This window comes from Dermacentor andersoni, chromosome 2, assembly GCF_023375885.2.
Source record: "Dermacentor andersoni chromosome 2, qqDerAnde1_hic_scaffold, whole genome shotgun sequence".
Classification (NCBI taxonomy): domain Eukaryota; kingdom Metazoa; phylum Arthropoda; class Arachnida; order Ixodida; family Ixodidae; genus Dermacentor; species Dermacentor andersoni.
Window position 1 is genome coordinate 25755994 of NC_092815.1, and position 60948 is coordinate 25816941.

At 47.3% G+C, this 60948-nt stretch overlaps 3 protein-coding genes across 6 annotated transcripts; 1 reads left to right on the forward strand and 2 right to left on the reverse strand.

The window, feature by feature from the left end:
* Positions 1–3325: 3325 nt before the first annotated feature.
* On the forward strand, positions 3326–18798 carry LOC126542572 (uncharacterized). Of its 2 annotated transcripts, XM_050189712.3 has the most exons (4): positions 3328–3710; positions 9158–9254; positions 15259–15566; positions 18471–18798. In XM_050189712.3, the coding sequence occupies exons 2-4, from the start codon at positions 9197–9199 to the stop codon at positions 18570–18572; spliced, it is 468 nt and encodes a 155-aa protein (XP_050045669.1). In that variant the 5' UTR covers positions 3328–3710; positions 9158–9196; the 3' UTR covers positions 18573–18798. The 2 variants fall into 2 exon arrangements, with proteins under 2 accessions (XP_054933313.1, XP_050045669.1); XM_055077338.2 differs by lacking the exon at positions 9158–9254 and having other exon boundaries at positions 3326–3710.
* Positions 18799–31679: 12881 nt separating this feature from the next.
* On the reverse strand, positions 31680–36266 carry LOC126542571 (dual specificity protein phosphatase 3-like). Its single transcript, XM_050189711.2, has 3 exons — positions 35808–36266; positions 34373–34622; positions 31680–32139 (listed from the first exon to the last, which is right to left on the reverse strand). The coding sequence occupies exons 1-3, from the start codon at positions 36016–36018 to the stop codon at positions 31965–31967; spliced, it is 636 nt and encodes a 211-aa protein (XP_050045668.1). The 5' UTR covers positions 36019–36266; the 3' UTR covers positions 31680–31964.
* Positions 36267–41678: 5412 nt separating this feature from the next.
* On the reverse strand, positions 41679–54190 carry LOC126542569 (rho-related GTP-binding protein RhoN-like). Of its 3 annotated transcripts, none has more exons than XM_050189709.3 (5): positions 54060–54190; positions 44779–44910; positions 44047–44134; positions 43855–43964; positions 41679–42744 (listed from the first exon to the last, which is right to left on the reverse strand). In XM_050189709.3, exons 1-5 carry the CDS (start codon positions 54141–54143, stop codon positions 42451–42453), a joined length of 708 nt encoding a protein of 235 aa, XP_050045666.1. In that variant the 5' UTR covers positions 54144–54190; the 3' UTR covers positions 41679–42450. The 3 variants fall into 3 exon arrangements, with proteins under 3 accessions (XP_050045666.1, XP_050045664.1, XP_050045667.1); XM_050189707.2 differs by lacking the exon at positions 54060–54190 and adding an exon at positions 48618–48718; XM_050189710.3 differs by lacking the exon at positions 54060–54190 and adding an exon at positions 47735–48604.
* Between the last annotated feature and the right edge of the window lie 6758 nt (positions 54191–60948).

Genomic DNA, 60948 nt, shown 5'->3' on the forward strand with positions numbered 1-60948 from the left:
ACACAACACTTTAGACGAGCTCATCGAAGCGCAACGTACGGCACAATATGAACGCCTCTCTAAGACTAGAGCAGGCAGACACATCCTAGAGAGATTAGGCATACGTTACCACACACAGCATGGTGTCAAGGTGGACATCCCGAGAGATACGAAGGAAAGATTGGTAATACCTCCCTTACCAAAGAACATGCACCCAGAACACAATAAGGACAGAAGAAAGAACAGAGCGAAGCAAATACAGAAGAAATTCGGCAGCGACAAGGACGCAGTGTTCGTAGACGCGGCTCGATACAGTCGCAGACGGGGGTTTACGGCAGCCGTAATCGATAGGGAGAAACGGTGCAAGACGTGCGCGACGATACGCACCACAAATAACGAGATAGCTGAAGAAGTAGCCATAGCACTCGCAGCAGCTCAGACTAACGCAGCCGTGATAGTCAGCGACTCTCAGACGGCAATAAGAAACTTTGCCAACGGCCGAATCTCCCCGGAGGCACTACGAATTCTTCTTGCAGGAGGCCAAAATTACAAAAGAAAGATATACATCACCTGGACACCCGCTCACACCCTCGCGGAGGACGGCAACAACGAGGCGGCACACGACGCGGCTCGAGGGCTTACGGACCGAGCCGCAGTCGCAAGTGACGCCCCGACACCCTCCGGACGTGACGGTGCGGTAAATGAGTGGGAGTGGGAGGACAGAATGACAACATATAATGACATTACAAAACATTATAGGTTACAGAGGCGCATATTCCCGCGACCTCACGCAAAATTGACAAAAAAGCAGTCTGTCGCATGGCGGCAGTTACAAACTAGGACGTATCCGAATCCTGCGCTCTCGCACATCATATATCCGGATGTATATCCTACGGACAAATGCAAAACATGTGAATCCAGAGCCACTCTGGAGCATATATTATGGGAATGCCGAGGGCTAAATAACAATAAAGAAAACGCGGCCTCTAGCAGCAGCCATCGCACGCGCTGGGAAGCCGCGCTGCTCAGCCCCGCCCTCGAAGATCAACTATGGGCCGTCCAGCGGGCCGAGGATGCCGCCAGGACCCAAGAACTCCTGGCTGTCACCTAGGCGGGGCCTTTGGCCCTCCCCACCAACTCGCAGGGCGCACAATAAAGTTCTTTCCTCCTCCTCCTCCTCCCAATATGCTGCCCTGAGGTACTCCCATCTTTATGCATTTAATATCTGAAGGAGATGTTCTTATTGATACGTATTGCTTACGATGCCTTAAGTAAAAAGATAGGCGGTCATACGCAATGCCATGTACACCATATGACTACAATTTATCAAGTAGTATTTCATGCTGTAATGAATCAAAGGCTTTCGATAAATCTACGTATACTACCATGCAGTGTTAAATTATGGTCTGAAAAGTTCCTGTAAGATTATTTCCTTTTGCTTTAGCAGCGCGGTTTCCGTCAAACAATGCTGACGAAATCCATGCTGAAAATTGTGTAGTAATGATTGCTTAGAAAAATAGTTAGACAATATTATATACGAGAGCTTTTCTATCGCTTTGGAAAAAACGAGTAAAATCGATATGGGTCTATTGTTCTTCAATACATTTCTGTCACCGCCCTTAAAAATTAAGGTTACTTTTGCAATCTGCATGTTTTTTTGGAAATACACCAGTGGAGAGGATAAGATTAAAAATGTGCGTTAATAGACGTGCTATCTCATGCACTACATACTTTAGTGGTTCTAATTGCAGGTTGTCTACGTCACAAACGCTACTGTTTTTAAAGTTTATTATTGCGTAAGCCACCTCTTGAGCGTCTGTTGGGTAAAAAAAATGATATCGTGTTTGGGCTTGTGCAAGGTCTTTGTATTCTTTTGTGTTGTTGGGTTGCGTTACTTGTGAATTGGTTAATGAAAGAACATAATCGTTACCGTAACATATTTATTCAATTTCGTTGGATTCATGGTTGCGCCCGAGCACAGTGTTTTCCAGGTGAGGTCGGTACGCTTATTTGCTCGTATCTGTACAGCTTTCAAAGGGTGCCACAGAACATGTGCGAGCGAGCGTGCGTGCGTGCGTGTGTGTGTGTGTGTGTGTGTGTGTGTGTGTGTGTGCGTGTGCGTGTGCGTGTGCGTGTGTGTGCGTGTGCGTGTGCGTGTGCGTGTGCGTGTGCGTGTGCGTGTGCGTGTGCGTGTGTGTGTGTGTGTGTGTGTGTGTGTGTGTGTGTGTGTGCGTGTGTGTGTGTGTGTGTGTGTGTGTGTGTGTGTGTGTGTGTGTGTGTGTGTGTGCTACCTACGGCTTATATATGTCATATATAATATTCTTGTGTTGTCTTTTTTTGTTTCCTCTTGCACGTATAAATACGTTCTCAGTAATAATTAATTAATAATTAATAGGTAATTTATTTGGCAGTTGGTGTTCGTGCTCGTCTTTCCCTTGAATGCCCGTGGTATATGAACGCTAGAAAAGTTTGGTCATGGAATACCAACTGGCCTAATATCTCACATTGTCCGATAGGAACTAAAAAACCTTTCCCAGATGAAGCAGCGGAAAACATTTGCGGACAAGGAAAATAGCGGTGGTCACCGAGAATTAAAAGCAGTGGTAATCTTGCGTCAGTACGCCTTGTACTGCCTGTCCGAATCCGGCAGGAGTGCGCTGCAGTTCTTTCTACGTTTTCATCGTGCCTTTTTACTGATGCCTGTCTGCAGTTTATCGCTTCTACGAATCAGAACATATTCTGCGCGATCTAGAAATCATCGTCGATAACGCTTTCTAAAAACGTCATTTTCGAGCAAACCTAGGTAGCCGATAATGTAGTTAAGAGGAACAAATGTACTTGGGCAGGTCTATTATTATTATTATTATTATTATTATTATTATTATTATTATTATTATTATACCTTAAGCAAACAAAATGTTCACTTCTGTGTTCTTCCTGGATTCAATGTCTGTGGTCTTCGTTGCTGGTTCCGCAGTGACTCGTCAAAAGAAATAAATTATCAATAAGTTGAGACGTGCTCTCCTACTTCTAATACTTCTACCTCCTTATGCCAATGTATCATTTCGTGCAATAGGACGGTCGCAGGAAGAGTCGCTCGTCACCCGATGCACCTGGACTGCGCAAGTATTTTCACATGCACACGATTAAAAAGTCTTGGTCAGTATCCAAGATCTCAATCATCTCTATGAGACCCTCGTGAAGATAATGCCCTCGCGTTCGCACGAGCTAGACGCCGCCACAACGTCCACAGGCCACAGCTCTTTTCCCACAAAAGATAGCGGCCTGTTGCGCGACGATAACGTCGCATGTCGCCCTGGTTGTCGCCACCGCCTGCGTGCGAACGTGAGGGCGGCGCCTTGCAAGGGCGGCCTTGCAGTCTCCCTCGCAACGTCCGCAGTTGCGCGCTACGTGCCCCCGACAACTTGTCGATATGCGATCCGCAAAGTGAAGCAAGGGTCCAGCAGCGATAAGACAGCCACCGCAACAGGTTGTTCCGTCTCATCCCAGCCCTGTGCCGATTGCGGCTGGCGTCTGTCATCCCACGCCGTAAACGCAACCACTGACATCATCGCTCTGATGAACACTTCAATAATTGCCGGCATAAGTGCAAGCAACTGTGCACCAGCTAAAGGCCGCTAGTGAACTGGTGTGCCGACAGATTGACGACCACAGCGATCGGCGCGTCTCCGAAGAACCGGCGGAATCACCCTGCTCGCTTCCAAAGTGAGGTATGTAAATACACGCGCCGGCAAGGCTTAATGTTTCCGCTTGCTTGGGCCTGGTGGCCTGAAAAGGGGTGCTGTGTTTTTGTTTCCTCCACAGTCCGGCGCTAACACTTGTCTTATACAACGTCGCACTTCATAAACTGGCCTACACACTCTCGCTCTCCAACTCTTCATCTCAACGTATTCTTCGTATAGGAAACGGCCATTAGGTGAAAATAGTTGGATGGTCGAGGTATTCGTTGAAAAATATTTGCTTTACTTTTGAATGCCTTAAAACCCTGACAGCATTCGCGAATTCGCTGATGCTGATCTCGCAAACCGCGACCCTGTCTTAGCGTCGGCTGCTGTAGCTTCTGGCTTTACATACAGCTGCGAAGAAGGGGGCAACAGCCTATTGTTCCCCGTAACGTGAAACATTAGCAGCGCTTCAGTAAGAATACGGTAACAATTCAAGTTAACAATACCTCTATATTCGTTCCTGTATTTAGGTTTACGTAAATGAGAGGCGCAATGAATCACGTAAATGTATTTCAGTGGATACTCGGCCACGGCAATATTCCTGGTAATACTGCAGCGGACGCAACTGCGAATCTGGCGCACAATTAATTACGCAGAGACGATCAATCGTCCTCATTTGCGTAGTGAAGTCCGTCTGCTGCTGAGACAGATTTCCTGTCGTCTCAGCGAGACTACCTGGTTTGATGAGCAATCTAAGACCTCGGAGTTGTACTTTGTAGACCCATGTACAAACTTATCAATTCCGGAAAACCTAAGAGAAAACAAAAAAATTGAAGCATTGGTGCACCGCCTGTGGCTTGGTACTGCATTTACGAGACACTTCTTATACAGGATAAAACGTGCCTCTAGTCCCCAGTGTTCTTGTGGCCATCCAGACGAAAATGTGTATGATCTCCTCCTCGAGTGCACTAAATACGATCCACAACTAAAGGTATTGCAAACAAATTTGTTGCTTTTAAACAGAAGACAATTCACTCTGAAAAAGATACTTGCTCCATGCATAGCCAACTGCGGGCCTTCAGAAAAGAGCACGTCTTGCTTTGAAGAAGTCTTTCGAGGACGCTAACATTATGAGGAAATATTAAGTTTCAGTTGATCCTAATAAGTTAATTGAGTGATATAAATGCACTAGGTTAAAATTGATTGATGTGGTGATCGTAATTTTCACGCAATGTGTAATTGTGTTCTGTGCTTGCCGTGTAATTGCATGTGTCTTTTGTCTATTCAATATATCTGTCCTTATATATGCGAACGTGTACTGAACTCATGCACAAAACTTTGCGATTCATGTACTGTTAGTCTGTATGGTTTTTATTCATCTCCTGCCATATTTTGTGACATCATTCTCCCTTTTTGCGCATAATTGTTTCCTTTGCTAAGTGACAAGGAGTAGCCGATGCCGCCATAAAGGCGCCCACCTCTCCTAATATTAATTTCAATAAAAAAATGCGCCAGTGAAGGCGCCCGGCCGATTTCAACAATGGTGACATAAACCGCTGTTGACACCATTTGAGCCCACTGGGATCGCCGCCACGTGTAATCCCTACGGCTTATAATATAGTCAATTTCAAGAAACCATGGCTGACGGTGAAGTCCAAAGGTACTTGTCTCCGTTAGAAGAAACACATCAGACGTGCTCCGCCTTGCAGAATCGCGACCCTATTTCAAACGAAGCTGTTCCTTTAGAGCACGTGTATTATACCCCTGTCACATGCGGCGGTTGACCCGCGTGGCCGGGCTACAAGCAGTCTTTTTCCGACTCCCGTAAATGGCCCACATACTTGAAGTTTTACCCGCGCGTAACCCATAACACGTTCCCCATTCCCTGCGAATTTAAACTCGGTGCCATATTTGCATCTCCTGCGACATCTGAAAAAAAAAAAAAAAAGAAACATGAGCATAACGACTACATAACGCTTTTAGGCACTCTTATTAGTAAATTGCTCCAAAGGCGATGATATTAGCACGCACACTTTTTGCTCGCACATCACCAATGCATGGGACTCATATCCACCTCAGTGGCAATGGTACCACATTCTGTGCTCCCAGAACAACCGGCAAACGTAATTCTACGTGCAGCACATGCACAAATAATAAGTTACTGCAAATGTTATTTATTTGTTTGTTTGTTTGTTTGTTTGTTTGTTTGTTTGTTTGTTTGTTTGTTTGTTTGTTTGTTTGTTTGTTTGTTTGTTTGTTTGTTTGTTTGTTTGTTTGTTTGTTTGTTTGTTTGTTTGTTTGTTTGTTTGTTTGTTTGTTTGTTTGTTTGTTTGTGCGGAAACACACGGCGGGGGGTGCTTTCGTGGGGAATGGTGCCCTCCTCCCAACTGCCGGAGCACAGCCGTTTCAGCGACGGCGCAGCGTAGCGGTGTGGTGATACTATACAGGGTGTCAGGATTGGGGGCTCAATCCCATCGCTCGTGATCCGTTGACAAGATTGGAGTCGGGCATGAATTAGAAGGTAGCTGGCCCATGCCGTCGTCCAACTTATCCACGCTGAGGACGTTGATGAAGGGAAGGACTGCTTCTCATCGCGAACGAGGAATATGGGTTTATTTACAGTATTTATATCAGTCTAACAGGACTGTTTGAGAAAGTACATCAGTCTAACATGACTGCTTGAGCGAGAGTGTCCTGAGCAGCCGCACAACAGCGGTTTCTAAAAACTCGGTCCTCTCCCGATACAAGGTGATGCGAACGTTCGTTTAGCCATCGCAGACTAGCCGCCTCCCCGCGGCACGGTTTACACACACACACGCACACACGCATACACACAGGGGCGATGTTCCGGAGCCGACGTCAGAGGGGCTTCGTAGAACTCGGGAGCCGTTCCGAGTAGCGCGTTGTTTTGCGTCTTGGTCGGTGCGTGGGAAGGAGCGCAAAACGGCGTTCCCGCGGCAACTCGCGCACCCGTAGCAGATCATGTCCGCGTTGGGGAGTTTGGTAACAATAGTTGGCCCACCGAACTCATTCCGTCACAACGGCGATGAGGCTAGAGGTTGGCGGCGGTTTCAGCACAAAGCCTGCTTCATCGAACGCATCCTAGCTGAAGCGACGGAGAGTGGGGGATGCGCGTATTGTTCCCCGACACGAAGTCGATTTAGTCACGCCGTGGCTAGAGGTTGGCGGCGATGCTCCCGGGATGTTGCCTCCACAGTCGCAACGGGTTGGCAAAACTTTGCACTGCAGCTGGCCGTTCTTAACAAGGGTGTACCAACTATCATGTGCAAAAGTTTTAAAATATGCAAATACCACGTAGCTGGACAGAACCAAGCTAATGTTGGTTGCCGTCGCTTGGAGATGCTCAGATTAGTTCTTGCAGTCCGCGTAATTACTTCATTAGTCTTAATTAATTAATAAACTTCTCAAATATTTTAATTAAATGAAAAGTGTGAAGGAGAAAATCGTAGAGCGACAGGAAAAACTCCCGATACAGCTTTCTGTTGCTCAAAACGTGCTACATAAAAGCATTTTTACGAGCGTGAAAGAAGCCCGCGAATACACGCAAATACTCGCCGTGGTTGCTCAGTTGCTATGGTGTTAGGCTGCTGAGCACGAGGTAGCGGAATCGAATCCCGGCCATGGCGGCCGCATTTAGATGGGGGCGAAATGCGAAAATACCCGTGTACTTAGATTTAGGTGCACGTTAAAGAACCCCAGGTGGCCAGAATTTCCGGAGTCCTCCACTACGGCGTACCTCATAATCAGAAAGTGGTTTGGGCATGTAAAACCACATAATTTAATTTTTTTTAATACGCGCACAGTGCGTCGAGCGGCTAAAGGGACTCTTATGTAGCACGTATTGCTCAACAGAAAGCTGTATCGGGAGTTTTTCACGTTGCTCTACAATTTTGTCGTTGGCAGTTTTCAGGTAATTATAGCATAGGAAGTTGATTAAATATTTAAGACTAATTATGTAATTCGGCTGAGTGCATAAAGTAATCTGAGCATCTCCAAGCAACGGAAGACTACATTAGCTTGGTTCTGTCCAGATATGCAGTATTTACATATTTTTTTTTTTAATCTTGGCGCATGATAGTTGGAACACACTGTATATGCACGTCGCCGGAGATCTGTCGCTGTGCAGGATGCAACGATGCTGAATCTGTGCCCTAGACCGGTCACAGATATGGGTTGCAGTGCATGGTAGAGAAGAAGGTTGTACAAGAATTAGAAACAGGGATGGTTACGCTTCAACTTTTTTGTTCTTTTTATTATTATTCATAAATGTATTTAAGGAGAGGCTCGCACCTCTTCTCCGACATATGGGCTGTGTTCATGACGCTCATAACAGAAATAACACCTACAAAAATTTGTTTAAATACGAAGGGACATTTGCGCACACAAATCTCGCGTAGGCGAGGCATAAATTTTCCTACATTATAGATCTTCTTGTACTCTCTGGTTCTTCACCATGCAGTGACATATTCGTGTTAGCAACCAACTCAGCCATATACGCCTGCTAAACGATCGGTGCAAGAAATGCGCACACATTCCCCGAAATAGCCAAAAAATACGTCGGCAGTTGATATGTGAGAGGCGAATATTATTCGTTGGCACAGTATTTCACATGTTTACTTAAAGGTTGCACACAGTTGTAACTACTTCCTTTTTTTTCGCGTGAGACATCTCGATTTATTGTTTGTGACACAAATGGCTATTCCGCCTCTCCAAGTGAATTACTTGAACAGAGGGAAATTGCACAACAAATGGAAATACTCGCTTCTTTCTCCGCGAACATTCGTGTTTGGCAGCCTCGTCGGGCTTCAGCTTCATCCACAGCGATATCTTTTGTACACGCAACCTTTCATCCTGGTGAAACCCCGTACGCTAGTTTTTCTAAATGATAAATGACGAAGGCTTAATAATTAACTTCTATTTATTCACTCTAAGGCACATATAGCACTTTAGATATTCAAGTATTTAAGTCGTTTCTGTCGAGCATAATTAACGCTATTAGTACTGTTCTCGATTTACCTGTGCCGGAAATGTGCTGTGAAATACAATGGCGGACCAGCTTTGTGGTGCAATTCGCGGTAGAGTAAATGTTGGGAAACTGTCGAATGAAGCTTGTTGAAACTATTAACTGTAGCATTGCTGCTTACTAAACACGGCTTCCACAAGCGCGCATTGATCGATCTTAAAATAGTGCTCGAAAGTAGTCCGCTTGCTGGCATGAGAAGTGTAGATTGATGGTGTGGTCGAAAGGCCGCTGTGTCTTGCTCTTGTGGCCAGATAATGACAGTCAGTGCAGAGCATTCTCAAAGCAATGCCTTAGAAAAGACGCAGTGCCCGCTGTGAATACGTACCACTTATTCCACAGTAACTCCGCAGCACTATAACATCTGCGCGAGATAATACTTGTACTTTTTTGAGAAATTATTGTGTAATAGTTTAAACTGGTAATAAGCTTGGACTTTTGCTTCCTGCAGAGAATAGTACCGAAGTGCTCCTGAGTGCTGAAAACCAAGATGAAGTCACATCACCTCGTCGTGTTTGTGGGAATTCTCTGTACGACAAATATAATGTGTGAGTACGTCCAAATTTGGCACATTTTGCACCTAAAAGCACTTCATTTAGCAACTGTAGTTTGGGGTGGACGTGAGAACATAGATTTGCGTAAAATATGCATAAAACCGTGAATGAGTGCCTCTGGTTCGCCATACCGAAGCTGGAATACAACAAAGGAAAGAAACACTAAAAGTGACATGCGGCAGCTGTTGTGGAACCACCCGATGGATGCCTTATAGCACGCACCAAACTCGTTGGCCGCCTAAGGAGTCACCACATAACATGTAGCAACGTGGAGCACCCTCGAGGATCACTATGCCATCCAAGAGAAGATTCGCTCCAGCTTATTTTATTTGTCAGAGGCGCTGACCTCATACAACTGGCACTGAGACAGTCGGGTCAAACTTGCTGACCTCATGTATCTGTGGTGTAGGACATGCATATGAGAAAACATCATCAACAAGGAGCACTGCCATCCAGTTTGGCAATTGATTAAAAACAAATTAATTTTGTACCCGAAATATTATCTACCCTAATCTCTCGAATCAACAGATATATAATAGAACAGAAAAAAAATCATGACTTATCTCAACCACACTAGAATCCTTTGTCCGTCGAATGTGCAAGGAATATTTTCGTTGGCGTTATGCAGGCGGCACTTCTTTTCGATCTCGGCTTCCACTTACCAGCACAGTGTCACAAAACAAAGCAGTTCCATCGGCTCTGCTCATGTGTGTGTGCGTTTTTTTTTTTTTTTGACACCGACAGCCTTGTCCCAATTTTCGGCGGTTGATGTTCAGGCCTCGGAGCGGCACGCTATAAGCTGGCAGCCGGCGTGATCACGGACACCATTCGCAGCATGTTAGCAACAGGGCCTTGAACAAATAAGAGAAGACAAGAACCAACTTCATGCCGTTGCCGTCGTTAATTCATCGCCATTCTGTTGTCCTTGTGCGTCGTCGTAATTTCGCCATCAACGCTGTCTTATCGTTGTCATCACACACGCTTGCAATATACAGATGTCCGAAGCTTCCATAAAGTCGACGGTGGTGCACAGAGCCTCTCAGCACACACAGCCTTTATCAGGGGCGTAGCCAGGGGGGGGGGGGGGGGGGGGGGGGGGGCTTATGGGGCTTCAGCCACCCCCGAAATTTTTTCGTGCTGTCCATGCACCGCCTACCAAAGCAACCCCCGGCGCCGGAAATCATTCTGGATTTCGTCTAGAGCGTCTTTTTCACGCTCGAAAAGCCATTTCACCGCGAAAATTGCGAACTCGGGCTGAATTTCGCGGCAACGCCCATGCACCGGGAGTCACATAACGCAAGTAGCCCCATCCGAGCACAAAGTTTCAAGGACCTTTTGATGGTGAACGGGCTCGCCGCGGCATCTCGCGGAGGCCGCGGAATCTACACTCTATCATGGAATTTACGGATCGCGTGGATATCAATCCCGAAACTTTATGGGTATAAAGTTCTCATAAACGTCTTATGTGAAAGGTGCATTGACATTTCGAAACGTGCGCTTTAGATTTTCAATTGCGGAACATTGTAAGTTTAATGCTCCCATAAATATTTGACGCCAAAGGTGCATTGACTTTTCCAAAGTCGTACATCGGGCCATACAACGAGACAAGCCAAATTAACACACTATCAGACAAGTTGACAAAGCCCGCAGCGTGGCCTGATGAGACGAAGCGTTGTGGTGGTTCATTCGTGCCGTCATGTCACATAAAAAAATATCAAGATCTTTTTTTCACCTGCGCCAAAGCATCCAGTAAAGACACTAAAGCCAGCAAAGGTAACTACGTTCTTATTTATTGTTTCTACTTTTGCTTTTAATCGAGAGGACACGTTGAGCCTCTTCAATTTTTTTGTTCTCGCTCGCCTACCCGCGTGCTGCCAAAGCCAGCCAGAGCGCATGCGTTTTTCTCGTGTTGCCCCGCCCATCAAGCAGCGCACTTCGGTGCGCGTTCGGTTTTCTCTGGCCGAGTGCATTTTCGCCTGGCAGAGTTTTGGATGCTTTCTGGCTAGCAGACGAGAAAAAGAAACAATGGTCGCTAGCCGCCATCACTGTGGGGGCTCGACGGATCGCACCGCGTTCGCTTGAGCTCAACCTCTCCAGAAAGTCTTGTCTCGCCGGTGTAGGATACCGAGCAGTATGCGCATGGTTCTTGGTGGACCAAGCGTCTCGTGTTTTCTTTGACATTCCTTTAATAGCCATATTAGTTGCCCAAAGTAAGCATTCGATTGTGACCAACATACTTTGCGTTTTTTTTTTTATTACGGTGCCCCCGCCTCACAAAAGGAAAAAAGCGTTGTTGCGGTGCAGCGAATTGTCGCATCGTGAAAGTTCTATTTTGTTACTTCTTTTGCGGAAAGAAATGGGCCATGGGACGCTTCAGTTTCCGGATACTCTTACTATATTATTGCGATAGCAATTATATGGACACTCTAGGCGCATTCCTGCCGTCGCCGTCGTCCTCATGTTCCGCATAAAGTCCAAGTGCGATAACATCGTGACCCCGCGCCGCATGCTGTATGTGCAAGTGAAAGCGTGTGGGGGGTGGGGGGGGAATGGGTGAGCCGACGATGGTGGCTGTCTTGTGTGCGCAAGGGAGAAAAGTGAGGAGCAGGCGCGCCGCCTTCCGTCGCGCGCGATACATCGGATGGAGTGGATGGAATGGAGCCAGGATCTAGGATTCTGTGAATCTATGATTGCGCAACATGTTTATTTGCCTAGTTTGACGCATTATATACCGTGACTTTTTCTTAGATACGTAGATTTATTAGACACTTATTTATACCTATGTTTAAATATTTTGTTGCGAGGCGTTGTGTATACGTGCAGTGAACTTTGTTTCCAGTGGCACTTTTTTGCCCTTTATCAAGCTGTTTCTTCCCATTTGTATATTCCATTGTATCTTCGCATTTCTAATCTACGAGTGCGAGTCAAATGAAAGTGAGCCTACCCACCGCGCGCAATTATGGTTCTGTTGATTATCTGCAAGGCCTGCGCGTAGCACACAGGGACCTCTCATTTAAAAAGTGACACGCAGGTGTGAGGATAAATGTTCTTTAATGCTCTCATACACTGGGTTGTACATGGTTGCGTGCCGTAATGGACGTTCCAGAAGTTGAGCAGCGTGGTGCCGTGAGGTTTTTGACAGCTGATGGTGTTTCTCAAAAAGAAATGAGTCACCGTATGGCTGCCGTGTACATGGGACATTGCATTTCATTGGCCACTGTGAAGCGTTGGAACAAACGGTTCAAAAAAGGACCTGAAAGTTGCAAAGACGATCCCCGACCGGCCCAAAGCCATCGTGCAATCACCCCTAACAAAATTGCAAAGGTTGATGAGCTGATGAGACAAGAACGGAGGACAAGCATCGATGAACTGGCTAAGCGTGAGAATATCAGTCACGGTTTGGTTCGCGCCATAATTCATGAACATCTCGGTTATCAGCTCTTGTGCGCGCAGTGGATGCGGAAGATTTTGAACTACCGCCAGAATACGGAGAAGATCGGCGTTGCCTTTACTCATCTGATCCGCTATCACAATAAGGGTGGTGATTTCTTGTCTGCAATTGTGATCGGAGACGAACCATCATGCCACTACTAAGAGTCTGTAACACGACGGCAAAGCTGACAATGGAAACATTCAAACTCACCACCCCCAAAGAAAGCAAAGGCCGTCATTTCTGCCAGAAAGGTGTTGTTGACTTTTATTTTTCGATCGTCAGGAGCCATTACTCATAGAATTTGCTAAATCTTGAGAGACTATCAATTGTTTCCGATATTGTGAAACGCGGGATCGGCTGTGTGCCCCAATCAAGAACAAGCTACGTGGAAAATTGACGAATGAGGTCATCTTGTTCCATGACAATGCCCGTCCCCACGTCGCTGATGGGGTTAATACAAATCTGGCAAAGTTCAAGCGGGAAACGCTGCAACATCTGCCACACAGCTAAGACCTGCTGCCTTGCAACTTCCACATTTTGGGGCAAACGAAAAAACAGCTCAAGGGAACCAGATTCGTCTCGGACGATGAAGTGAAAGTCAGTTGCAGAGGTTTTGAAGGAGCAACCCAAGGAGCTTTATGAGACGGGAATTGCGCGACTCGTTAGTCAATGGGACAAATGTCTAAATGCCCATGGGGGCTACTTTTAATTATAGTACCCCGTTTGTCATATATTCGCATTGGCTCACTTTCATTTGACTCGCCCTCGTATATTCTGCAGAACTCCAGCTTTTTATACGTGCTCTGTTGCGACTATAATTTCGGTGCAATTACGATACACGTCCGGTGACAGCTGCTGCTGCGTAATACGCTGGAACAAATGACAGCGTCATTGAGATTTTTCACTGGCCGTTGCATATGTACAAGAATGTAAACAAGGATCTTGTATGACAAAGTGTCATTAATATATTTGTTCTCAACTTGTACATTTCATGGCCTTTACATTTTTCATATCAGCGGAATGCACTGCTTTGCTGGCTTCGAACTGATGTAGTTCTAAAGTTCGTGTGATATTTTCTTTCCTTATTAAATAGACAAAACACATGAAAGCATTGACATCAGTTATGTGGGGCACAATTTTTGGCACATACGAATATATTCTTTTATGAAAAAAATACATATTTTACTTGTATTGACAGTGCTTAGCGTTCAAGAATTCGTTTGCAGCATCTTTGGCAATGGCAATGCAGTTATTATTCATGTATTTGATCCCTAGGCAAATTGTTTGAGAGGAAGCTTTAGCTCGGGCCCTACTCCGACGTGGCCTATTCAGATACATGTAAAACGCAGAAACGCTTTTCTGTGATAACTCCTGAATCGCTTTTAACGAAATTTGTCGCATTTGAGAGACTAAGCTAAATTCTAGTGTCTGTTGGAAGCGGAATTTCAATTTAGGGCCTGAACATTGTTTAAAATATTTTGAAAAATTTGAAAGTTCGAAAAACATAGAAGCACGAAGTTTACAAATTAATAGCTCTGCATCAAGAACAGATAGCGCGGTTCTGTAAACGGCATCCATTACACCATTCAAAGCGGACAAATTCGATATGTCAATTTGTATCTTACGTGGATTAGTAATGTTATGTACAAGGGTTCTGCAAAAGCCGTACTTCCATAATACTTAATTTTTTGAGACTCATGTGTAACATATCAATATTGTCCGCTGTAGATGTACTATAATGTGCGATTCACAGAATTGTGATATCAATTTTCATTGCTGATTTACAGAGTTCTAAACTTAATTGTCTCGTTCTGTGAAAATTTTCGGTTTTTGCCACTTTCAATAAAATATTGACGACCTAAATCGAAAATTCGAAACAAACGTTCACTAGAATTTAAGTTTTTCTTTTAAATCCAACAAACCTCGTCAAATTTGGTGAAGTGGTTGCCGAGAAAAACGAATTCTCCTTCTACATGTATTTAGACAGGAGCATCCGACCTAATGTTTCCTCTTAAGTGGGAGGCCGAGCTGCAACGTGAGCCCCCCCCCCCCCCCCGAACAAAATTTCTGGCTACGCCACTGGTCTTTATATCAATTTATTGTTTTCATATTCCGCCGTGGTGCCCTCCCTGTTTTGTCCAGAACTCCGCCTTAAATCTGCACTTATCACGACCATCAAATAGAAACGCAGTATTTCGACTCACTAAGGGTTCGCGTCCACAGCCACAAAAAGAATAGGGCCTAAAAGATTGAAAGCGAAATTTGTCGTCACTACTCCGAAGCACGTAAGAACGGCTAAAGATGTCGCCAAAGGCAAGCGTCCGTTTGATGCGTGCCTAAGCAGCAGAGAGTGCGTGCGTAGCTAACCGCGAAGCGTGGTAGAGCGCTTTCTCTATCCTTAGTGCGCAATGATGCGCACTAAGTCCAGAGAAAGCTTGTCTTCAAGCAGACGAGTTTAATGGGTGTGCCAGGTTCTCGCCCGCTTTCCTTGTCCGCCGGGCTACCTTGTTCGCTGCCTCGGAGCGCTAACGAGCCTTTGCTAAAGCAGCCCTAATGCGACCGCAGGCGAGCCTCAGGCCGCACCGTACAGCGGTCAGCCTTCGCCGCTGCTGGGTGACTCGCAGCAGAGCTCAGCGATGCGCGAGCTGTCCAAAGCGCACGCCGAGCAACTGGCCCGCGCCGAGGAGTCGATCGCCGAGCTAGTGCGCCAGCTCAAGGCGCTGTCGCCCGACGACGCCCGCCGGGAGCCGCTGGCCGCCCAGCTGCGGCAGCAGCAGCAGGCACTCAGGAACACGCGCGACAAGTTCCGCGACCAGCTGCTCTGCGTGCTCAAACACGAAGCCGCCAACAATGGCACCCTCGCCGATGACAAGGTAGGCCCGCTTTCGGTGCGGTGTTTCGCGCCTGCCGACTGGTTGAATTTACTTCTACAGCTAGTGAGGCAGACATCGTGCAAGAACATTTACCTGCGTACAGTTACCTGCTTTTGTTATCCTAAGGACACTAAATGAAAATTTTCAGGATTGCCGCTTTGTTTTAGCATACATTTCGCAGAATGACAGCGACTCAATCGCTTTTTTACTTGGTTCACAACTTTCTTGGTTGTTTGACTAGCTTGCCTATATATAGATTTTACCTGCTGACGATGGTGAAACCGCACCTCGTCGCTGTGGCAATCCGCTACTACAACTTCTATGGCGATGCCTACATACAACGCTGATTTCCTGTTCCTTTCTTTCTTTCTTTTTCTTATTGGTCGGATGTTGCTGGGATATTCTAACAAAAAAATGTAGCGACAATTTGTTAATAAGTTTAATAGAATAAGTTTGTTAGAATAATAATAAGATAATAAGTTTGTTAGAATAAATACACAGGTCAATGAACGCTGCACTCTGCACTGAAAATGCTCATTCTTCTGCCTGCAACTGCTGCATGTGTTGCAGCATAGTACCGGCCCTCTACCGTGTAACGTTATAGGGCAACAAACATCACTTTCTGTCATGGTTATCATCCCTGCCTCTCTCTTGCCTAGCAATACTGTTAACACTGAAAAGGCTCTCGATGCTATGGTTTATTTGTTTTTCTTTCTTATTTTTTTACGCTGATATTTGTTATGGGTATTTTGCGAACAGCGCGTTTTCGCAGGCAACACACAATAAAAATACGACGAGGATAGGCACTGTTATGAGCCCACAGCCGTGTTTTGATGACCGCCAACGGCGTCCACCGCTATAATCCGTCACTACTTTGTGAGGACTTCATAGAAAAATAAGTCTGTGTCCCGCGACGATTCCAACGATCGACCGACACACCATTGCCAGTCAAATATATTGCCTCCCAGCCACAGCGCTTAGACAAAACTGTATACATGTATTGTCGAGAACTTGTTAAAACTATTGGCTAACGAGGCACGCTCTGCACTTTATCACTAAGCAAGCGCCGACATCAAATAATATAAATGATACCAGCTCTGCAAAAAGCGAATGGCAAGATAGAAAATCCGGGAAAATGCGCGTCCTTCCACTTCTACACCACTAGGGAGCGCCACTTGAATCAACGACAAAACGAAGACGACATGAGCAAGAGTCATTGAATGATATAGTTTTATTCTCTTCTTTTTTTAGAAGAAGAAACGTTTTCAAACAACAACTATTCTCATTCTTCTCAAAAATATATTCTTCATGTTCATCTGTGTGTGTTTACTGTAACCGATGATGCAGGACAACAGCGCAAGACTTAATGCGCATAACATTGAGTCAGCTAGTGGGTATCCTATCACTTGGCATTGTGAGCGAAACTGCAACATTTTTTGCGTGTGCAGACTAACTATATATATGTGTAAGGGCATCCTAGAAATTTGTTTCACGATAACAGCAAACAGCGCGCTTATTGCGACACTTGGGACACTTGACACTCGATCGACCCTCGAATTTGTCCTCGATGTAGGCGAGAGGCAACAATAAGGCTGGTGACAAAGTGTGAAAATGATGGTCATTGCATGTGTTCGTTTTAACTGCATCTTCCCAACTTCGAGCGTTCCTGGGCGTCTTGCCGAAACTTTAGAAGCCGATCTGTGATCACAAGTTTGCTATGATTATCGGTGGCCTAACTAATTCTGCGGACGCCCTAATGCGACTGTTTTACAGCGAAACTGTATACATCTACCCCCAATGCATCTGCCGTGTCCATGGGCAAATGGATCACTCAGTTGGTGCTTGGAGAGTTTGGTTTGAGGTGCCACACCACTCCAAATCACTCACTACTCAACAGTGTTTGCGCGTGGATTTAACATTGGCCGAGATTCTGTCTAAGGTTGTAACCGAACCAATCAGTATATATTACAGTAATCACAAAGCTATCATGACTACCATTACCAAATGATGAAAATAAATACATGCATCCTTGTCTAATCCTTGGTGAAGTGCTACAGCTTCGATGGTCATTCTTCTTCACAGAGTGGAATGGCTCATTTCTTTAGGATTTTCTAAAGAACAATTAACATGAAATTCATTTTCCCAGTAGCAAACGCCACTGTCCGAGTATTACCTAAATTTAGAGGCGAACATGCATTCCATATTCGCCTTTTATTCCAAGCGCTCTATATCCGGCTACAAACGGAGTTCGGACCCAAACCACTAGGCAAGAAATCTGCAATCTGGACGCAGAGCACGACTGAACGTGCTTGTATGAGAAACCATACAAGTGCCTTCGCAGCGAATGTCATGGCCAGATTAAGAAAAAGCCTTTACTTACCCATGACACAAATGGGAGACCAGAATTTGCAGGTCTACTTTGTTTTGTGGTAAATTTGGGCAGACGTAAATTGCCACATCAGTAAGTAGCAGTCAGCAGAGTAGTATGACTCCTTGTTAAAGAGAACACTGTAATATGTGCTTCTCGCTTTGCGGGCGCTTAAGCTGCAAGTTCCGTCTCAAGCTGTGCATGGGAATGCACTGGAGAGGCTTGCGGAAAAGTGCCGGCGCCGCCAAACATAAATCGTCTGCTGCGAAGTCAGGCGATTCCACACTTGCGAGAGGAGAATCGTTCGCACGTGCTCTGCGCCAATCAAATTAGTGTAGAGCACGTCTTAACAGTGGGCCACACAGTATGCTTGCCTGCTCCACATACATGATGAGAATACTGCTGCAACGAGAGCACCCCGGGCAAGCGGTTGTTCCTTACTCATTGCAAGTGACCGCATACGGGCATGGCTCTGTGAAATACTGCAGAAGGCAGCTGTGATAAGAAGTAACGTTATCCCGTTGTTTCTGTTCCAGGAGACTCAAGACGCTGTCCTGCTACAATGCACTGGAGCCGTTTCACTGACTGCAGGAGTCAACGCTTCTCAAACGCAAGACAACGTGACCGCGAGACGATGACTATCGGCAATGTAGCACTAGTAGAAGTGAATCGTGCTCCAAGACTGTTTTTCGACAGCACCGAGGAGCACGCATATTTAAATGACAATTAGTGACGGCAAGCGTGCGGCAGATGATTCCTTGCGAGGAGTGCCCAACTGTATCAAAACAGGCCATGGCAGAGCGGTGAAAAGAAGAATATCGTTGGGGCTTAAATTCAATAAAAAAAGCCTCCATTTAATAAAAACACTGTCTTTTTAAAGTTAGTTACAGCGGCAACTTTTGCAGCGCCACCGTTCAGCATGCACCTTTAAAGCCGGTCTGACATCTGGCCCTTCACAACGAAAGATTGCTGAAGCTTTCCTTCTTGTCCCTCATTTCCTTGTGTTATGTCTCAAGGTGACCAACGTTAAATTCGATTTTACAATTGAAACGATGCGACACACGGCCGCTGCCATCAAACGAGTTAGAAAGAAAATTGCAGCAGTTGCTAAAGCAATGAATCCAGGGGGCAGATGAAACTATTTCCCTTCATTACTTTTTAAAAATAACTTACAGCGAACCTGAGTACAAGAGCTACAGATTTAAAAGATTCAAAGGTTAGTCAACAATACAAAAGTTCTCACATTCTTCATTCTAAAAGTGTATGGTCGTGATCCCATGACCGATTTCCTTGCCCGATTTCCATGGAGCGCGAACAGTCGCGGTACTAGCGCATGGTTATCACATGTTTAGAAGAAATACGAACAAGCACCAAAAAAAAGGGAGACAGAAATATGACGGGGACGAGGGAGGGCACCAGCCGTGGTGGCGTAGTGGCTCTGGTGTTGCGCTGCTAAGCCTGAGGACGCGGGATCAAATTCGGCCACGGCGGTCGCATTTCCATGGGGGTGAAATGCAAAAACACCCTTGTACCCCGCTTTGGGTACACGTTAAAAAAACCCACGAGGTCAAAATTAATCCAGAGCCTCCCACTACGGCGTGCCTCATAATCAGATCAGTGTTTTGGCACGTAAAACAGCAGAATGTAATTGAATTTTTGGAAGAGGACACTGGACCAAGCGCTGTCTCGCCCCGTCGAATTTCGTGCTCGTTTCTACTCTCTAAAGATATACCAACTCGCCTAATTAACAACGCGCATTACTAAGGGACGATATCACAGATGCTTCTTTCTTTCTTTCTTTTTTCTTTTCATCTACCGTTGTGACTAATTAGTTGCAACTACTCCCGCCGCGGTGATGCCAAATGGTCAAAGCGTGTTCCGAGGGGAAAATCTAGCTGGTACAAACATGCTGAGTAATCGAGTGGCACCCCTCGTGTGGAATAGCCCGGGTTTCACTCTCACGTAACGCTCATCTTTCAGCGGCAGGGGATGTATGCGAGAGAGACAGCGAGGAACAGTGTTTCGACCGTGTTTTGTATTCCTGTTCCTGTTTCCTTTAGACGCACTATCCACGTCTTTAGGCTGCACTATCTTCAGAATCAGCCCATATTTTTTGGTGGGATAGTTACATGCCTATATAACCGTTAAAAATGTTTTGGCAGTGACGGGAATGCTACTCGCATTTTAAAAACTAGAATACGCTCTCATCCTTGCAAGACCTTTTCTCGCGCTGCTAGTTTACTATTATTATTACTATTATTATTATTATTATTATTATTATTATTATTATTATTATTATTATTATTATTATTATTATTATTATTATTATTATTATTATTACTTGTTTTGAAAACGTATATACACTAGACAGGAAAGGGAAAGCGAAGAGGAGCAGGCTGGCAACTGCCACCGGAAGGGGCACAACGCCTGCCTACTTTTCAGAAAGGAGGAGGAGACAGAAGCATAGAGAACAAAGATATGAAGAAGAGAGGGAAAGAGGAAAGAAAGAGCAAGATGACAATTCAAAGGATAAAGTAGAACACACACAATAGAGAGAAAGAGAGAGAAACGATGCATAAAAAGGTAGGGAGGTTAACCAGAGATAGTTCCGGTTGGCTACCCTGCACGGGGAGAAGGGTTAAGGGGGGGGGTAAAAAGAGAAAGAGAATGGAAGGGGGAGAGAGACAGAAAGAGAGACGAGCGCGAACAAACCACCTACACTATGGTGCGGTAGGGGTGGCGTTCTTAATGTTTATCGTGGAGCCCCGTAGACCACAGGAACCTTAGTAACGCTAGTAAGGCCTTCAGAGCGGATGCTCTTTGGAAGCACTGACCTAAAACTTTTAGTTCTGATAGTGGACAATTGTCCAGTTGGTCCAGCACACTGCAAATCACTTGTCTCTGGGCACTATATCGCAGGCAGACACAGATAATGTGTGCGAGCGTCTCATCGCTGCTGCATGTGTCGCACGTGGGGCTGTTGGTCATTCCAATAAGGAAAGCATACGTGTTTGTAAATGCAATGTCTAGCCACAGACCGTACAGCATGGTTTGTTCACGTAGTGTTAACCCAAGTGGTAGATGCATCCGTATATCTGGAGACAACGAACGCAAACGACACATGGTGAAAACGTTCGAATCCCACAGGGGCAAAGTACATTCACGGGACATCAATAGCAGCTCAGCCACAGCGTCTGTTCGCGAAAGCGGAACCAAGACAACTTGACCATTTCCACGTGCAGATCGGGCGGCTTCGTCTGCGTGGTCATTCCCGTTGATGTTTCAATGTCCTGGAAGCCATTGAAATATTATGTTGGGTCACTTATCATGGCTGTGATGATATATCTGTCGAATTTCTGAGGCCAGTTGTTCATTGGGTCCGTGGCGCATTTGGCTTTGTATGCACTGGAGGGCTGCCTTGGAATCACTAAAGATTGTCCGTTGTTGCGGTGATTCGTGATTACTGAATTCAAGTGCAGCACGGAGTGCCGCAAGCTCTACACTCGTCGAAGGGGTAACACATGAAGTCTTCAACCTGATTTCTTCAGATTTTGCCGGGATGATGACTGTAGCAGCAGAGCTGTTGAATTTTACTGACCCATCTATGTAGACATGTTCCCCGAAACTGTGCACATTGTAAATGTGTTCCAAAGTTGCTTGCTTAAAAGCTTGCAACGGCGCTCCAGATTTCTTTCTGATGCCCCGAATTGTCAATTGCAGTGGAGGCCGGTGCAGACACCACAATGGATCTGATAATCGGGTAGCAGGCGTGAATTGTGAGGGCAAGTAGGACTGATGTCTTACGACACTTCTGGCATATGTAGAATGTGACCTTGTTATGATCGACCTGTCAAGTGTGAGAAACGTTCAGGCTTGCGTTCCCATGACGATATAATTACCCTCTTCCCCGAAAAGGTGTCACCCCTTTATGCCTTGAGCAGACACGAAGGGAAGAACGAAGAGGAGAAGAGACGAAGGTCAGGAGCTCGTCGACCTTCGTCGACGATTATTTCGATTACTTGCTTGTCTTCACCTTGCACCCGATCTGTGCCGTCATTGGTGCGTCGAGAGTCCACCGTCGGTCTTTGTTCTCCTGGAGGATTTAATGCCGGAAGTGCAGGCCAGGCGTTTGCAGTAGATGTACGCACTGCGTCTCCAGACACCGTGTTGTCAGTGCGGTTGATCGCCTTGGGAGTACTAGCTGTAGGAAGTAACGTCTTTCTTAGCAGACGAAGATCGTCTGTGGCGGGCACGACGCCGTCGCACTTTGGCGGCAGCCTCTTTGTGCGTCGAGTTGTCTCTCATCATTTGTTTGAGTTGGCCACAACAGATTCTGACCGTTCTTCCTGGTGAAGCAACCAAAATAATTGCAAAGCTAACAAGAAACGACGCAGATGACTAAAATGTCACTCAGTCTCTGGCTACAGAAACGATTTGATGGAGAAAGGTAAGCGCCCACTAAAGTAAACGCAAGTTTGTGTTTTTTCACCGTCAAAAAGACATGCTCATTACTGTCATGAGGTCGTACTGGATGAACAACATAAGTCAGTTCGCACCGTATGTAGATGATCCCTTTGCTAAAGTCATTACAAGTCAATGACACATAAAGTTAATATCCTTATCCTGAGAGCCGAACGGGTTTCTGTAGGTTCGGTTCACAGACAACAAAGTGAATTATGTGTGTTAAAGTCCCCAACAACAATCCATAGACCAGGAGTCGTATCTAAAATGTCATTCAGCCTCTGTATACAGAAACGACTTGATGGAGAAAGGTAAGCGCCCACTAAATTAAACGCAAGTTTGTGTTTTTTCACGGTCAAAAAGACATACTCATTACTGTCATGAGGCCGTACTGGATGAACAACATAGCTCAGTTCGCACCGTATGCAGATGATCACTTTGCTAATGTTATTACAATTCAATGACACATAAGGTTAATATCATTATCCTGAGAGCCGAACGGGTTTCTGTAGGTTTGGTTCACAGACAACAATAATTATTGGCGAAAACGTATTGGCGGAAATCAGCAAGACGGAATTTCAGTCCACGGGCATTCCATTGCATAATGGACGCTTCCTTGACTTGTCTGAAGAACGGCTGAGGCGGTAAAACCATTGTGCTTGCTATTCGAGGCTCGCAAGAACCGGATCAAGGCCGTCCAGCACTTGCAGTGCACCCCGAGCAGATGGCGACTGCATGTCATTCATCATCACGCGAATGGCTTCCATTAGAGACTTGATTATTTCGATTACTTGCTTGTCTTCACCTTGCACCCGATCTGTGCTGTCATTGGTGCGTCAGGAGTCCACCGTCGGTCTTTGTTCTCCTGGAGGATTTAATGCCGGAAGTGCAGGCCAGGCGTTTGCAGTAGATGTACGCACTGCGTCACCAGACACCGTGTTGTCAGTGCGGTTGATCGCCTTGGGAGCACTAGCTGTAGGAAGTAACGTCTTTCTTAGCAGACGAAGATCGTCTGTGGCGGGCACGACGCCGTCGCACTTTGGCGGCAGCCTCTTTGTGCGTCGAGTTGTCTCTCATTATTTGTTTGAGGACTTTCAGCTCTGTCTTGTGTCTCGGGCAGTCCTTCGACGATGCTTCATGGAGACCAGAGCAACTGCACACTTGAAGTCAGTCGCGCGGCAAGCATCAGCGTTGTGCTGCTCAGAGCATTTTGGGCACACGGTCGAATTTTCGCATATATCGTTGACATGGCCGGTCTTCAAACAATTACGGCACTGAAGTGGTCTCGGAACGAAAGGTCGCACTGGATGACGAAAAATCTAACTTTCACGTGTGACAGCAAGCTTCCTCCCTTGAAAGTTATCGTCACACAACGTGATCCACCTAGGCGACGGATTTCAATAATAGTTACATCCGCTGTGGCGGGTTTAATCAAAATAGGCAGGTCCTTGTCGATGACTCACTCATCGACATCATAAATTACTCCTGATAAAGTATCACTGTCCTGTGATATTATGTTGCGAACATTTATTCTGCCCAGCACATTGTGCACAATTTATCCAGCGCTGCTCTGTTCTTGACATCAACTGCGAGGATATTCTCGCGGGTGTTAATTCTCACATCCGTAATCTCATTCGGAACAAGAACCTCTAGTGTGACAGATATGACATGTCTGTTAAGCCGATTCAGATCGTCGGTCGGCGTCTCCGTCAAGAAGAGGATGGTATGAGCCGTGTCATTGTCCTTTGCCGTCGCTGTCGCCCTTGTTGAAAATGAGGAAGCAGTGACAATTCTCCTCTTTCCTTTTTGCCTGACAACTATCAAGTAGTCACCGCCATCCGACACACCTTCTGAAGCAGAGTAGTACAGCATGGTGTCCTCTCTGCCTGTGTCGCTCATGAGGCTGTTGCGCTTCCTCGGAGCGCTTGACGCTGTGACGTATGTCTCAGCCGAGCGCCTATAGCTGATTCCGTTTCCATCGCCGAAGGTATCGGGAGCGGCCCCTCCCGAAAACACGCAAGAATACTCGTAAAATTAGAGCAGTATAAAACGGGGTTCCACACAAGAGCCACTTCCTCGTCGTTCTTTTTTTTTTCAACAGACACAGCACAAGTCACACAGAGTTAATTATTAATTTATCTTTTCTTTAAATCAATTAGTAAGTACTGGTAATTTCCCCTTGTTATCCTTGGTGTCATTGTTTGTTGACTTCCTATGATATAAAGTATATCACTGCTAGTTTGCAGTCAGACAAGAGAGATACACACGCCGTGATCCACTCAGAGGCGAGAAATAAGTTTTCTTTATGCGAAGAAAAGTTTTCCATGGCCGTATTGCGTAACGACTCATTTCGTTTTCCTCCTTTTCATCCATTGTCAAAAGCTAGAACGCGGCACGGGCCGCCGCGACGCCGCCGTTATAACTTCGATCGGCCACTCGGCGGTAGTACACGTTATAGAAATGAAAAATTAAGCGTAACATAATGTGGGCTTAGGTAGATGGTATCTAGGCAATCAATACATTTACGCAGGCGATCACCTATGTCCCGGCCTGTTGCAGTACAATAAGCGATACTTTTCAACGAAATTCTAGATTGGACACTCCAGACACATTTTTGCCGTCTCCGTCGCCGTGATGTTCCGTATAAAGTCCAAGTGCGATAACACCGTCGCCGCGCGTCGTATGCTGTGTGGGCGAGTGAAATCACGCGAGGGAAGCTTACGATCGCGGCTCAATTTGGCGCGCGCGAACGAAGAAAGCGTAGAGCAAACGCGCCGTTTTCCGTCGCGCGAAAGGCCGTGGGGGGATGGGAAGGAGAGAGGGGGGCGGCATTGTGCTCCGGCAGCAAAACTGCGCATTTCGCGACCGGGCGCAAGGGGAACTGACGGTCGCGGCATGGAGGAAAGCGAGGAGGCGAGGAAGCAGCGAGGGAGAGAGGGGGGCGGCTCCCACTCCGTCAACGAGTGCGTACTTTGCGAGGCCGCGCGTGGTCTCGCTGCTGCTGCCGCGCTTGTTCGCACCAGCACTTTGACAGCGAGTGTCCGCGCTAATATAATGCGATGTGTTCATGTGTGGTTGTGCATGCTGACGCCATGCTTGTTAATTCAGTTAGTGAGCGAATGTTTTCAAGTTTATTCGACCGATAAAGCTACTATCCTTACTTTGTATAGCTGTCTACTAATTTGCTATCGCAATCGATGCTTCGAGTTTCGCGCGAAACTGTGACTTTTAACGGGACAACGTTAAGGAGCCCGTGTCGTTGAAAACCCGGCGTCGACGTCCCGCTTCGTTGCCTGGTGTCGGACGTCGTTTCGAAAAAACGATTTTCGAACCACCTATACCCAGGCTCTCCATGTGACGGAAGTAATTTACTGAACTTATTGAATTTCTCAAGCTAAAATACGTGGGAAAATCGTAAACTGCGACTTACACACAACCTAGAGGCATGATATCTCTGTTACGAGAACACTCGAAGAAACCCCCCTTTTCCAGAGTGTCTACCATTCACAGACCGGCAGCGGCGTCCGCCATTTGCGCGCACCGGCGCGCGGGTGTCTTGGGGGTCACGGAGCGGTGCGGCCGGTTCCTTGCAACACCTCCAGCTGGCGCTCGCCGCCTCCGTCGCCTCGTGGCCCACGCAAGAGGCCGCGTTTCTACCACGATGTTCGCCTTCGAGCGTTCGCGGCCAGCTTTTCCTGGTAAACATTACGGTTACATATGCTCCAATTGCCGGGAAGCGTGAGAAGCATTCAGGGAGGGATCTTCCAATGATGTCGCATTCCACTCTTAAAGGCGAAGTTTAATCGTCCTCCAAATCTTTTATTTATTAATTCATTCGAATACTCTCAATGTCTGATGGCGTTACGGAGAGGAAGGGTTACACATTATACAATGTTATATGCAGCAGTATGAAAAGATGAATAATCCGGATTGCTGGCGACGAAGGCGTAGAGGTGGCTCCAATCGGATGCTGTCTTGGGCAGGAATTAATTTAAGAAAAGGTTTGTTCGGCAACTTTATGCTTGCATCTTGACGTTGTGGTCGATGTAATGGGGTGATAATATAAAAAGGTCTTTTTTTTTTAATTCTGAGGTGGTAGAGTAAATTTTTATCAAAGGGTAAAAACCGGCCGAGTTTCCGTCTTGATGACAGATCTGGCAGGTGAATACTATTTTTGATGGCGGATATACTGGCACTGCGGGAGTAATTGCATGCAATGAAACGTGCAGACCGGTTCTGAATGGCTTCAAGTAAGTATAGTAGCTGTGCTGTAGAGGGATACCAAATTGATGATGCATACTCTAGTTTAGATGTTAGAAGTCTTTAATATAATGTAAGTTTGAAGGAAAATGGCGGGTGAAAAAAATTGCGATGTAAACGACCTAGAGTTCGTTTAGCAGAATTAGTCACGTATTCGATGTGAGTTTTCCACGACAGATTGTTGGTAATGTGAACACCTTAATATTTATAGGACGTGAAAGAGCACATAATAGAGTTGTTAATTTTGTATGAGGATGTAGAAACAGCACCACCGCGAGAAAACTTCATCATATTAGATTTGTTGACGTTTATTTTCATTAACCATTGGTTAAACCACCCAGAAGAAATTGAATTGAGGTCAGATTGAAGTAAGAATAAATCATCTGGATCAGTTATTTCACGATAAATAGCACAGTCATTAGCATAAAGACGGAAGTTATATGTTAATTTGTCCGGCAGATCGTTAATGTAAATAAGACACAAAAGAGGCCCGAGGACTCAGCCTTGTGGCACACTAGAAGTTACGAAACAGGTTGGTGAAACGGAATTCTTAGCAGATACAAACTGAGTCCGATTGTGGAGAAAGCATTCCATAAAGATAAGTAAATAAGGCTCAATCCTCAGTCTGCCTAATTTCAGGAGGAGACGATGGCATACTGTGTCAAAGGCTTTTTTTCGATATCTAATGAGATACAATCAATGCAGGAACCTCGGTCTAGAGTCGAGAACAAGTCATTAGTAAGCATAACTAGTTGTGTCTTACGTGAAAACCGTACTGATATTAACTAAAAAAGTTATTAGATTCAAGGAAAAGCACGAGGTTAGAGTAAATGATGTGCTCCAGAAGTTTCCTGGGAATGCTGGTTAATGAAATGGGTCTGTAGTTGATTGAATATTGTTTTGTTTTGGAATAGGCACCATCTCCCCTGCATTTCCGGTCATTGGGCAGCCCACCGCATTCTAAAGACTACTTGAAAAGTTTAGATAAAATAATAGATGAGTAGGTTACAGTGCATTTCGAAAACTGAGCAGTCATTTCATCAGTAGTGGGTCCAGATACCTTTAGATTCTCTATGAGTTCGTTATTGCAACCCAGCCTACGATTATGGGACCTATTGTGGGAAACTAGGGATCATTAAATACGGGTGATAAAAAAAGACTGACCATTAGAGAACGAACATTTAAATACGTTATGCAGAGCAACACAGCACATATAAGGTGGTATGACGTTTCCGGTCTCGTCAAATAGTCGGATAGCTTGTTTCGGTTAATAGTGGGATATCTTGTTTCATGGGTCTTTTTCAGGCAGTCTTGGTCTGCTATCGTTGTCATCTCGTTTAGTGGGATTTTTACTTCTCCTTGGCCCTAAACAAAACTTTTCACCTCAGTTATAAAAAATGAGCAACCCTTCTTGTCGTTGTTGTCGGATTGCATGGGCTCGGGCGGCTATAACGGCTGGATCGGCGCGCCGACGTCGAGCCCTATGGCGGGCGAGTTCACGCCGCCACTCGTTGAACGCTGCCCGTTCTTCGGGGGACTTTTTTCAAAGCTCATAATGAAAACTGAAATTTCAAAGCTACACAATACTTTGCACTTAACATCCACCCCATTTTCACAAAATGTAAACTCAGCGTGACGTAGTGTTTTTACGGGACACTAGTAAACATATATCTGATCACGGCCGTATGACGCTTTCGAGCACCTTATTGTAGATTCTTTTGCAAAGGCTGTAAATAACTAACGCTCTTGAAAGATTGGCCACCCATTACACATACAATGTCCCCTATTTCTTCAAAATATCAACATTTTGGGGGGTTTACTTATTTCACCACATCGGGCAAATTTCCTGCGCGGTTCGTAAATTACGCTCATCTTAGGAGCGCTTGCATAAGTAATTCTCTACGAAGGCTATAGCTAATTTACACACTTCGAATTTCGGCTACACGTCACCCATATCATGGCCCAAATCTGTGAACATGTAGAATCGCTGCCACATTTGGTTCTCCCAGATCAGCGGGAAAGCTTCGTAAGCGTTTCATTATTGTCTTTAAACTGGCATCAAATATAGCATTTTTTATTTAACCCATAATTATCCCACACACTTCAAAAGTCGCTTGCATATCACCCCCAAGGTGCATCAAATTTCCTGTAAATGTGAACTTGTTGAATAATGTAGTTCTTTCAGGACATAGTGAAAACACGCATATAACTTTTTCGAGTGCTTAGTCGCACTAACAACGTCGATGTGAAACGCCTCCGCGCAGACCTCCTGGCTGTGGCCTCTGATGCCGGTGAACCTCTTTCTAGAGGGTTGTATCGGAAGGGGGACACAAGTTTTCGTAACCAGTTATGCTGCGGTAGTGGCAGCGGCAGCGCAAATGACCGCGACTGCCCGCGATCACCTCCCCGGGTGAAATGCTGTGTGTACGCGAGCGATGTAACCACATACGTTCACCATCTCCTGTTGGAACGAACAGCAGTAGAGGCATTCCAGAAGAAGCAGCCTGCCAAAGGCGGTGACGCCCTTCAAGAACTGGAAGCGACCGCGGGCCGGCATGAGAAGCATTTAACTCGCTGTAGTGCTTCGCCTGTGAAACTTCCATAGCAAGTCATATTTCCTTTACCCACTTTCCCATACAAATCCATATATTATTCTCTCTCTCTCTCTCTCTCTCTCTATATATATATATATATATATATATATATATATATATATATATATATATATATATATATATATGTGTGTGTGTGTGTGTGTGTGTGTGTGTGTGTGTGTGTGTGTGTGTGTGTGTGTGTGTGTGTGTGTGTGTGTGTGTGTGTGTGCGGATAATTGGCACCCTTTCTTGTCTGACGACACTCTATGCAACCCGCGAACTCTGCTCTGACGTAGTGTGAGCCAGCCCAGGGACAGCTTCTTCTTACGCGATATATCAATGAAATGACGTCGGATGACGTATTACAATCTTTTCTCACGTTGTGTTCGCGCGGCGTCGGTTCGAGGGAGGCATCTATTATCCAGTCATTTCGTTTTCTGACATACACCAAAGAGGGAGCGATTATTTGTGATAAATAATGAAAGCCAGATTTCCGTGACATTTCCGTCCTCTGAACTACCGCAAAAAGCTATGTGAGACTCGCTATAAGTATTGAGACTCCGTTAAACATGTTACCATGCGGTCCAATAGATTTGGCCATTTTCATTATAAACTACGTGAGGGCGGTGTTCACTCGCCTTGAATAGTGAAAGAACACTTAGAGCTTTACCAAGTGTGCCCATCTGCCATGCCGAGCTTTCGGCACATTCGGTCATGCACAAATGATTCCATCACATATGCACAGCATCGGACAGTATGAAATGATTATCCTAAAGAATGTTCATGTGCGTCAAAGGCGCTTGCTATTATAAAATGCATCGAGTCATCTTTTGACACGTTGAACTCCTTTGGTGGACAGAACGGTATTTGAAATCTAGGTTTCTTCATTGTTTACCGTTTCTGGAACGTCTTATCATCCATGTAGATAAATATGGTACATCGAGCACAATTGGCGTGTTCCGCCGCCACGTGTGCACTAGTAAAACGTATCTCGTCTTGTTAGTAGTCAGTGCCTAGTATAGCATTCAATGCTAGTAGTGGGCAATATGTTCGATGTCTGCTGCGTGGAGACTGTTTCCCTCATTTTAAAATTTACCTAATACTCACCGTCATTAGTGCGCGACTCGGCCCTATACAGTAATTGCGTTGGTTTCACTGTTGAACAAGCGCTCGGCGCTTCAGTAGCAAGCGTCCGCTTGATCAGGCTACCTTTCTTGGCCTAACATCTTCAGCATTTTACTGTATGCAGCTATTGTTATTTGTCTATCGATGACCGTAACTGCGAGCGTCAATTTATACACCGCTTCTCTGAGGTATTTTGATATTTCACAAGAAAAGTTGTGCATTCGGCACTTGCGTCTTTCCTACATAGCCATGCTTACCTGGACATTTAAGCGAAGGAGCTTATAATCCTGTTTAATATAGTCCCTGAATTCTGCGACGTTTCACTCTTTCACAGCCTGCTATGGGGGCTTTGCACTTGTGTTTGTCAGCTGAAAAGTGAGCTGTCAGTGCCCGAATCCTTTTTTTTTTTTCGTTTGGTTCTTTCCTTGTTACTCGTTTTCTTCCTTGTCCTTTTTTTAATCTTCAGGTCCTAGCTTGTTTAAATGTTCGGAAGCTGTTTACACTTATGCTGTGCACGTAGTGGAAGCGAAGTATAGAAGAAAACAATTTCTGTACAAACACAATATACTACGGGGCTGTTTTATTTTCTATCCTTTGGGGTGCAAGACACCTGTAATTTCTCGCCTTATAGAAACGCTAGTAATCAAGGGCGTGGTAGTGCTGGTCAGATATAGAGTGTGCGAGCAGAAGTGCGAAAGCGCACTATGTGCACTCGCCTCAACGAATATCAGACGAAACAGCATTGCACGAGATGAGATTTATACTTACAAATAATTCGAGGCTGCCAATTTTACAGAATGTAGTGCGCTCAAAATTCGTGCTAGTGAGAGTAACACTCCTCAGCAATTGTTCGCGTATAGCGCAGTGCTTTTATTGTCATGGCGCGACAACTGTTAATGCTGCTAATAACAGCAGAATCCAGCCAACCATTCTGTTAGACACACTATCAGCGATAGCGGTCGGTCGATGGCAAACTGTACTTACGAACGAAAAGTTTTGCGAATTCTGCCCCAGACGCACGACAGTCTGCAGTTGGACATTTGTTTGTCTTCGAACGCCGTGCACGAGCTCAGGCAAAAGGAAAGTGCTCGCCAGGCCTTGAGCAGAGACGCACCGAAGTAACGAAACGACAAACCAAACTGCATGCTGCTCTAATATGAGCAACGTCATTCCGCCCGACACAGAATGTGTAGTTGGGCTTGCACAGGTCCGGCTCTTTCTTGTAGAAGAAGCACTGGTCTGTACGGGTCGCTAAGAACAAACTAATGCATTGTAAAAGACGCAATAAAGAACGGAACGTACATCTGTGATTTATAAGACAACAAAATTAGATCAAAGTGACTTATTATTTTATTTGGCTCCTTCTTATATATAATATAAAAGCTTTTGTCTTTTTCATGTAACTTTTTAATGTTTTACTGTTTTACTGCTTTACTGTTTCACAATTAAGCATTCAAGGCATTTGCAGCCACTTTGGTATCAACTAACCTGTCCTTCAAAACGCGCGCACACACACAGTCCAGTGAAAGCACTAAGCACACACGTGTCACTTCCCCTCTCTCTCTCCCACTTCCGCCCTAGTGGAGACAATCAGGACGATGGGGGCGGGGACGCGGCAAGCATGCTTTTCTGCAGCTCTGCCAACTGCCTGAGGAAGCCTTCGTTGGGGCGAACGGCAGGCCTGGCCGTGCGCGTCTTCTCCAGGGCCTGGTGAAGATCCATTCCACGTCGCAGTATCAGAAAGGCCAGCACGAGGGCACACGACCTGCACGCAAAGTAAGAGGGCGTGCCCACTGACATGGAGTCCCGTTCGCAAAAGAGACTCCATGTCGTCTTTCGTGACTTGACGCGCCGCTTTAACACGTAACAAGGGATATATATCCCTTGTTACGATATCCCTTGTCGCTAACATATGTTAGCGACAGGAAAACAGACAAGGTAAAGCGCGAACTCATAGCTGCGTTTACATCCGTAACGGCATGCACCTTGTGTACAGTGTTCAAGAGGCAAGAAATTTGTGAAATAGCACACCGGACACAAGATTAAAACTATACATCTCAGTACTCTCGTCCACGTGAATGCTTAAGGTGGTCACGTTTTTCTTTACTTTTCCTTTTCTTTACTTTTTCTTTTCTTTTTTTCGAAATGTCTGCGTTTCAATATTAAATTTCCTTTACAGTAAGAGCTATTCATAGGGCGCTTATGCATCGATCAGTACACAGTGTCATTCAAACGCTTTATTATTTTCCTTCCGCCTGGTCAAAAGAGCGCGTGACAGCTTTAGTGTTCGAAATGTGCGGTTCACATGCATGCATGCGCATATCGCCCAATGCGCAGCTACATTTCATGGATGTGAAATCTATTTGCACGAATAATCATGCTCGCTGGGCCTCTAGTTAATACACCTCCTGGTATACGCGCAAGCCAAACGGGCCGGCTAGCGACGATATAGTTCGATAACAAATTCGAAAGTACATCACATGCAGATGCGCAAAGAGCCATTCATACACTCGCCAAAGCTTTCAACGCTACAACATTCTTGGCAACAAGGGCATGGATATCGCAAGCACTAAAACATGCACGCACGCTATGCGCCAAATGATGTCGCTATAGTATACGTACACGTTGAAACCAGACACACGCTTCTTAAATCACACAAACGATTCTAGGCAGTATAGCATCATCGATGTAGTTTTCCAGTATTCACGCAACATCCACCCTCCACTCTGCAAAACGCACACATATTTTATCGCAACAGAAATTTACCTACAGCGGGAAAAGTTACTGTGCCCAATGTTTCGGAGAAAATTAGTTATCTGAATAGAACGCAACGGGAAATATGAGAGTAGAGTAGACAGGCGCGAGCTAACAAATAGGTTTTTTTTATCTTAAGTTTTATTCAGAAGCCACACGTTAAAGCCAAGAAGAGAAAACTTACACAAACAATTCGTCGTAAACACAATGCGCTCATTTGCTGCCTAGGTAACTTTGATTTTTTTCGGCTTTGTTGTTTTCCCCGAGTTGCTTGTGAAGTTCCCCAGTGACGGCTTTTTGTGCTTCTAATCCCTAAAATGGCATTTTAGCACAGCCTCGCACTCAGGAATCCCTTAACAAAAAGTTTAAATAGTCTCGACAGTAGCATGGTTATTAAAATCGTGACTCTCGTCAGAAACTACCGTAGAGGGACCCCTATTCAGCACAAAGGAGCATCTTAAACAATTACAATGGTGTTTCGATTGTTTTCTCAGACGCTTTCCCAAAACTACACCATTTACCAAAATCTTTAAGAAAATAGCGGGACATGAAAATGACATTTTCAATAAAACAACTGAGATTTTCAAGCGGATTCATTGATTCGAACATTATGACTTTCGTGCGGCTTTAGGACATTCCGCGCCGCTTATCTGAGCTTCTTCCGGGTCTATGCCATTGTTTTTTCTAAATTCATCTGTTCCTCCTGAACTGAAAACGCATTAGCTCTTGTGCCTGCAGGCACAAGAGCTAATGCGCCCTCAGTTCAGGAGGAACAGATGAATTTAGCAATGGTGTGTCATAAGTTCGTAACTTGTTTCAGTTCTAGAAGTTTCTTGACAGCTTGGCCGCCGCGTGGCTTGATGAGGGTGTGACGTTGTCGTTACGTGGTAAGAACTTCTTAAAGAGGCAGAATAAACAATTCGCCCGTGTGAACGCCCCTAAATTACAAAGCTGTTTCGTTAAAGCTTTACTGTTTCTTCGTAGCGTCAATTAGCATTGTGGTGGCATTGTAGTTGCAAGGCCTAAGCACCTCTACTCTAATATGCTTAATGAAAATGAAAATTCAGTTGAAATTTTCCGGACGTCCTGTCTTCATCTTTGCTTCCTGTCCCGTGTTGGCATTGATGCAAAAGGCATCAGGTCACCACTTCACACGCCTTCCGTCCCACAACATCCTAGCGGCAACTGCAGCATTCGGTTGGTATCGCTCATGTATCGCAAGTGTGGACAAAAGGTGTGGGCACCTGGACACGCCTGCGTTGCAATGCACGAGTACGGATCCGCCGGAAGAGAGCGCTCCATCAATGAAGTCGCACGCGGTGTCGATGGTGGCCCGAGTCAGCGTGAAGTCTGGGAGATCCAGCAGTTCGAGAGCCAGGTAAGTCAGCCCGAGGTCTTCGTGGAAGTTTGGCACTGTCGAGGCGACCGCGTTCACGACGTGTGTCACAGCGAGAGACTGCAGCAGACACCAATCGGCAGCTGCATCCTGGGAACCTTAAGAGGTCTGGATTTCAGCATGCACAATCAATCTTCTACAATGCAAGTGCAATACGAAAGGTCTGGGTAAAGTTTTCAGGCGGGAACACCGCTAAGGACAAACACTTAAATAAATACGTTGGAACGCTTCGTCAAAGGTGTAAAAAGAGACAGAATGCAAGGAGAAGAATGGCAGGGAGGTCAATCGGACGAGCGTCCAGTTGGCTACCCTACACAAGGGAAAGGGGGAATAGAAAGAGGGAAAGATGAAGGGAGAGAACACTACATGCACGCGGGATGATGCAAAGGAAGATTACAAACCATGACTCAGGTCGGCGCGCTTCAAGAATTGCACCAGTGTACGAATAATGTTTGTGACAATGACGGATGTGCTAAAGGCATAAAAAATGAAAAAGAGACATTGGGGTGGTGTCACACACAGCGGTGCATGAGCGCGATAAATGTGCGTGGTCACAGCTAGGTTTGCAGACAAGTACGTCATTTCCGTGTCATTTAAGAAGACAGACGGAGCAATGGCAAATTTTGCTTTCAGTTTTAGGATTCTGGGAGATACAATTATTTTTTTTAGTTTTAATTTTTCTTTTTTAATGTGCCTTCACTTTGTCCTCGTCCTTGGCGCTATTCCTGCTATAAATTTAAATAACCGATTAACGTGCACGGCGCTTTCGACCTAGCTGCGACCTTCCTGTTAGTGTCAAACACATACCAGTATGCTTCGCTGCGCGAAAAATATGCTTCACCACAATACAGTATGTACGCTTCACTGCACAACGTTACTGTAATGCGGTGAAGGTGACTATAGAAGATCGGTCATTATGTAACGCACATAAGACTCTTGCACATGCTACGACCAACCGGTGCTATCAAGAAAACTGTGCTCAACGCTGCTCACAGCCAAAACCACGCTTGTCGTGCCCTGTAGTATTCAAAAAGCTTACAACCAATATCTGATGAAGCCTGCATGCCATGATGCCCATGACACCACTACTCGCACTACTTGTTAAACGACGCCCGCAAACGCCTCCAAAAACGTTAACTAGCCAATGCCCCAGCGTATGCCCGACAAAGCAAGCGCAGCTGGCAAGCTTCCGTCTTCGTTAGTCTAGCGAGGCCAAACACGTTCGTCAGCGAAATCCGTGACCTTCGCTGTGCCGTGAGACGCAACGGAGACATGCGGCTTACCTATGTGAAGTCCTGGAATCACTTCGCCCACCTGAAGATCTGGTTTGAGGTCAGGCACGAAACCCATCGAGCCGTCAAAACGCGGCGATGATACAACGCGTGGCTCTCCTTTTGAGTCACGTGTCTCGACGAAGTGGCGGCCATCTGCCGTCCTGACGCTCGTCTTCACATTCTTCAGTGATTTTATATCGAAAGAAGTTATGCCCTCCATGCATTTGTTGATGTTGTGGTTTATATGCCCTGATTAGTACATGCAATGAACGCAACGTGGGTTTCGTTCGTGCGAGAAGCTGCGCTGTGCTTTCCTATTTCCAGAACAGTTAGAACTATGAACCTTTACTTTTCGAACTTGCCAACTATCGCTACATCCACTTTTACTATCTTTATTTATTGCATATGGTCTACGGTAACGATCATCGAACGACAGCAACAGAGGAACTTTAGCAACTTCTGCTCAGCAGCGACACCACCTTTTTTTAAACAAACCAAACAAAGAGCATACGACAGCTACAGTATTGTGCTGCCATCTATGCTTTACAAGAGAAATTATCTTGTACATCTTTCTTCCCGCCTTGTTTGAACGTCATCAGGCTTATTCACGCCACACTGAAATACATGACGGTTAAAAGGAGAGCCATGTTTAATCTCATTAAAAGTTCGATTATTACAAACCATATACATTTTACATGCTTCCGTAAAATTGCTCTGAATAAGAGCGCTTTTAATGTCTTTATTATGACATACTCTCTGCGCTTAATTTAATATGTTCACTGCTTTCACCAGTTCTTATGGCACAAAGCGCAATTTTATTCATTAACACAGTTGGTAGATCATTACTAGACTGTCTCCTGGTTTCTTTTTTCATAAAATGAAATCTTGCTTTGGTTTAATGTTCTGGTTTTCGTTCTAAATTGTGTTCAGGGTCCCAGTGTATGTCTGTGGGGATTATGTATGTAAAAAACATGAAACGCACCCTCATATATACGTGAAAGTGTTACGTTAGACGTTTTGACGTACGTACAATACACTGGTGAGCCTGGAATGAGCACTGGCACATAAATAACTGAAATCCTTTAAAGTTGGAGATTTCAGTTGGAATTGTCAATTTTGAAACAAACTTTCAGTTACTATTCTTTTTTACAAGCAGGGTCAAAGCTAACTCAGGCTGCAAAAGAGTAAAATCAGAAGCACTGCATTTACTCTAACCAGCTGCAACAGCTCTACTGCAGTTACTCTAGCTGTATGTAATACAGTAAAATCAGCACTACTGCAGTTGCTATTTTTCTGTGCAGTAGAGCTAAAGTACTCTACGGCTACTTCTCTCTTTAGAAGCGGCATAGTTCCGTTATGCTACCCCTGATAGAGTGCATGTGCTCTAGAAAATGCGCCGTATGTAGGGTTCGTCTTTTGTTTTTCTTTAGCTGCACGCACCAAATTTTTAAAAATTGCTTGCGGCAGATAGCACGTACAATTCTAATCCTTGAGCTTAGGCGGCCATTACTTCTACGAGATGTCTAAATGCTTAATTGGATAATTGACCTAATTGTATTAACTAACTGTTTAATTAATTGCATTACGGCACGTATTTTCATCTACGAATTGTAACTATAGTGAGCTTGCAAGGCATATCGACTTGGAACGAATTCTGAGGATGTCACCGGCTTCGAGATATACGCCGTCGATCTAATCGCCGATATACGCCGTCGAGCTTGCGATAATAATGCACTTTTGTTACACTTACTTTTTTACGAAAACGCTCTTTTATGCAATGAAGCACAAAAGTAGCTGGAACGCCACTGAATTTCGTCGGACACTTTGAAAACTGGTGCAGTCCTGAAAATGCGTTTCGAGTGAATACCTCTTGCGAACTCAAAGGCATCCATACGTAGAATGAAATATGTTCCGTAAAGTAATTAATGAAAAAGTTAAGTAGTGTAATTGTATTAATTATTCAATTAGGCATATTGATTTCTCGTAGAAGTAATCGCCGCCTCGTGTAATTTAGCTCAAATTTTAGAATTGTGCTATCTGCCGCAGGCAATCTTAGAAAATTTGGCGCAGCTAAAAAGAAACACCTGGTAGGGGACAAGTAACTACTCCCCCGACAGAGTAACTTTCACAACTTTATGACACCCTTTGTTTTCAGAATGCAGGGTCCTTGCTTCGCAATGTTCCATTTCATTCGCCATTCTATTCTTATAATGGGTCGCGCCGAATGACCGATCCCATATCCAAGCGATAACGTCGTCGATACGTCCGAACCAATGACGAAAACACGGTCCCTGGTGTGTATTACGGAGTTGTGACACAAGAAGGTTGTACTTCTAGTTTTGTTGTTGTCATTGTTGTTGTTTCTGCTGCCATTTAAGGCAACAAAATTTACTTCAAACGGTGCAATCACAGTGGAGGTAAAATTAAGCAATAACTTCTACGTCTGCCTGCAGATTGCCGTAAATATCTTTCAGCAAGCACGAGCTCATGTACGAGCATCAGCGGAGCGCACTTAGCGCTATTTTGCCTGCATCAAACTTTCACTAGCAGTCCCTACATGACACTTATGATAGCTAGCCCAAGTACCAAGGTCTGAATTATCCTACACCAAACAGGACCTTCGCACATTGCCCTTTATTGCTGACCAAGGCGCCGTAGCGGCCCCATCGCCGAAGCTTCAACTAATGTGTTTATTTTCTTTTCAACCTTGTATATTTAAGAGCGCTCAAGATATGTCGACAACTCACGCATCTGTGGCAATGATGATCAATCGCTCTCGCCTCTACGATGTAGTTTCTAGCGTGAGCTTCTCGCAACTCCGACACAACTCATTATCCTCACTGACAACTAGAATGTACCATAATATTTAAATAAGCGACAAATCATATAGATACAAGCGGCATTAGTGCGCCTCATGGCAGGTGGCATGCTCATAAAGAAGTGAGTTTGGATGCGTCACGTAAACAAACTATATCGGAAGATGTGTCACGTGAATCGCCCAAATTTCTGCACAAATTTTCTGTGGAATCGTATAAAATTAACTTTAACTGACTGCCAGAGCGTTTACTCTCTTCATCTGTCTCATCTTCGCTCTGGAAGTAGCAGCTTGCTCCTGCATCGTTTACGCGAACAACACCAAAGCGCGAATAGAAAACCAATTCTTACCAGCGGAGGCCCAGCTCACTCATTCGACATTGTTAACATATGCTTCGATGAATTTTTCAGTCAAGCCAACCCACCTGTTGTAGCTAGATTGGCGGGAATTTACCCGACTCGGCACATGGCTCTCTCAATCCAACCCACTGTGTAGCACTATACACGAAGCCGAAAATTTAGTGCCGAAAGCCGACAAAGTGGCCCGACTTTTTTCTTTCGGGTGTATTCATGTAAACGGAACTTCAAACTTGCAGGATTAATTGATCGACCCGCTTTAAATTGGACGACCCACCAGTGCAGCGGGCTTTTGCCTTTTTCTAGACACTCCACTGGGCACAGCTGGCGTATTCAACTAAAACTGTTGAGGTGAAAGTCATCAAAGCTGTCGCAATATGCACAGATTACAGCAGTTGGCACACATGGGCTGAAGCCCCGATAACTTTCAATTAACATTTTGACATGTCACAAAACGTACAACCATCGCGTGGACGACCACTTCTCTAGCAACTAACTATATTAATATGAGAACCGGGATAGGTCCAGGTGCAGTACCTTGGGAGATCCGATAGTACAACCAATATGAGACGTCCGGCGCGGGCATTCGTCTCGGAATTTGTGCGCGGATATTGGGATGTAAAGTGGATGTACCACGGACGGAGTGTTATCACTGGTTAATTTTCATGGGTCCGCGCGGTTATAAGTAAATCGGTTGTAAGCATCGCCACTGCTTTCGCCAGTGTTTCTCTGTCTGTTTGCTTGCTTTTATTTGCGCACTCTTTTGAATGACAAAGATATCCTTCAGCCAGTATGCGAAGTGTACCAACAACACATCCTCCTGAAATACATTCCTCACGCAGCCCGCCTTTATGTGTGCCTCTTCACGGTATGCCGTACTTTCTGCAAAAACGTGTCCTGTGCGTAAGTTCCTGTATACTGCAGCGGTGCTTCGCAATATACCTTACTGTGGCAGCAGTTAAGAGCTCCATATTTGGTCTGCGGTGCCCATTCGGTCGTCGTCTTTTGTTGTCGTATTGTCAACCGGCCACATCAGCTTCACCCTCCAAGTATTTCCCAACGTTCATAAGGTTACTTATTATTTTAAGAAGGGGGAAGGCAGGTTTATATGAGCCGGACATAGCTTTCTCTGCACATTTTAAGATGGCTCAACTCTGCCATCGAGACTCTGGTGAAAGAGAGTTCAACTCAAGAAGAGTCTGGAAAACAATCTCCGTCACGTACGCAAGTCCTACAAGGAGCAGACCAGCCGCTGTTCGAAGGAGCGATTCAGGCAATACGCTTTGAATCTGAAGACGCTGGAAGATTTCCCTTGCCTCCATTTGTCAATGCTATAACGGTCCTTGCAGTGTGCGAGCACTTGCCAGTGTACTGCAAAGGCTATATGTGTAAACCACGTTTTCATTATATCTACTTGGCAGCAGCAAGAATCGGACCGCATGCGAATTAATCTTTAAATTTTGGCACCTGTCTTGTTCTCTCTCATTGGATAGTCTCGGCTATGGTAGCCCTTATGCCATGAGATAGTATACGAGGGCAACTTATTGGTCAATTGCCTGCTCACCTTCTAGTTTTATAACCTACCTGTCTCTATTGTCGCAATTAACGAAATTCATCATGAACATCGAGAAACTAGCCCGAATCGCCATTTTACTCCTCTTAAGCTCACGTGCTACGCCGTGACTGTGGGTGAAAGAACGTTCCGCATCGCCACCGTAATCGTGAGTGGCGCTGGCTAACCCGCTAATGGACAGCGAGGTGTGGTACACTTCACAAATACCCAAGAAACTGGACTTGCGGACGGCCACCGCGGTTCACTCGTAGAGCATCGTGCGTGCAATGGTGAAGATGGAGGCTCGGCGCCTAGCTGAAGCAAATTGTATTTTCGCCGACTTTCGTTTTCCTTTTTGTTTATACGAGTATTTCTGAATTAAAAAAAAAACAGTAACTTATCCTATGCTTTCCCTAGCTTCATTGACTGTTGTCTTTGTGTGGTTTTAATCTAGCAGCTACATAAGTGACACGTCTGTTAGTGTGATTAAGAGAGTGGATTCTTCGACAGCTCGTTGGATTAGCTCGTGTTTGCAACGCATGCGTTCATGTATTTCTGGTTTGTACTACAATTTAGTTGTATGTGGCACAAATGTCGAAATCGGTATTTTTGGTTGACGCGCTATATAGGGTTTGGTATTTTGGTTAAACTGCGCATCCTTTTAGCAGCATTTATGTGCTTCAGTAAGTACTAACTACGCACGTCTTTTTGACATTCGTACATTGTCGCTTAGATCGTCTATATGGCTTTTGCTTTAAATGTTTTTCAACATTGCCTACCCCCAAAAAGCGTAAATAAGAATAACAAACCCCTTAGATGATAGTGTCGGTCCTTAGGCTAAAAGGTAAAACCTACCTACTCTAAAAGCACAACTTCTGCTATTTAGTCATCCCAAAGCGACAGCGGTACTCGAAGGGGTTCTTGTAGAAAATAAATGTAGCGTGTTTGCCGCTCCTCCAGTTGTGCCCCGACACCGCGTGCCAGCTGCGCCATGTTAATCACACGATGTGCGAGAGCGCTATTGCCTGATTGTATATAAGCAGCACGTTGACCTTACCATTTCCCGGCAGACCCTGCATGTGATTATGCGCGAGTCACTATAATTGATCCTTTCACATTCATCGAAACGGGCGGAAGTGACGAAACACTACTTCAAGTTTCAGAGGCATAAGGCACATTTATTTAAAACTTGTACTATGGTGAACGAGATGACAAAGCTAAAGTCAGGCACTATGGAAAATATTCATACAACAGACGACGACCAAGATGTTTCAAGAGAGTCTGTCATTGTCTTGACTAGCATGGGACATTTCGCCCCCATCAACACCTTAAGATTGACGTCATCGGCAACTTGGTGCACTCTGAGTCCGTTGTCCGGCACGAAGTCACATTGCCGAGACAAGCTGCCACAACCAACCGAGAGCAAGAAACGTCCACACGGGTGCACTTCCCCTAGCACAACACTACGGCCACGCCGCCGACGTTAGCGGTTCACAACCACGGCTCCAAGAGATTGAGCAGGTACTCGAATGAAACGAACAGTTCGCAAGGTGATGACATATCCAGCGTATAGGCATGGAGTCACTATCAAAGGTGTCTTCGACGGTCACTTGTGTGTTGCAATCGACGCAGCACTACCATGATTTTCAGTTTAGGGAAGGCTGCACGCAGGCCGACGCTGTATCGCACCACTCGTGGACGACAGCGGCCAGTGTAGAATCAGTCCCTACACGTCTGTCATCCTCAGGAGCGATGCCCTTGCTTCAAAACGGCGACGAACAAAACACCACGTCCCTCGTGCCACTCAAAGCAACACGTACGGCGCTCGCATTGTGTCCTACGAGGACATAACACGCACGCTGTGTTGCAAGTCGTCATGTCCACGCACAGATAGCCGAACAGGGCGCGTCTTTCGAGTCGCTCCATGTTTCACATCAAGATGCACGCTTTGTGGCGAGAGGGCGACACGTCGCGGCGACCCTTGGCGTCTGGGTGTTCGGGTCCGAGCGCGGCCCGCGCGGCCGCCTTCCAGGCATCGCGGACGCTTCGAGGCGCGGCCCGGGCGCTCGTCTCCACGTACGCCACGGCGCCCAACCGCGAGGCCCACGTCAGCGCCTCGTCAGCGCTCACGCAGCCTCCTCGCTGGGTCATTCGGGCATCGCTCTGACAGCCGATGAGGAGCAGGGACGCGCCCGGACAATGCTGCCGGACCTCGGGCTGCCACTGCGAACACAGACAAATCAGGCGCGTTACATAAACGCCCGGGCAATATCGGAACGCTCTTTGTGGAAACTTTACTGACCAGAACACGCGGGAAACAGGCGGCACGTACCAGCTGTCTGGTTTCCTATACAGAGCGGAACGACCACCACGCTTCTTAGCAATAATGATTTTCATACATAATACTCCAAGACTTCCTGTAGCAGGCGCATGTGTCGCTTTGCACCTCTTACTAAAAGATGTTTATACCCTTTGGCGCTTAGGACCTGTGCGCACTTTAGACATGCTCAATCATGACGTTATCGCCTTCTTAAAGCGCCATGGGAGGGACCCTATGCCTTCTCCGTAAGAATTCAGCAGTATCTTAATACGTGCAGCCTAAGCAGAAATATCTCACTCGACGCACGGCGGCGCTGCTGAACACGAGAAGGTACGCGAAGGCTGGGCGAAGAGATTCACCCAGTGAGAACCGTAGGTAACGTATACCTCCCAGCAGCGCTTGGGTTTAGAGTGGACGGAAGCGTCAACCGGTCAGCAGTCGAGAAAAGCAAGAGACGTTTAGAGTATTAGTGGAAAACAATCAGGGAAGGGATTGATTGATTGATTGATTGATTGATTGATTGATTGATTGATTGATTGATTGATTGATACGACAGAATCTCGCAGTCATAGCTAGCAGCAGAACGTAGATATTCAAGAAAAAAAAGTTTAAGGACATGTGTATAGAAATGCTAGATAAAAACATGTACAGCATACCTGATTAAATCAAGCAGGCTATGTGACTATTTGTCACCGCCCAGTTTCAAAGGGGATGCCATTAAATCATCATCACCAGGCTGGTTCTACCCCCGCTCGAGGCGGCCGCATTCCGATGGAGGCGGAATGCAAAAACACTCGTGCACCGGTACTTTGGGTGTACGTTACAGAACCCCAAGCGGTCAAAATTAATCCTGAACTTTCTACTACGGCAGCTCTCATACCCCCCTGTGCAGTCTCGGGAAGTTAAACCCCGTAATTTAGTTTTAAAAATGTCACCTTGAGCAACCACAAATGCTTTTGCGCGCGCAACGAGCGGCACAGTGGTGAGCGTCGAATCACGTGGCAGCTGCTCACCTTGTGAATGACGTTGCGGAGGGACTCCGGCACACCGACGTTGAAGCACAGGAGCACCACGCTGGCATCCTGGTACGAGAGTGGCCGCACGGTGTCGTACGCTGCGGACCCTGCGAGCGAGCAGTGAACGTTTCCTCAAACCGCCCGACCACCTGTGCCGCAAGAGGCGGCGACGCTTTTTATTCCACTCACCAGACGTGTCCCAGACGGAGAAGTGAAATTTCTGTCCCGCGGCTTCGTCGGAGGTCGTGTAGCGGTCAAAGCCAGTGGGCGTGTAGTCCTGCGCATTTTGAAAAGCAAAATTAAAGAAAACAGTGTCACTGTCTGCCGACCCAGTTTCTAATTATCGTCGCTTTTTTTTAAGCATATGCCCCTCGGTTCTAACTGCCGCGTTGTGCGTGCTCCAGTGTAGATAACAAATACGACGGACGAAGTTACTCGCGATGTATAGCTTCGAGCACATTTTGACCCGACAAGCCGACCAATATAGCGACTTCGTCGGGTTCTTGTATATGGCCATCTCGAGTGGTGGTGATAAAGGCGATGTTGCGTTAACCCGAACAGCGTCAAAGTAGTTGGCTTAGTGACATCGCCATCTTCGCTGGAGCAGTTACAACTGTCTTGTGTACAGTTGTCTGCAACTGTCTTAGAATGTAATTATTAGGCGTGTGCGAATATTCGAAATTTGAAATACAAATTGAAGGCGTCGGCTTCGAGGTGAATGAGACATTCGATTTCATCAAATATTCGGTGACGACCGCGTATACAGGATTACTGGTTATCGAAACCTATGTCCCTATCATGGGAAATGGCCCATGATGGAGTAGTTCAAAGTCGTGCACTGGCTTTAGCGGTGGGTGGATCCGTTTCAACCACGATATTCGGTTGACTCGGCACGGCGACGGAGCATACAGCATAACTCACCGTCGTGAAGGCGTCGCTCACGAAGCGGTTGGCCAGCGCAGTCTTTCCGCACCTGGTGTCTCCGACCAGGACCACCTTCAGGGGCTGCTCAGGGCACAGACCCGGCGCACGGGGCTCGGGCGTCGGCTCGGCCTGCACAGAAACCCGCGAGGTTATGAGTGAGAGATTCCAACGGATGCAACTCACACAGGCGAAAAAGCAATTACAGAAAACAGTGATTTTCGCCGAGACACAAAGCGTAAGACTCACACTGTAGACTGTAGACAACGCTATTGTGTGTCCCATTGAAAAGCGCCGTTTTCTCTCGTCACTTAAGCATACGAGTCCGGTATGAATACATCGGGAAACGGTGGCCATCCTTTAGCTTCAATATGAGCATCACAAGTTAATTACTACCGGCGCCCTAGACTCCAATGACAAGGATTGCATTTTGCATAATATCGATAACTTTCAGCTCGATACAATTCTGCGTGGACCTGTTGTACAGCGACATCCATTTGTTGACGTAACGAGGCTTCTGGCGCCCGTCCTGCGGACGCACTCAACAAGGTATAGAGCACTGGTTCGCTCCGCCGTGACGCCCGTTTTGCCAACCGGCGCGCCATGGCGGCAAGCGCTGGGTCGTATTAACCTATGTGGCACTTCCGGCAGCCTGCAGAGATGCAGGTATTCCGCAGACCGATAAACAGATAGCTTTCGTTCTTGAGGATTTGCGACACGAAACGAGTCTCTCTCGCGCTTTGCAGTGAGCAGATGTGAGAGCCGAATTCGGCATCGAGCCTCATCCTGTTTCTCACGTACTCAGACTCTACTCTCATCGCCAAAGTGTCCGTCTTGCTGTGAATTTTTCGGTCGCAGAGTTGCCCTCGCGCCGACGTCATTGTCAGACCGTAATTGTCGTCCGCCATTAGATAATATGGAGTTTTAGCCACGCCGCCTTAGTGAACGAAAAGCCACCAGGTCAGGCAAATCTTTCCGGAAAGTTCGGCAAAAGGAACCAGGCTGGAAGCAGGAAATAACCGTATAGGGTTCGTAAGATAAAATGGAATGACTATTGCACCACGGAAAACACCTGCGGCAGCAGGTAAATCCTTCCGTCTGGCATACCGAGCAGACGCAAAACACGCTAGTGCGCCTAAGTACTGTGGCCAGTGAGATGCTAACTCTGGCTTACTCTTTCAAAGGTGTGTCTCTGCAGGCCTGTATGAATACATTAGGAAGGCTCGTGTAACAGCAGTAACTCAATTCTTCCAACAAAAAATACAACTATAATATCATTTTATACAGCATGCGACGTTACAAGCCACACACAGGAACGTTGAAGGTGAAAAGGTCCACCTTCCTGGGAAGAAACTAGCACACCTTGCTAAATGTGGCACCTATGACCATACGTCGGTTTTGAATTTGTACCTGTGTGTGACTCTATAGTTTGTTATTGTAAAAGCAAATTAACAGGTGGCTGCACCCCAACTCCTCGAAAAACACGGTCTAATTGCTTAGCTTCATCCAGGTATAGGTCAAGGTCAGATCGCTCGAGCGGCCCAAGGCTGCACTTGGCTCATGCTTGTCCTTGCCCTGCCGATCGCCCGTGAGCTGTAGTTGATTTATGAACGGTAAAGCGGCTGTCAGCGCAATTCTGGCTGTCGGTGCAGTTCTGGCTGTCAGCATCGAACACCAACACAATGGGACGCAGAGCAATGAATGACAACATGTACATTGCATGGTGATTGCCCTTGCAAAATATCTGACCGGGCCCCGACGTGGTTGCCGCCATGCCGCTTCTCCGAAGGCCTCCCTATAGAAAACTTCATCCGCTAGTGTCGGTGCTGGCGCTAAATGTTGCGATACTGACGAACATGTGATTGCGAAATTGCCGCAGGTACCTGTTGGGAAACGTCATGGCGCTCTGTTTACCCAGCCCCCGAACGGCGACGCCACAGAGATAGGCGCCAATCCGCTGCTAAATCTCGCCACGGCCGCAAACATTGCTTCTGCGTTCGAGTGCGGCCGTGGTCTCACTATAGTTGCACAAATTTTCTAGTTTTAAGACGGGAATGAGCCAAGGATGCGGACGTAGAGAAGGCACACACAACGGGGCGCTGTCGAAGTGAAGAAAGTTGCACTCGCTGGCGGCCACCGACAGAGGCGGACTCGGCTAAAGAAAAAAAAAACTTTCTTTTCCAGCAAAGTCACAATGCTGATTTCACAAACTTTCAAGCTCGTCTACAAGCTCTCTTGAAGGGCACCAACCTCTCAATTAACCATGAAACAATTTTTGCTACACTTTCATTGCGGTAGCTTTCTGGTAACTACCACTAAAGCACTGATGTTTACAGTAGAAGTTGCATGAATAGGGGAGCTAACTTAAGGGGCAGGTTAAATGAAATGTAAAGAAAGGAGCTTCGTGTCGGCGCGGATACGTTGTACGGTTTCGTTGTTCTCGATAGCAGTTGTATTATATAGGAAAATTCGTTCCCTGTAAGCAAGTGCGGACGAGCAGGGATGCTTAGTCTTACCAGTTATGTTTGCTTGAGTTGTTTTTCATTGTTACCACGCACAACGGATTCACCCTTGCACTAAAGACACTGGCTGCACGTGGTGTCTAGAGATTGGTAACCTAGAGTGCGCTACAACTGCATGTGCACATCACTGCTTCGCCGACACAGTATATGTACGTCACTCAACGTGATACCGCGGAAGAATACGCCTAATATAATTGACCCACTGCTTGTCCAAGGACGCCGCTGTGACTTCCGGATAATCCTGTGGAATCCACTGAATACGAGCATATGAAGCAGCTTCAGCGCATTTCGGACGGCGCGCAATATGTGAAGCCAAACCAGCCACTCCACGACGACATAGCATCTTCAGTATGAGGTACACAGTGAAACAGGCGAGCGACGGTGCTCCTCGCTCGCACGGTGCCAGGCAGAGAGGTGCAGGAAAGTAAACTTACACAGCAAACGACGTCCCGGTCGGCGTCGAGCCTGTCGTACCGTCCGCGGGCGCTAGAGAAAAGCTCCATTCTGTCAGGTACCAGGAAGCGAGATGCACAGCTCGTCTCGAGAATACGCACGCATCCCGCCTAGCGCGAACACGGCGGGCCTTTGAGCAGGCGTCGAGTGGCAGCGTTCCAGGAACCGCCGAGCACAGTGCGGCCAACTGCGCAGCGCCTGCTCACGCGGAGGCCACAGAGATAGGCTCCAGTCACAACAACATCGCCAGTGTCCAGCTGGGCGAGCAACTACACAGTGGCGGTGACGGAGTTCGCCCGATGAGCGCGTGCAAACCTTGGAGGGCACGCTCTCCTTGCGCAACGAGCGTCGACGCAGTAGGGTTTTAACCCGAGACACGACGTCAGCGCGAGACTGCGGGAGCGCCTGGCCGGGGGCCGCTGCATGCATTGTCTGCGCCGCCGACGCTAGCGGCATTGTGCAACGCGCGCACAGGCGTCAGGGAGCGGTTGCATTCTCTGCAGGCTGCCAAAACCCCGCCGCGTCTCGTGTCCGCTGACGGTCGACCGCGAACGTCATCGTCGCGCTACCTACGGCCGCAAATAAGGTCGCCCCGAGGTGGAGATCACCGCTGTCGGCACGCGTGAGGCTCCTTCCCGCTGACGGTCCTTGGCGCGTCCGCAAGAGCGGGTACAGCTCGACGCTTCTTCAGTGGAAAGACACAGAGCAGCCCACACGGGAGAATAATTGTGCGTCCGAGAGTTGGCGCCCTCAATAGAGCCGAAAAAGCCGGCTGACATCTTCGGCACGTTAGACGGGTCACTTGTTATTAGCGCCAGCCGGTAATTGGCGAGACGCATGCTGAAAGCGCGCGAAGCTCCTCACCTTGTGGCGGCCCTGCCGTCGCGTGCTGCCCCAGCGTGCAAGCGCGTCCATGGACCAAGTGCGGCATCCCCCTCGGGCTTGCCCTATCTGTGCAGCAGATAGGCCGCGCCCCGTCTCCTCCCTTATCGGCGAAGCCAGCGGCGCACACATTCCGCGGGTTGGTCAGGTGCACGTCAAGAATACTCAAGGGCACAGCCGGAGCCCGTCATCAGCTGACACCGCGGTGGCCGCTGATGATGATTCCCCGGTGGCTACCGCCTTGCCGGGGAACCCGCGTACAGATACAGTGTACTAGAATATAAGTGCCTTATATTCTGAACATTATGAGGTTCTACGTGCCAAAACCACGATCTGATTATGAGGCACGTCGTTTTGAGGAACTCCGGAATAATTTGGATCCCCTGGTGTTCATTAACGTACACCTAAATCTAAGTTTTCGCATGCCGCCCACATCGAAATGCGGCCGCCGTGGCCGGGATTCGCCTTATATTCTAGTACACTGCATCACTGGCGTTCAGTGCTGCTGCTGCAACCCACGCGCTAACTTCCTTCTCACGTAGTCGAATTTTATAGCGCGTTTTCTGGAGTTGCGATAACTGCATGCATACTTGGCGTTTCCGTTTCGCAAACACAGGTTGCGGTGGGTGCGACTTTCGCCCTTCCGCGACACTCTGTAAAATATTCAGCGCGGCATCATTTAAGTTTGCGTCGGTGAAAGCAAAATGTGAAATCCGGGATAACTGTATGTTTTCTGCTCCATAGTTTTCTAAATAAACAATTTTTTCGTCGTTTGCGCGTGCGTGATAGAATTGCCCATTTATATGAATTCTTCAATTTCTTATGACGCTATCGTTCTCAAGAATATCGAAATGATGAACCCTCTCTCTATATGTGTGCGTACCACGTGCGTGCACGTTTGTGATTGTGCACATGACGACCACGTGTGGGTTCACATCTTGGTTTGCCATAACCTGCCTCGATACCGCGTTCGAATCCGTACGGCGCTGGCATGACTATTAGGTAAGCCGAGTTACCCTGCTAATGTGTTGCGCATCATGTAACGCGTACCGTTCAAGAGCGGAACATAACGAATATTCTTTCAGAAATACGAGCGAACGGGCGCGAATGGTCCGGCCCTCTCGAACTTCGCGTCGAGAGGTACGGTTGGACCGAACAGGCGAAAACATGACGGAGTCCGTGTGCGTCCAACCGTCGGGACGCGCATAAAAGCGTCCGCCAACGTCTTTCCGCAGGCCGCTGTCAGCAGGGGGGCGAGGAGGTGCCCCGTATCGGCCCGGAATGCCGGCGAGCCGGCTTCCGTCCACGTTGCCGCCCGTTCCCACGGTGAAACCCCCCGCGACACCGCCACTCCCAACTCTTGCCCTCGCCCATTTCGACCGCTCGCCGTTTTCGAATGCGTGCAGCGCAGCGGATGCCAACGGACGATCGTGCCACTCCCACAATTATTTGGGCGGCCTCTCTTTCAGCCGCGCTCGTCTCGATTGACCATGAAATCTACGTGATTGTTCGGCGAAGCACAGCGAAGTCTGCGCGACGAAGAACGCTTGTCGAACAGAATGTTATATCATATTCCAGTTCCCGTATAAGTACAGCGTATAATAAACAGTAAGCATTTAAACATTGAGTAGTTACGGGGCCAAGAGCTCCACGGTGGCCACGCGTGAAAAAAATATGGAAGGATCTATACGAGGGCCTGCGCCGGACATTCATGGATGCTCCGCAGAGTGGTGCACGTAATTAGAGAGACGCCGTACACTTCCATGTGCGTCCTTTCCACCTCAGTCCGCTCTCTAGTACGCCATCCATTCATAGGGCTTCGGATTCCCGGCTCCTCCGTCGTTTGCTGTTGTTTTAGTCGCCCCTGCATGAGTTGCCTACTCCTCTGTAGAGGCGCGGCATGCATCCTCTCCCCTCCCCCGTCGTCAGCCGCAAGGTTGTTGTTGAGATAGGCGCTTCAGCGTACGCGTCTGCTTCACGGTTGTGGCTAGGGCGAGGGTACCGCCGAAATAAAGTGCAGGCGGGGACAGTTACTGCGCTGCACTTCTCCCATTTCACAACCTTACACCCAAGAACCTCTATCGCGCGGGGCTGCGTCCCGAAACCCACCTCCGCTGAACCTATGGACAACCGCACTCCTTTCCCTTCCTGTCCCTTCTTCAAAGCTAAAAAAAAAAGTTCTAAACAACTTTTACACTTCTCGCCGACCACAGCCCTCTGCTCGAACTTCATCTGCAGAAAACGCTATGCGAAGCTACACTAACGTCAAAAAACTACCCAGAGTGAGTCCATCAGCGTAACAATAGTTTAATTCAATTTAAAAAAAGCAAGGCGAATTCGAGACCACTAACGCGTGTATTAAGTTAGAACTGATGGAGTCACCAAAACACCAAACAATCGCCAGCGTTTTGCTTTGTGTTTGCAGATTCTTTAGATAACGTCCGAGAAGCTTTTCTTGACGTCGCAAGTGCAAAGAACGACAGGAGAACCGATAACTGATGCAATACTGAACACTTTGTAGAAACTGCAGCTGGTTGCCACGTCGGTGAAGCTGGACACAGACATGCTTGTGCGGAAGCAATCGTGCGATAGGGCATAACCAATGTCATCTGCACAAGCTTAGTTTCCGAGGGAGCGCGTTCGAGAGTTGACAACTGCATCCTTATAATATACATGCACTGTCATTCCCACCAGTTGAACCTACATGCCGACTTACGAGATCGTCAAAGTTGCCATTGACGTCAAAATTAAATGCAGTTTTCGTCTTCTACGTGCCTCCCCATTTTCAGAGTTCGTTATATCCCTTTCTGGCAACGAAATTATGAGAAAAAAAAATTAAGAAAAAAAAAAAAAAGGGGGGGGGGGGGTATTTGCGCGACAAGACAGGCTAAGCGGCACACTGTGCTGGTAAGTTTTCATTCCTTGGCGGTGGTAGCGAGATAAAAAGAGGGACACGAGACTATAGGACGCGTGACAATGCCGTCATTCCGCAGCTGGGTTTGTATTTGTATATTGCGCCAAACGCCCACCGTGTGAAGCCCAACTGCCACTCCGCACGCGCTGTCATGATTACGCGGACATGCGCATGCCCGGTGTCTGCGCCACTCTACTCACATCGAGACATCAACCCATGGGCGCGCCTGTGCCGGGTACATTTTGTTTTTGCGCCTGCGGCCGACGTGTTTTCAGAAAGGCGGTTGCGGTGAGACCCGCTTTTTTTTCTCACGATGCCTATCTCTCACCGCACGCGGGTGAAAACAGTGCCCCCGGCACTGCAGGTGCGCGCGCTGCCGTCGCAGGCTCCCTCCTTATCTGCGCACTCTTTCGTACTTTGTCTTGTTTCTGCTTTCGCGCTGTTTGGGTCAGAAGCAGCCGGTTTGCAGTGCATCTCGCCTACGCGCACACCGCAAACCGTCGCCTCGGACCTCTCAACCGCACACTGCACGCCGTGCGTTCTTGTCGTGAGAATCGTCCGGAGCCTCGAGCGGACCCGGTTTAGCCGCGCTCCTATTCGGCACTACCGGATGAAGGACGCTCGCTTTTCTTTTTTTTCTTTCCCCTGTTCGATTTGATTCGGGCCTCGCCCGCTGCGAACGCACTTGTTTACGACTGGCCATACAGACTTCGTAGCTTCTACTGGCGTGCACGCAGGCAGTGTCGTCCACCGAAGCCTTCGATTTGAAGTTATTTTTAGGTGCAGATCTTATGGGACGTCTGCAAGAGGATAACAACCTCTTGTTGACACTACACAATATCAGTAATGTAGCCGAACGCGTGAGATAGAAAAAAAAACATAATAAAGAGGATAGAACAGTGCAAATGCGGAAATACGTTTTATAGACGCGAAGTAAACGTTAACTGTGAGCCGTGCAGACGTGGATTTCACTCTGTTTAATAAGCTCAGAAAAGAAAAAAAGCAACGCTGCAAACTTATATTTCTTTCTCTACATTAACAATGCCGTCGTGTCTCGCTGAGCGAGATTTTGCATGTCCTTGCAAGCTTTGTAATTCGACTGTACAGCCATTAGCAGCGAGTTCTGCGCGTAATGGAGCGTTCCCTTCATACAGTTTCTTTTTTAACTGGACAGAATTTTTTCGTACATAACCTGTGACGGACACGGTCATATCACAATGCTACTCGTTCAGCAGAAATACTCCGAAAGGCGGACAATAAAGTAAAGATACGTAATCGACTAATTAACAAACTTTTAGTTATCATGTATTAATTGTAATCGGTGAGCTCGCAAGGCGTTTCCACGTAGAACGAAATCCGAGGATGAAACCAGTTTCAAGATATTAATTCCCAAAGTGCACGACGAATTGCATCGTCGTTCTGGTTATTTTTGTCCTGTCATGCACGAAAAGGAGTTTTGTCCCCGGAGCAAAATATAGTCAAGTGGAACAACAGTACTGCAAGACTGAGGCGCAAATCTCCAAGCTGATACCATCTTCAGAATTCGTTTTAAGAGATTATATATGCCTTGCAAAATCTTCGGCTACACTTCGTATTAAAGTATGCACCACACAACAATTACTTAAGTCACTTATGCATTTCACAATGCCAAAGTACCTGATTTACTGATTACATTTTTGTAAAACTTGCTTTAGGCCACATGAAGCAGTTGAGAAATTGAAGCTTAGCTGTATAGTGAAGTCATGTCTACCGAGCATAAATCCTCACTAGCACCACTTCCGAGATATGCATTCCTAAAATGCACTGCAAACACGCCGCGGCAGTTAAGTTCACCAAAATATGTTAACTCGAATGCCATTGAACCTTTTAGCAATTGGGGCAGAATATCTCATAAGTGTTGCTAGGCTTGTGATTTTTGCTAAGCAGACATGATGTGGACATGACTTTACTCATCGGCTTCAATTCATCGGCGCAGCTTCCTACAACAGACTTGGTACTCAAATAATACGCTTCAAGGTTCCAGTTAAAATGTACATACATTATATTTCCATACACCTGCGAAAGATCACAAACTCGTGTTTATCTCATTGCAATATCTTCGGGTAAAAAATTATTATAACTTCTGTGTTTTTACGGATCTAAGTCAATGTCTCAGTCACCTGTAATCATGCACAAAAAGGACAGATCAATGCCAGTGTTTCCACCAAATGACTTATTTTTTTACTTCAGGATGCTGGAACAAGCCTCGCCAACCGCGACTGAGGAATTTCACAAGCGAGTCGGCGAAAGCAAGAAGCCCCAATCCGCAAAACCAAAGCCGTTGAAATGTGATGCGCTTTTCCATTAAGAGGCGTGTGTGCTTTAAAGATTTATATGAACCGCCGAGCTTATGTACATATTCTAAGTTGTGATTGGATGTCTCACTACGCAGAACACAGGGGCGCACCCTGGCGGCTGCAGCACACAGCCGTATGCCGTACATATGAGTGCAGCGCGCAGTTCGAACTCACCGTGTAGCCGTACAGTGGCTGCCTGTGCAGACTGCCGCCTACTAGGCATCGTGTCGTCGTCGTGGTGGCCATCGCCGCCGTCATCGCCAGTGGCCTTCAAGCGAGGAAGGACCTGCACAGAAGGGGCACAGTCTAAACTAATATGTTCCCTGCGCTTCAGAAATGAGTTGCAAAGCAATGAACGGGGCTAGTTGGTGCACGCTCATGATTGTATTGCGCTTAGTGTTACACTGACGGAACTTATGGGCCAATATAAGTAACAAAATGCGGACGTAGTACGTGGCGCCATGTACGTCCGCGTTTTGTTCCTTATGTTCGTCCATTAGTTCCGTCAGTGTAACACTAAGCGCAGTACAATCTTGAATGCAGCGGCAGCCTCGCCAGACAATAATGGTATGCACACACCCAATGTTGTCTTCGCGGGCTGCACTATTGCCTGTTGTGGACTCCCAAATACTTACACCGAGGCGGCCACTGCCAGAGTCAGCGTATAGGGCGCAAAAATCCAGCACATGTGCGCACAGCTGCTAAACCACTTTCGAACTTTGAACTGCTGCCGCAGTAAAAGAAAGGAAGTATCTGCATCACGTGAGCGCACACGTCCAAAACACGCTTAACTATAATCATGGCATAAGTTGTCATTGGCTATAACGATTATAACCATGTGGGGATGTAATTTCGCACTGATCGAGGCTCCACCCTTTGGTGCAAACGGGAAAGGGTGCGCTTGCGGGAAGTCGTCAGGCGGCAGCAGCTTCCATGTCGCGTCAGACAGGAGGACTCCGATCGGTGTCGGGTTTGCGATCGGGTATGAAAAACCTGCGTCTCGCGTTGCGGCGGCAACAGTGAACACGCGCATCCGGTTTCGGCGGTGGATCGCCGGATAAGGTTTCTCGCTTAAACAGAGCTAAAGGTACATCAAAAAGGACATAAAAAGATTATGCAAATTCAGCGCAAATATTGGAATCTATGTGAATCTAAGCTTTCGTGAAGTGGTTAATTAAATTATATGCAACTAAATGTGAAGCGTAAAATTGTCTTTATTTTGATTCTATAATGTCATGCAATGTTTATGTTTATGCACTGCTCTCTTCGCAAGCTTTGCTGAAGTGCAAATACCGGGCAGATCTCCTCCATGGTAAGGTTAGGCAATGAGACGTCGATATTGCGAGGACGAGTGCGATATTTCATGCTTGTCGAGGGGAAAATGGTGAGGAAAGGTGAACGGGGGAGGAGAGAAGTACGACGCACGTGTATGCGCACTGCATGGTCGGCTCAGCAAAGCTCCTGTGCCCCAATTTCGATACTCGTGGACTTCGTAAATAGCGGCCCCGAACAGAAAGCGGGGTGCTCTTGCTCAATTATTTTTTGCTGGACTAGTACAGGCGGGACACGGACGGTAAGTGGAAACACACGCATGCGGAAAGACGTGCGTGACAAGACCAGCGGCGTTGCGTTGCCACTACAAGGAAACGCCTCTTTCGGATCGGCCCATCGGTACTTGAGCGACCCTGCCGGTCATGAAGTGGGCCTAAAATTGGATCCCTGCATCAACTGGCCGTGAAGACGAAAACACTGCTTCGAGCAGCGCCCGTTTATGTCAAGGAAGTGGCGGGTATCTACGCGGAAATGAAACCGTTGTCGAAATACAGCGCCCTTCAAAGGGCGCACGACAGGTTGCTCTTTGTATACCTAAATGTCTTTCATGTGCCAGTGCTCGTCTTATAAAGTCATCTTTTAGCGCCTCTCCGTTATATACTCGCACAGAAGCCACGGCTACAGCAAAAAACCTGCATTTCGTTGCGGTTTAGGCTCCCAACCTGGAAACAAAACCACCGCGTGCTCTCACAGCTGATTTCAAGTTGCAGTTCTCTCAAAAACAAAGTGCATCCGAAGGAATAAGGCTTTCACTGTCGTCCGCATCTCTTGTTCTCTCGTATACACATATTTAGGGAAAAAAGAACAAGCTTTAGAGGGGGCGACGAACCCTATACAAAGCATGCTCGAGATATGCGATTGCAAAAACGACACGCATACAACACAAGATATGGTTTACAGTTTCACTACCTCGTTGGTATCGTGCACCGCAGAACTCTTCTGACGGACAACCAGTACTTAGATATATATATTTCGTCCCTATAGCTATCTATCGTTCAATAACGCCGAACCACAGTTTCAGGGTGTCACGCGTACGACACATATGGGTCGCCTAAAAAGGCCATCCTGAGCTCGCCACTCTGCTACTTTTAGCCGCGCAGAGTCGCAGACCCACCTGCGTCCACACGTTGACGGCAGTAGGTCGATGTGCAAGCAAAGGCTTCACTCGGTCGAATGCAGGTCGTCTGTCTGGCCAGCCCTGGCCGTTCGGCAGTTAGCCCGTGTGTCGATCAGAAGAGGACGCGTCCAAAGCTTCGAGGGGCAAGAACGTGCGCGCTCTCCAGCCGCAAGGAGGTCGCGAGACGGCGCCGCTTGTGTACCGCCCAGCAGCAGCCTTCGCTCCGAGAACGCAGAGAGGCGCAACCGGATAGGGAGACGGACTCGCGGAGACTGCGTCGTGCGCGCTTCCGTGGCAGCCTCGTGTTCCAGCGTGCTTCGGACCTCCGCGGACCTGTCCGCACATGCCGCGGGAGAGGAGGCCAGAGCCCAGTCTCTTTCTTTGCTTGCCTCCGAATCACACGGATGCCTTCCTTTTCGCACGCCGCTCTCTTTTTCCCAGAGGGGGGTCTCTCCCCTCGTGATCTCTATTCGGGTTTTTCGACGAGGCTTCCCCCCTCGTGGGGGGGTATGCGTACGCGCGGGGGGTCGTTCCGTCTTCCAAGAGGCTCCGGGAGCGGGGCGGCCGCGAGGAATGCGTCGAGTACCACTATGTTCAAACTGCTGCCTCGAGAAGGAAGAGAAGAGCGCGGGGGAGGCAGCAACGCAAGTTCAGCGCACCACGGCTGGCGGCGGGAGCACGCCGCGGGGAAAGAGCGAAAGTCCCCAAACAAACCGGCAGATAACACTCACGCCGGCAGTGCAGGGAGGGAAAACCGCCAGGCACAGCTTCGGCTGACGCGCCTGGTCTGGTGTGCGGTGCCCATTGACGGCGGCGAGCCCGGCATGCCCGGAATCTTCGGGGCTGACAGTCGGCTCCAAGGCGTGTCTTTCCAGCTACAGGGTCAGCAGGCTCGTTCGGCGGCTCCGAAGACGCCCGCAAAGGGGCGCCCTCTTTTCATGGTCGACCTTTAACTACACTGGACACCGCGGAACTCAAGGCGCGGTTTCTCAAATAGCGTTTTCGCTTTCCTTTTTTTTTTTTTTTTTTTTTTTGCCTTGATAGAAATGCGCTCGCTGATCGCTTTCCTTCCGGGAGCAAGCGGTGTTTATTTCTCTAGCCCTTCCTCCTCTTGAAGCGTTCTGTATAGAGACCCTCTCCCCTTCCTTGGACAGAGAACGGAATGTGGAGGAAGGCGGCCCTTGAATGCGGAGTATCCAGAAGTGCCTATTTTCCGCACGCATTCTCGCGTCAAAGGCTGATGAAAAGACCTTCGAGCAAGTTGCATTCCTCGATAAGACGCCGTGCGCGGTCGAAGCCGTTGCGCCGAAATTCTCAAGGTCGGCTGCCGGAACCTCGACGTCTTTTCCATCGCTGGAGTGATCGTCGTTCTCTTTCACAGTCACGCAAGCAGGCTCCCACTGCATTTCTGTCCGTCTGAAACTGGTATGGAGGGACGGGTACCTGGCCGTGCGATAAAATTTTATCCTACCGGCAAAATGCTCCCACGTGAATGCTGCAGTGAATGCGCGACGGAAAACCTCAATCTGCAATGAGATTGTTCATCCCCGCCCCTATTCCAGCGTGGCTTCCGTCAGTTATGGAAGCTAGCGCCGTGGCCGAGCTTTCCAGACGCAGTGTTTTTCTCTGCTGTAACATCGGCGGAGTGGCTGAGTGGTAAAACTTGCGACTGACACTCTGTGGGGCCGCCGTTCGGATTTACTCGAGACACTGCGCTTTTCATTTATTTTTATTTTTCTCGCAGAGGACTTTGGTATTTCTGCGACGGGACACCAGTGTCGTAGATAAGGGCTCCGTGTTAATTTGACCACCCGGAGTACTTTAACGTGCGCTCAATGTACGGTGCACGAGTGTTTCTGCATAAAGCTCCCATCGGAATCCGGCAGCCGCGGTCGGGAACGAACGCGAGACCTCGTGCTCACCAGCTTCACCGCCATAGCTGGGAGTGACAACCGTCCTGAACGTGTCGTGAGATCTTAATGGAAATGATAGAATCGATCATGCTCTTCGCCATTTAGGTAGGAATTATAAGTTTTGGGGAAGTAAACACCGTCACACCGGCACCGCTGTGCAGCCTTGGGGCCCCTTCGACCACGGGCAGCTGTTGCAGCTCATACTGAACGCGACTGTAGATTGCCAGGAGGTGGCACATGCACCCCCCCCCCCCTGTCCCCTCTGAAATTTATCTGTTAATATGCGACCCTCCCAGCTTCCTACCCCTACTTGTACACTGTCAAGCGGGTGTACCCCTCCCCTCTCAAAAAACTTTCTGGCTACGCCACTGGGTATTATATTACGAAAATAATCATTTTTTTCGATCATTGACCACGAAGAAAAGTATAGGGGGCGGGAATTTTATTCGCAGCAGCATCAGCATGTTGCCATGCGAGTGTCATTCGTTCTCCCTTGGGCTTTCCTATACTTATCACGTTTTTGCTGCCGCGCGAGAATGTGCTCGTGCTATCAGATAACGCACGATAATTGAACGTATGTATACAGTAGCACTTTCCCGAAACACGAGCCCGTCGCGGATCACTTTGTAGGCACGCTAATAGATTATTCTGACCCGTTCTAGAATTTATCTCGCCGACACGAGCGCGTCTAGTGGCCTGACGCAAGCGGCCGTGATTCGGGTCGATGACCGCAGTACAGAGCACAATAAGTTCGCCCAATAAACTTGTTTACACAGCCTATTCCATGTGCGCCGGCCTGTGCGCTGTCACAGCCACGCGACAATATATCGTTTACCTTTTGTTTTGTTATTATGATTGCGCCTATGAACTTTATTTGCGTCGTTAAAAACTTCATTATTCCAGTGGTGTGTCGTGTTCATTTTTGTGTTAAACAGGAGGCAAGGAAAACAGGTACGTAGGCTTTCCTGCTGATTTATAGAAAACAATTCCATTCTGCAAAGGGAAGAATAAAAAAAAAAATTTGTCTTCTTTACTAAGAAACAGTGGCATTGTTACCGAGACCGCTATTCGCTAACAGTCTCAAGTTCGGGGGACAATAAAAGTGTACCGCGAAATCAGATTAGTCCCCATGATCGGATAGTCGGCTGCGACACCCACAGATATGGCCAACGATTCTGTCAGGAGGAAAAGCAACTCGCTTGGGCTGCAGAGTAAGTGCAGCTGCAAAGCAAAGTGTTCGGGGCTATATACGTGCAATGCAACAAACACATGAATGAATACACACAAGAACTTGGCGTTGCACGTATGGGGCTGAACATAGGTCGGCAGTGTGGAAGAATACTCACTCACTCACTCATTATAATTTTTCCAGGTCCCGCACTCACTCACGCTCACCTCCACTCACAAGCGCTCACTCACGCTCGCACTCACTCTCACTGGCACTCACTCGCACTCACGTCCATTCACACTCACTGGCACTCAATCGCACTCACACTCATCTACGCTCACAATCACTGGCACTCACTTGCACTCGCACTCACCTACACTCACACTCACTGGCACTCACCTCCACTCACACACACTGGCATTCACTCACACTCACTGGCACTGACACGAACTCGCACTCGCCTCCACTCTCTGACACTCACTCGCACTCACCTCCACTCACACTCAGTGGCACTCACTCGAACTCGCACTCACTGGCGGTTACTCGCTCGCCCTCGCCTCCACTCACACTCGCTGGCACTCACCTCCACTTACACTCAGTGGCACTCACTCGAACTCGCACTCACCTCCACCCACACTCACTGGCACTCACTCACACTAACCTCCGCTCACACTCACTGGCACTCACACACACTCACTGGCACTCACACACGCACTCTACTCACGCTCAGTGGCACTCACTCGAACTCGCACTCACTGGCGGTTACTCGAACTCGCACTCGCTTGCACTCACACTCGCACTCACATTCACTGGTACTCACTCACACTCGCACTCACTGGCACTCACTCGCACTCACACTCACTGGCACTCACTCACACACGCACTCCACTCACGTTCAGTGGCACTCACTCGAACTCGCACTCACCTCCACTCACAGTCACTGACACTCGCTCACACTCACTGGCACTCACTCACACACGCACTCCACTCACACTCAGCGGCACTCACTCGAACTCGCACTCACTGGCGGTTACTCGAACTCGCTGGCACTCACTCACACTCGCACTCACCTCCACTTACACTCTGGCACTTACTCGAACTCGCACTCACCTCCACTCACTTGCACTCAACTCCACTCACACTGACTGACACTCACTCGCACTCACATTCACTGGCACTCACTCACACTCACTCACACACGCACTCCGCTCACACTCAGTGGCACTCACTCGAACTCGCACTCACTCGCGGTTACTCGAACTCGCACTCGCCTTCTAAATAAATGTTTTTCAGACAGACAGACCACTCACACTCACTGGCACTCACTCACACTCGCACTCACCTCCACTTACACTCAGTGACGCTCACTCGAACTCACCTCCACTCACACTCACTGGCACTCACTTGCACTCAACTCCACTCACACTGACTGGCACTCACTCACACTAACCTCCGCTCACACTCACTGGCACTCGCTCGCACTCACACCTTTTAAATGAGTGCGAGTGAATGTGAGTGAGCGCACTCATGAGT

Coding starts and splice junctions, on each gene's coding strand:
- LOC126542572 (XM_050189712.3), top strand. CDS start 9,197: ATGAAGTCACATCACCTCGTCGTGTTTGTGGGAATTCTCTGTACGACA. Junction 9,255..15,258: donor CTGTACGACAAATATAATGT/GTGAGTACGTCC, acceptor ATGCGACCGCAG/GCGAGCCTCAGGCCGCACCG. Junction 15,567..18,470: donor GCACCCTCGCCGATGACAAG/GTAGGCCCGCTT, acceptor TTTCTGTTCCAG/GAGACTCAAGACGCTGTCCT.
- LOC126542571 (XM_050189711.2), bottom strand. CDS start 36,018: ATGGAGGGCATAACTTCTTTCGATATAAAATCACTGAAGAATGTGAAG. Junction 34,623..35,807: donor GATTCCAGGACTTCACATAG/GTAAGCCGCATG, acceptor AGACCTCTTAAG/GTTCCCAGGATGCAGCTGCC. Junction 32,140..34,372: donor TGCAACGCAGGCGTGTCCAG/GTGCCCACACCT, acceptor CTTTGCGTGCAG/GTCGTGTGCCCTCGTGCTGG.
- LOC126542569 (XM_050189709.3), bottom strand. CDS start 54,143: ATGACGGCGGCGATGGCCACCACGACGACGACACGATGCCTAGTAGGC. Junction 44,911..54,059: donor AGCCACTGTACGGCTACACG/GTGAGTTCGAAC, acceptor GTTTCTGTGCAG/GCCGAGCCGACGCCCGAGCC. Junction 44,135..44,778: donor TGAGCGACGCCTTCACGACG/GTGAGTTATGCT, acceptor CAAAATGCGCAG/GACTACACGCCCACTGGCTT.